The sequence below is a fragment of the Hirsutella rhossiliensis genome, assembly GCF_020360975.1.
Source record: "Hirsutella rhossiliensis strain HR02 chromosome Unknown scaffold00003, whole genome shotgun sequence".
Taxonomy (NCBI): domain Eukaryota; kingdom Fungi; phylum Ascomycota; class Sordariomycetes; order Hypocreales; family Ophiocordycipitaceae; genus Hirsutella; species Hirsutella rhossiliensis.
This window is the reverse complement of record NW_025408669.1, coordinates 660,850-721,797: the sequence shown is the minus strand read 5'-3', so window position 1 is coordinate 721,797 and position 60,948 is coordinate 660,850. Positions and strand designations below refer to the sequence as shown.

General features: G+C 35.6%; 3 protein-coding genes across 3 annotated transcripts; all 3 read right to left on the bottom strand.

Annotated features, from left to right (window-relative positions):
* Positions 1-19,327: 19,327 nt before the first annotated feature.
* Positions 19,328-20,536, bottom strand: HRG_02791 (integrase core domain-containing protein; the record flags this gene model as incomplete). Its single annotated transcript, XM_044861262.1, has 1 exon — positions 19,328-20,536. One exon carries the CDS (start codon positions 20,534-20,536, stop codon positions 19,328-19,330), a length of 1,209 nt encoding a protein of 402 aa, XP_044722288.1.
* A 3,555-nt stretch (positions 20,537-24,091) lies between these two features.
* On the bottom strand, positions 24,092-24,556 carry HRG_02790 (uncharacterized protein; the record flags this gene model as incomplete). Its single annotated transcript, XM_044861261.1, has 1 exon — positions 24,092-24,556. One exon carries the CDS (start codon positions 24,554-24,556, stop codon positions 24,092-24,094), a length of 465 nt encoding a protein of 154 aa, XP_044722287.1.
* Positions 24,557-57,212: 32,656 nt separating this feature from the next.
* HRG_02789 (uncharacterized protein) lies at positions 57,213-58,058 on the bottom strand (the record flags this gene model as incomplete). Its single annotated transcript, XM_044861260.1, has 1 exon — positions 57,213-58,058. One exon carries the CDS (start codon positions 58,056-58,058, stop codon positions 57,213-57,215), a length of 846 nt encoding a protein of 281 aa, XP_044722286.1.
* Positions 58,059-60,948: the final 2,890 nt, after the last annotated feature.

Sequence of the window (60,948 nt, the reverse complement as noted above, 5' to 3'; positions counted from 1 at the left end):
TTTAAAATACGATTAGCTTATAATATTTACCTTTAGTTTAGGTATAAAAAGGTAGTTTCTTAAGATAAATAGCCTTTTATTATTTAGAAATCTAAAAGGAAGATCTCTATAGCCTTTAATAACTATATAAGATACCTTTCCTTATTTAACCTTAGTAGAGATAGTTCGAAAATTAATAAGGAATTTCTTTTCTAATACTATATACTTAGTAGTACTAGTATTATATATAAAATTATAGAAATTTCTATTCTCTAAGGTTTATAAGGGATTTCCTTTTCTTTTACCTTATATATAAGGTCTTTAATTTAAGAGGGATTTAAAGGTCCTATTTACCTATTATTAAATATAGCTTTTTAAGGATATTTAAAGAGATATATACCTTTACTTCTTCTTTAGAGCTTTTATAACCTCTAAGGGTAAGAGGAGAAATAGAAAAATCGATTTCCGGTTCTTTATCTATTTAATTATCGATTTCTAATTTTTCTGCTTTTAATATATATAGAAAAGAGGGTTTTTTCTTCTTCTTATCGACGTAAGAGTCTAATTTAATAGGATTTCCTTTTATAAAAAGGCTTCTAGGCCTCTTAGAAAGTATTCCTTTATACTAATTTTTTAAATTTTTAGAAAAGCCTTTAAGGGCCTCTTCTAAGTAAAGATAGTAGTAATCTTTAATTAGATACCCTTTCTTCTTATAGTATATATATTATAATATTATTTTTATCTTTTTTTAAGGCTTCTTAGTAAAGAAAGCTTACTTAAAGGGATTTTCTAAAAACTTAGTCCTCTTAAATATATCTATAAAACTACTAAAGAGAGACTCTAGATTAAAAGCCTTTAAGTTATTTTAAAGAGCTTATATTATATTAGTTATATAGCTAGAAAACGAGCTTAAAAGGCTATTTAAAATTTAAGCTATAATAACTACTTTTAGAATTATAATATTCTATACTATTAGCTCTTAAATTTCTCTTTTACCTTATTTAGGTAGCCTTCTAGGGATTTAAAATCCCTTACTAAAGTATTAAAAAGCTCCTTTATAAGTAAGTAATTTAAAGTAAAGGAAATAAGGTTATATAGGTTTTTTAACCTATCCTAAGCCTCTTTAGTATTTATTATATACTTTATTTAAGTTAAGGGACTATCTCTTATATAAAGAAAAATTAAAGTAAGTTCTTCTTTTAATTTTATATAATTCTTTTACTATATAGTAATAGAAAGCTTCTCCTTAACTAAAAGAGCCTATATTTAAATAGCCTAAAAGATATAGTTAGAACTACCCTTAAGTTTAGTAAATTTAAACTTATCCCTAGAGTATATTTTAGAGAATTTAAGGTTATATAATTAGTATTAGAATTTCGAAGATTTTTTAAAGTTATTACCTAACTTATAAAGAAGCTAAGCTTATAACCTATAAAAAGGTATAAGTAATAAGCGTAGGATCGGGTAATTAATAACGTAAGCGGAAAGATTAGTCGAAGGAGTATAAGGTAGAATTTCGTCCGGAATTTATAACGAGTATATAAGGGGCTAAATAGTATATTAAAAGAATCGCGTTATAAAAGATACTAATAAACTTACTTACTTTATCTACTACTACTAGTAAAATCCTTTATCCTTTATAGACTATTGCTCGCTTATTAATAGACTAATTAGTTAGCCTTTTAGTATATTTTATAGCGCCTAAAAAACTCTATTTATAGTAAGTCTTCCTAACTTAATAAGTAGTTTAATTATAGCGTACTAGTTAATATAAGACTATAGGTTCTTATATAAGTAGTAGATTTAACTAGAATATTCTATGCCCTACCTATTCTTATATCGCGGATATCTTTAAAACCGCTAAGCTAAAATAGGTAATAGGGTATTTATTTTACTTATACTTAACTTATATATAAAATATATAGTTTTATTTATTAAGATAAGCTTATCTTAACCCGCTTTTCTTAAAGGAAGGTATAAATATCTAGTAGAGGTCTTTTATCTTTAAGGGTTATTCCCTTAGACTATACTATAAAGCCTCCTTTTACTAGCTTATTTTATAGAGCCTCCCTATACCTATTATTTCTTTATAATAGTAAAATAGGAATATAAGGGTATATTCTTATAGTTATTCCCTTAGACTATTTTATAGAGCTTCTTTTTACTAGCTTTTTTAATAGAGCCTCCCTATGCCTATTATTTCTTTATAATAGTAAAATAGGAATATAAAGGTATATTCTTATTATAATCTTAAAGGTAGGCTTTTTAATAATATATTCCTTATATTAATTAGTCTTAATTTAGTAAAGCTATAATAATTATTATAAGTTTAAGCGCTATAGTATTATACTATTTAAGGGGTAGTCTAGTAATAGCTTTACTTCTTAATAGTAAATAAGGCTAACTTTTACCCTTTAAATCTTTATAGTTTCTTAACTAAATTAAGATTTAACTACGCTATTAAAATCCCTTAATCTAAGTATATATAGTAGCGCTCTTATTATTAGGATCCGGCGATAATTAAGTTCGCTATAGTAAGGAGATATTACGCTTTAATATAGTAGTAAAGTATATTATCTCTTAATATATCTTTCGGCTATATTACTAGTCCTAGTTACTTAATAAAGCTTTAATACTTCTAGTATATAAGCGCCTTTATTATACTATTAGCTAGGTTATCTACTAATACGATCTAGCTAACTTATATCTAATCTTACTATACCTCTTAATAAAGGTAGTATCTATAAACGTTAACGTGCTTAAGGTTTATCTTAAGCTTCGTGCTTAATTTAGTTAGAAGCTTAATAGTCTAAAGGTTATTATACTAAAGCTCTATAGTTCCTTTAATACTAATACTAAGCTCCTTAATTAGCTAGCTAAATACTACCTATTTTTTAGTAGTCTATAAGAGTACTAATAATTTAGCTTTTATAAAGGATATTATTATAGTAGCTTACTTAGTATTATAACTATAGCTACTAGGCCGCTAACGGTCGACCGCGTTAAGTATGTAATACGGTTTAACGGCTAAATAGTTAGCACGACTATCTAATAAATATAGGATCGAGGGGATCGTAGAGATCTAAGTAATTTAGGATTAATAAGATTACTATACTCTATATAATCTAACGTTAGGGATTATAGCTAGGCCTATAATCTAAGAATAGTCTTTATAGGTATATATAGCTACCTACTTTTACTCCTTTAAATAGATAGCTTAATAGCTTTTAATATAATTATTATAATCTTTATTACGATCTTATCTTTAATTCTAATTACTTAATTACCTAGTTATAGCCTACGGTCTATAACCTCTAACTTATTACTAACGTAATATACTTATTATTACTTAGACTACGCCCTATTATATCTATTAATATAAACCGCTTAATAGGTTTATCCCTTAAGAATAATACCGGTCGTTATATATTAAAAGCTCTTATTTAATATAATACTACGTTACTCTAAGTAATATTATAACTATTAATATACTTATATAGTAAACTAAATTAACTAATTCTAGAGCTACTATATTACCTTAGGATATAATACGCGAGATTACTACCCTTTAATATAAGGTATAGTTACTTAGGAACGGATAAGGTAATAGATAAGTTAAGGACCTTAGAGAAGTAGTTAAACTAAAATAGCTAGGACTATTCGACGGTACTTATAGCACGCTTTAAGACTTTCTTACTTAACTTAAAGCCTATTACTAGTTTTACCTTACTAAACTCTTAGACTTAGTTAAAAAGGTACTTTATATAGGAAATTATTAATCTAGAATAGTACTTGCTTAGTTTAGACCTATTATAAGGGACTTTCTCGATAACTAACTAGTATAATAAGATAATAAGATAGATAAAGTCTTTATTAGTTTCTAAGGATTTAAAGAAGCTATTATAAAAGTATTTAAAATAACTAATAAGGAATAAGAAGCTAAATAGAAACTTTAAGAACTCTAATAAAGGATCTTAGTATTAGATTATACTATAAAGTTCCGTTAAGTTACCTTAAAGCTTAATTAAGACGACGAACCTTTTATATTATAATTCTATAATAAGCTTAAAAAAGAAGTTAAAGATAAGCTTTATAAGGAAAATCGACTTAATAACCTCTTAGACTATATTACTATAGTAATATAAATTAACGATAGATAGTATATATAACGTTAAGAAAAGAAATAAGGAAGAGGAAACTAAAACCCTTCTTATAAGAATAACTTTAACTAATACGCTAATTATAAAAAAAAGTATAAAACTCCTATTACCTACGCTTATATAACTAACCTAGGTAGGATAGACCTAAACGTAATATAAAAAAGTAAAAGAAAGTATTTTAACTATAAGAGACTTAGATATTACTTTAAAGAATATAGATAACCTTATAAGGAGAAGAAAACCTACTAAGTACTAGCCTTAAAAGGTAAGAAATACTTAAACGCTACTAATAAATAGGAACTAAAGTATAAACTCCTTAGTTAAACTATATACTATAATAACGAATATATAGTATACTTAAGCGATAAGAACGGTACTAAATAGTTCTTAAAGCTATTAAAGAAAACCCTTATAATAATATAATAAAGGGATCTTAAAATATAAAAATAAGTTAAATTTATAGAACTAAAATACCCTTATTTTAAAGGAGTCTCTTAGGACTAGATTAAGAAAAATAGTAAACGATTCTAAGAAGATATATAAAATAAAAATCGATAATAATAATAGGTAGTTTATAAATAATATAATAAAAAAGATATAAATATAGCCCTTATACTTATAAAACTTAGATAATAACTTAAAGAGGAATAATAAAGTATTAACGATATAAGCTTTAAAGAATAAGAAATACTTAGAGAAATAAAAGATAAGAACGAACTTATACTACTACCCTTACTATTAAAGGAAAATACTATAATTAAAGAATACGCTTTATACTTTAAAGAATTTAAAGAAATACTTAAAATTAAAACTTAATAACTACCTTAAATTCTTATAGAAAACTAATAAGCTATATTAACTCGGTATTAACCGGCACTATATAAAGGAGACTATACTATAGCTATCGCTATAGTTAATATCTTTATAGCTTTATAATAAAAATAGTAACTATAAGGAGAATTTAAAGATAACCTATAAATGTCGCGAAGCGTGGCCTGATTTCGTAGTTCTCGGAGATATCCCTTAGCACGAGGGACTAAGGAAGCTAAAAACACCCGGTATAGAAGAAGGAAGAAGGAGCTAAAAAGAGGTGCAGAAAGGAGGGTAGGGGCATAAGGGGAAGCAGAAGTAGCGATGGCTTCCTATAGAGGTAGCGAGAGATAAGACGGATGGGCCGGCAACGGCTAGAAAGGAGGGGAAAAACCGGCAAAAAGCTCGGTAGTCGAAAGGACATTAGTAGCTTCTTTAAGCAGGATCTTCTTTATCAATTAAGATGCTAGACGGGTATAAAGAGGGGCGTTAGATAGAGGAAAAAAGGATAATTAAGGCAATATAACAATCACTCCCCTACCTTTATTGCTGCTTCTGCAAGAATCATATCTCTCTGCCCTGCCTGTCCGACCCCTTACTCCTAATTTCACCTTCGTGCATTTTTATATACTTCTCGTATCTCTCTACGCGAGAGTTATAAGCCCGGGAGGAATAGTATTCCTATACCTTCCGGCTGCTGCAAAAGGCACCCTTCTTGCATCCCTCGTGGCTCCCTTTTACCCCTCTTACTAGAAAAGCCGATTTTTAACCGACTTTTCTGCCCCCTCTTTCCGCAACGATGACAAAAATCGACTCCTCTGCCGTCCCTACGGTCCGTAGGACGATTCTTATAGAGCCCCAAGATTAGGATAAGTAGGTAAAGGAGCTACGGGCTCGGGTGGATAGAACTATCTACAATTTAGTCTTCTCTGATAAGCAGGACCCTCTCGAGCCCCCTCTTCGTCCTAGGGCAACGGACTTTGCAGAGGGAGCTTCCCTCTTCTCTAAGCTAACCTCTGCATAATAGAGAGCTTTTTCTGCTGCCTTAGGCGACTACGAGAGTCACCGAAAGGAATACCTCTACGAAACGAAGCTACTAACGGCTGCTCGTACGGCGATAACGGAATCCGTTAGTGCCGCAAAGCTAATCTCTCTTCGAGAGGAAGAGACTCCTAGGCAGTGGCTTTTAAAGCTCGAGACCTCAACAGCTCCCTCGAGAGGTTATATAACTAACCGTATTAGGAAGACCTATACGGCCTACCTAGGAGCTTTTTCTGCTAGGAACCTGCTAGCTTCTTCGTGGCTAGCTAAGTAGGAAGAAATCCTCGAGGAAGCTAACTAATACTTCCTTATAGAAGCTCTTTCCGGCTAGTAGCTACGGGATATATCTCTGCTAATAAAGCCTATTAGTGACGGTTACTCGACTATCTTTCGAGAAGCTAGCCGGGAACTAGACGAAGAGGCTACTAGAGTACAATAGTAAGTAGTCTTATTCCTTCGAGGCCAGCACTCGACCTAGACGGCTCGACCTGCTGCCCTAGTAGCTGCTGCAGCCCCTGTTGCTGCGGCTCCCGCTGCTGCTGCTGCGGCTGTTGCTCCTTCGGCTCCTCCTCCCTCGAGAGCATCAACACCGTCTTCAACGGCTGCCCTAGGCCCGGCCCCGGCTCCGCCTCTTACTCCGGGCCCGGCCCCGGTCCCGTTAGTTAGACCGGCCCGACTAGTCCCCTAATAGACCTTTTAGTCTATTAGTCGAAAAATCAGGGAACTAGTCGAAATCGAACCTCTTCGTTAAAATCAGCAATAAGGGGTAAAAAGGGGGGGTTTTTAAGCAGACCTTCCGGACCGGGACGAGGATTCCTCGAAGAAACAACGTACGAGGAGGAATCGACCTACCTGCTAAGCGTGCAAAAAGCCCTATCGGCTAGAGGACTGCTGGCAGGTCTTCGAGGAAAACCGACCTAAAGGAATCAACCCTTTAAAGAGGCCACGAGAAACAGTACAACAGTCTCTTAAGGAGGACCCCTCGTTATAGAAGAAGATAGACGAGATTCGGGTTGCTAAGAAATAGTAACTAACGCCGCTACCGTAAATTCGAGGAAAAATCGTTAATATAGCAAATCCGGCCTTCGTCTTCCCTACGGATCAACAAGGCCAAGACCAACCGTTAGGACCCTCCGACTATCCCCTACGAAAATCAGCTATCCTTAACTCCGGTGCTTCCCTCGATATCTACAATATACTCTTACGATTCCGGTCCTTTAAGAAGGCACGAAAGGAATATCTTATTACCGGGGAATCAACCGTACGGATAGAGGGATATAGAAGGGTAAATTTTACGATAAAATTACCTAACGGATCTATACGAATTCTTCGAAGAAAAAGGGTAGCTTTTTGCCCTCGATTTTTAACGAGCCTAATTTCCTTCCGCCTTCTTTAAGAGGAAGGAATCTTCTAGGATACGACGTCTAAGCCTACGAGGCTAGTCTAGAAGAATTAGACTATTAGGCTTATCGAGGAAAAATTCGGTTAATTTATTCTCGAATTCCGACCTATCCTTAGGAAGGAAACTCTCGAGAAGATAGCTTTCCCTGCTAGGAGGAATAGGTCTACTACAAAGGACCCTCTACCGGCAGCCTAAGGAGACGGCATTCTTTGGCACGCACGACTTAGTTACCCGGGCCCCCTAGCTTTATATAAGCTAGGCCAACAACAAGGCGTACGAATAAGGGGCCTAAAGACCGTCGAATGCGAATATTGCGGCCAAGGGAAGACCAGGAGACGAATTTCTAGACGAACGCCTATACGGCCGGACCAGCCGTGTAAGGAAATTTAGGTCGACTAGACCGACGTCTCTAGGGATCAGGAAAGCTTCGTTAGGGTGATGTTTTTATAGACGCCTTTTTAGGGATAGTTTTCCCCTATTTCTTACGGACCTACCTAAGCAAGCACAACTAGTCTGCCCTCCGGGACTTCGTTAACTAGATAAAATCCTACTTTAGCTACGAGGTAAAGAAGATACGGTCTAACGGAGAGCTATTTACGAAGGATATCTTAAATTAGCTTCGAAAAAGGGGCATTTTACCCCTCCTATTAGCACCGAATACCTAGGCCTAGAACGGAGGGGCAGAAAGATTAGGGGGTGCTGTAATAGAAAGGGCCCGTACGATAAGACTTACTGCAAGGCTTCTATACGACCTTTAGAGGGAAGTCGTTGAGACCGCCTATTACCTTTAGAACCGGACCCTAAGGGACCCTAGGGGACCAAGGGACTATAGGGACCTAGAGACCCTTTTTAAGACCTAAGAAATAGACTAGAAATCCCTACTCGAGCTCTTTACGAAGAAGAGGGCCTCGCTAGCCTACCTTCGTGCCTACGGCTATAAGGCATACGCTATAACTGCCGATGTATAGCTAAAAAGGAAGAAGAAAAGAAAGCTTAATCCTAGAGCCTTTATTAGTTACCTCGTTAGTTATAATTCTACGAATATCTTCCGGATCTAGATTCCTCTTCTACGGAAGGTTATTTCGACTAGGGATATGATTTTCGACGAATCTAGCTTCTTCGACGGAAAGAGGGATCAATAGCCCCTCTTACTCTCTTAACGTTAGCTAATTTAGAAGATCTAAATTCCCCCTTCCTAACAGTCTTAAGAAGAGGCCCTAGACAAGGAAATAGAAGAAGAAACCGACGTCGAAGCAGTCGAGGATAACGCTAACTTCGAAGAAGAAGAAGAGGAAGCTACTAGATCAGATAATCTAGACGAAGAAGGAGACTATAGGAAAGCGGTAGAGCTAGAATACGCCTACCTCTATACGCCTCCTCTTACGGAATAAGAAGAAGATCTAGAAGCAGCTTTTTTAGTTAGTCTTCCCGTCTCGGCCCCTAAGGGGGTAGGAAAGGCACCTCTCTCGAAGGATTATCCGGCTGCCTTTTTATCCCTACTTCGAGAAGCAAAGGAAGGTATAGGGCCCGATACGAAAGAAGACTAGTTTCTCCCCTATTTCGATCGTTTTTCCGACTTCTACCTAACGCTAATAGAAGACGGTTCCTACGGAGCGTTTATAGCAGGCCGGCTTTTTAAGCTAGTATCAGCAAGGAAGGTATATAAAAGAGACCTCCCGGACCTACTAGCAACTAGAAGCAGCTAGAAAACACCCTTTAGAGACTAGTTTTTCTAGGCCTAGAAAGACCACCTAGCCTTACACGAAGAGATAGGGTCTTTCGAAGAGGTCCTTAAGGAAAAGGTAAGAGGAAAACAGGTCCTTAGCTATAAGTAGGTCTTTACCTATAAGACTAATAAACACGGCTTCCTTTAAAAGTGCAAAGCCCGGCTAGTTGTCTGCGGGAACTAGCAAGAAAAAGGGGATCTTCCTACTAGGGCAACTACCCTAGCAGGGATGTCTTTTCGGACCCTTATAGCTATAGTAGCAGAATTCGACCTCGAGCTCGATTAGATAGATGCAGTTAACGCCTTTGTTAACTGCCTACTCGAGGAAGAAGAAGTTGTCTATATGCGCCTTCTACTAGGCTTCCAACAGCTAGGAAAGGTTCTACGGCTTAGGAAAGCTCTATACGGACTACGAAGATCACCCCTTCTTTAGCAACAGCATTTAATAGGTTCCCTCGAAGCCCTAGGCTTTACGAAAGTCCATTAGGAACCGTGTATAATATAGAAGGGTAAAATCACGGTCTTCTTCTACGTCGATAATATTATCTAGGCATACCTAAAAGAGGAAGAAGCTGCTATAAGGGAGGCTATACGTGGCCTATAACAAAGGTATAAGATAACCCGGCTAGGGGAGCTAAAGTGGTTCCTAGGGATACGAATCCTTCGGAATAGGTCCTAACGGACTATCTAGCTTACCTAGGACGCCTATATTAATAAGGTCGCTTATAAATTCCTCCTTAATTCCCTCGATAAGAAGCTTCCCTCTACGCCTATATTAGACGAAGAGCTTTTACCTGATCCGTCCTTTTAAGCCAGGGAGCAAGAGAAACACTAATATTAATAGAAGGTGGGCTCCCTGCTTTTTTTAGCTATTTCTACTAGACCGGATATCTCTTTTACGGTCTCCCGGCTAGCTAGGCACAACCAGAATCCTAGCCCTAGGCATTAAGAAGCAGCAGACAGAGCTATCCTTTATCTCTATTTAACGAGATCATATAGTCTACGCCTAGGAGGGCAGGGAAGGAAACAAGCTGCCGAAATCTTCCTTTATTCGAGCGATTTGTCCTTTACGGACAATTCCTTAGACAGAAAGAGCTCACAAGGGTATATTATATCCCTTTTTAGAGGAACCATTGCATAGAGAGCTTCGAAGCAGGCCACCGTTACGACTTCTAGTACGGAGGCAGAGCTATTAGCTCTTTTAAAAGCGTTAAAAGAAGCGATTTTCCTTAGCCGGCTATTAATATCTCTACGACTGCAAATTCCGACCCTATTAGCTATAGAATGCGATAATACGCAGACTATACGAATTCTTACGGAAAACAGTAAGTTATCGACCCGGCTACGGCATATCGATATCCACTAGCATTGGTTACGCTAAGAGGTCTAAAGGGGACTTATTTCCGTCCGTTAGGTTCTAACGGCATTAATAAAAGCCGACGGTCTTACGAAGCCCCTGCCGAAGTAAAAGCTAGCTGTCTTTTTACAGCAAATTGGGCTAGAAGACGTTCGAGAGAAGCTATCCTTAGAAGGCCGCCTTAAGAGTCTACGAGAGGAGCTAATGGCACGTACGAGAAGGTGACGTCTGTAGCCGAAGAAAAGGAAGAGGTTTTTTTTCCCTTTAGAGGGCCCCTTATTTTGATTGGGTTTTTCCCTTCTAAGAAGGCCCCCCTTTCTTATAGGACTTTCCCCTCTTTAGGCCCCTTTTTCCTTAAGTAGGTCTGAAAGAGCCTAGGGACCCGAAAGGGCCCCTGCTTTCCTCGAGTAAAGGGAGAAGTGTAGAGCTAAGAACCTCCTCTATACGCTTACTAGCCCGAAGCCGTATTAGCTATGCCCTTACTATAAGGGCAGGCTATAGCTAAGGGGGTGTGTCGCGAAGCGTGGCCTGATTTCGCAGTTCTCGGAGATATCCCTTGGCACGAGGGACTAAGGAAGCTAAAAACACCCGGTGTAGAAGAAGGAAGAAGGAGCTAAAAAGAGGTGTAGAAAGGAGGGTAGGGGCATGAGGGGAAGCAGAAGTGGCGATGGCTTCCTATAGAGGTGGCGAGAGATAAGACGGATAGGCCGGCAACGGCTGGAAAGGAGGGGAAAAACCGGCAAAAAGCTCGGTAGTCGAAAGGACGTTAGTAGCTTCTTTAAGCAGGATCTTCTTTATTAATTGAGATGCTAGACGGGTATAAAGAGGGGCGTTAGATAGAGGAAAAAAGGATAATCAAGGCAATATAATAATTACTCCCCTACCTTTATTACTGCTTCTGCAAGAATCATATCTCTCTGCCCTACCTGTCCGACCCCTTACTCCCAATTTCACCTTCGTGCATTTTTATGCACTTCTCGCATCTCTCTACGCGAGAATAAATACTACTTACTTATAAGTATTATAAGTATATTTTATAGATATTATACGTCTACTTAAATTATATAATATACTTTTAAATAAAAGTATAATATAACGCCTTCCTAGTTAAGTTTAAAAGATAAGTACTTTTAAAATACTACTTAAGTATAGAACTAAACTACTAGAAAATTAATTAACGCTACTTAAACGACTAAGTTATATTATTAGAACCTAATTATAGTATACTACTTAAATACCGCGATAATTATAGTTTATTAACGAGATAGCTTTTAAAGATATATAAAATCTATATATACGCTAAAATAAAGGAATACTATAACGCTACTTACTTTAAGGTATCTAAACCCTTAATCTTTAAAAGACTTATATAATAAGTTAAATATAATAAAGAAGATTATAATAAATATATATACTTAAACTATAAAGTTTATAAATATAAAAAAGTTTAAGTATAGTATAAACGATATAATAGTATACTAAAAGATTATTAATAATATATATAAAGGCTATAAGCTATATATAACTAAGGAAAAATTAATATAGAAATACTATATATAAAATAAAAAGATATAAAACGAAAACTTAACTTTTAGTATAAAAATAAATAGAATTATAAAGTATAGTATATAATTAACTATAAAGTAGTATAATATGAACGATATAGCGTTAAGAAATAAGAAATCTTTAACTAGCTATAAGAAATTAGTCTCTTAAGCCTTAATATAATACTACGCGACGAAAATATAAAGAAATAATATTAATAATAAATCGAAGAAGAATACTTAAATAAAATAAATAAGAACTAAGTAAAAAATAAGGTATACTATCTATAAAAGGGCTATAGACTAGCACGATATAATAAGATCTAAGGACCTTATATATAGTAACGGTAAGCTATAGTAACTAAATAGTATTAGATATTTAAATCGCGGGATATTATATATATATACTTTTATACTATAGCGCGATAGGTAATTATATTTTACCTAGAGTCGTTAATTATTACCGACTTATATAAAGATATAAGAAAGATCTATATAAACTTATAAATATTAAAGGAGAGGCCTTTAACTATAATAATAGAATTATTAATATATAGATTAATTACCTCGATATTAATATCTAAGGCTATAACTGTCGCGAAGCGTGGCCTGATTTCGCAGTTCTCGGAGATATCCCTTGGCACGAGGGACCTAGGAAGCTAAAAAACAGGTTTTAAGGAAGGAGCTGAAAGGAGGTGCAGAGAGGAGGGTGGGGGTATAAGGGGAAGCAGAAGTGGCGATGGCTTCCTATAGAGGTGGCGAGAGATAAGACGGATGTGCCGGCAACGGCTGGAAAGGAGGGGAAAAACCGGCAAAAAGCTCGGTAGTTAAAGGGACATTAGTGGCTTCTTTAAGCAGGATCTTCTTTGTCAATTGAGATGCTAGAAGGGTATAAAGAGGGGCGTTGGATAGAGGAAAGAAGGACAATCAAGGCAATACAACAATCACTCCCCTACCGCAATTGCTGCTCCCGCAAGAATCAAATCTCTCTACCCTGCCTATCCGACCTCTTACTCCTAATTTCACCTTCGTGTATTTTTATGCACTTCTCGCATCTCTCTTCGCGAGAGTTATAAGCCCGGGAGGAATAGAATTCCTATACCTTCCGGCTGCTGCAAAAGGCACCTTCTTGCATCCTTTTACCCCTCTTACTAGAAAAGCCGATTTTTAACCGACTTTTCTGCCCCCCCTCTTCCGCAACGATATCGAAAAACGACTCTGCTACCCCTACGGTCCGTAGGACGATTCTTGCAGAGCCCTAAGATTGGGATAAGTAGGTAAAGGAGCTACGGGCTCGTGTGGACAAAACCATCCACAATTTGGTCTTCTCTGATAAGCAGGACCCTCTCGAGCCCCCTCTTCGTCCTAGGGCGACGGACTTTGCAGAGGGAGCTACCCTCTTCTCCGAGCTAACCTCTGCACAATAGAGAGCTTTTTCTGCTGCCTTAGGCGACTACGAGAGTCACCGAAAGGAATACCTCTACGAAACGAAGCTACTAACTGCTGCACGCACGGCGATAACGGAATCCGTTAGTGCCGCAAAGCTAATTACTCTTCGAGAGGAAGAGACTCCTAGGCAGTGGCTTTTAAAGCTCGAGACCTCGACAGCTCCCTCGAGGGGCTATATAACTGACCGTATTAGGAAGACCTATACGGCACACCTAGGAGCCTTTTCTGCTAGGAACCTGCTAGCTTCTTCGTGGCTAGCTAAGTAGGAAGAAATCCTCGAGGAAGCTAACCAATACTTCCTTATAGAAGCTCTTTCCGGCTAGTAGCTACGGGATATATCTCTGCTAATAAAGCCTATTAGTAACGGTTACTCGACTATCTTTCGAGAAGCTAGCAGGGAACTAGACGAAGAGGCTACTAGAGTACAACAGTAAGCAGTCTTATTCCTTCGTGGCCAGCACTCGACCTAGAAGGCTCGACCTGCTGCCCCTGCAGCTGCTGCAGCCCCTGTTGCTGCGGCTCCCGCTGCTGCTGCTGCGGTTGTTGCTCCTTCGGCTCCTCCTCCCTCGAGAGCCTCAACGCCGTCGTCAACTGCAGCTGCGGCCCCGGCCCCGGCTACGCATTTTGCTCCGGGCCCGGCCCCGGTCCCGTCAGTCAGACCGGCCCGACTAGTCCCCCAATGGACCTTTCAGTCCGTTAGTCGAAAAATCAGGGAACTGGTCGAAATCGAACCTCTTCGTCAAAATCAGCAATAAGGGGTAAAAAGGGGGGGTTTTCAAGCAGACCTTCCGGACCGGGACGAGGATTCCTCGAAGAAACAACGTACGAGGAGGAATCGACCTACCTGCCAAGCGTGCAAAAAGCCCTATCGGCTAGAGGACTGCTGGCAGGTCTTCGAGGAAAACCGACCCGAAGGAATCAACCCTTTAAAGAGGCTACGAGAAACAGTACAACAGTCTCTTAAGGAGGACCCCTCGTTGCAGAAGAAGATAGACGAGATTCGGGTTGCTAAGAAATAGCAACTAACGCCGCTGCCCTTATTCGAGCCGCAAATTCGAGGAAAAATCGTTGGTATAGCAAATCCGGCATTCGTCTTCCCACGGATTAGCAAGACCACCCGTTAGACCTCCGACTATCCCTACGAAAATCAGCTATCCTCGACTCTGGTGCTTCCCTCGATATCTGCAATACACTCTCACGATTCCGGTCCTTTAAGAAGGCACGGAGGGAATACCTTATTGCCGGGGAATTAACCGTACGGATAGAAGGGTATAGAAGGGTAAATTTCACGATGAAATTACCTAACGGGTCTATACGAATTCTTCGACGAAAAAGGGTAGCTTTTTGCCCTCGATTTTCAACGAGCCTGATTTCCTTCCGCCTTCTTCGAGAGGAAGGAATCTTCTAGGATACGACGTCTAAGCCTACGAGGCTAGTCTAGAAGAATCAGACCATCGGGCTTATCGAGGAAAAATTCGGTCAATTTGTTCTCGAATTCCGACCTATCCCTAGGAAGGAACCTCTCGAGAAGATAGCTTTCCCTACTAGGAGGAATAGGTCTACTATAAAGGACCCTCTTCCAGCAGCCTAAGGAGACGGCATTCTTTGGCACGCACGACTAGGTCACCTAGGCCCCTTAGCTTTATATAAGCTAGGACAACAACAGGGCGTACGAATAAGGGGACCAAAGACCGTCGAATACGAATACTGCGGCCAAGGGAAGACCAGGAGACGAATTTCCAGACGGACCCCAATACGGCCGGACCAGCCGTGTAAGGAAATTTGGGTCGACTAGACCGACGTCTCTAGGGATTAGGAAAGCTTCGTTAGGGTGATGTTTTTCATAGACGCCTTTTTAGGGATGGTTTTCCCCTATTTCTTACGGACCTACCTAAGCAAGCATAACTGGTCTGCCCTCCGGGACTTCGTTAACTGGATGAAATCCTACTTTGGCTACGAGGTAAAGAAGATATGGTCTAACGGAGAGCTATTTACGAAGGATATCTTAAATTAGCTTCGAAAAAGGGGTATTTTACCCCTACCGTTAGCACCGAATACCTAGGCCTAGAACGGAGGGGCAGAAAGATCAGGGGGTGCTGTGATAGAAAGGGCCCGTACGATGAGACTTACTGCAAGGCTTCCACACGACCTTTGGAGGGAAATCGTTGAGACCGCCTATTACCTTCGGAACCGGACCCTAAGGGACCCTAGGGGACCAAGGGACTATAGGGACCTAGAGACCCTTTTTAAGACCTAAGGAATAGATTGGAAATCCCCCCTTAAGCTCTTTACGAAGAAGAGGGCCTCGCTAGCCTACCTTCGTGCCTACGGCTGCAAGGTATACGCAATAACTTCCGATGCATAGCTAAAAAGGAAGAAGAAAAGAAAGCTTGATCCTAGAGCCTTTGTTGGTTACCTCGTTGGGTATAATTCTACGAATATCTTCCGGATCTAGATTCCTCTTCTACGGAAGGTTATTTCGACTAGGGATGTGATTTTCGACGAATCTAGCTTCTTCGACGGAAAGAGGGATCAATAGCCCCTCTTACTCTTACAACGTTAGCTAATTTAGAAGATCTAAATTCCCCCTTCCTAATAGTCTTAAGAAGAGGCCCTAGACGAGGAAACGGAAGAAGAAACCGACGTCGAAGTAGTAGAGGATAACGCCGACTTCGAGGAAAAAGAAGAAGAGGAAGCTGCTAGATCAGATGATTAAGACGAAGAAGGAGACTATAGGAAAGCGGTAGAGCTAGAATACGCCTACCTACCTACGCCTCCTCCTACGCAAGAAGAAGATCTAGAAGCAGCTTTTTTAGTTAGTCTTCCCGTCTCGACCCCTAAGGGGGTGGGAAAGGCACCTCTCTCGAAGGATTATCCGGCTGCCTTTTTATCCCTACTTCGAGAAGCAAAGGAAGGTATAGGGCCCGATACGAAAGAAGACCAGTTTCTCCCCTATTTCGATCGTTTTTCCGACTTCTACCCAACGCCAATAGAAGACGGTTCCTACGGAGCGTTTATAGCAGGCCGGCTTTTCAAGCCAGTATCAGCAAGGAAGGTACATAAAAGAGACCTCCCGGACCCACTAGCAAACTAGAAGCAGCTAGAAAGACACCCTTTTAGAGACTAGTTTTTCCAGGCCCAGAAAGACCACCTAGCCTTACACGAAGAGATAGGGTCTTTCGAAGAGGTCCTTAAGGAAAAAGCAAGAGGAAAACAGGTCCTTGGCTGCAAGTGGGTCTTTATCTATAAGACTAATAAACACGGCTTCCTTTAAAAGTGCAAGGCCCGGCTAGTTGTCTGCGGGAACCAGCAGGAAAAAGGGGATCTACCTACTAGGGCAACCACCCTAGCAGGGATGTCTTTTCGGACCCTTATAGCTATAGCAGCAGAATTCGACCTCGAGCTCGAACAGATGGATGCAGTCAACGCCTTTATTAACTGTCCACTCGAGGAAGAAGAAGAAGTTGTCTATATGCGCCTTCCACCAGGCTTCCAACAGCCAGGAAAGGTTCTACGGCTTAGGAAAGCTCTATACGGACTACGAAGATCACCCCTTCTTTGGCAACAGCATTTAACAGGTTCCCTCGAAGCCCTAGGCTTTAAGAAAGTCCCATAGGAACCGTGTATAATGCAGAAGGGTAAATTCATAGTCTTCTTCTACGTCGATGATATTATCTAGGCATACCTAAAAGAGGAAGAAGCTGCTGCAAGGGAGGCTATACGTGGCCTGCAACAAAGGTATAAGATAACCCGGCTAGGGGAGCTAAAGTGGTTCCTAGGGATACGAATCCTTCGGAATAGGTCCCAACGGACTATCTAGCTTACCTAGGACGCCTATATTAATAAGGTCGCTTATAAATTCCTCCCTAATTCCCTCGATAAGAAGCTTCCCTCTACGCCTATGTTAGACGAAGAGCTTTTACCTAATCCGTCCTTTTAAGCCAGGGAGCAAGAGAAACACCAATATTAACAGAAGGTGGGCTCCCTGCTTTTTTCAGCTATTTCTACTAGACCGGATATCTCTTTTACGGTCTCCCGGCTAGCTAGGCACAACCAGAATCCTAGCCCTAGGCATCAAGAAGCGGCAGACAGAGCAATCCTTTATCTCTATTCAACGAGATCATATGGTCTGCGCCTAGGAGGGCAGGAAAGGAAGAAATTAGCTGCCGAAATCTTCCTCTGTTCGAGCGATTCGTCCTTTGCGGACAATTCCTTAGACAGAAAGAGCTCACAGGGGTATATCATGTCCCTTTTTGGAGGAACCATTGCTTGGAGAGCTTCGAAGCAGGCTACCGTTACGACTTCTAGTACGGAGGCAGAGCTACTAGCTCTTTTAGAAGCGTTAAAAGAAGCGATTTTCCTTAGCCGGCTACTAATATCGTTACGACTGCAAATTCCGTCCCCGTTAGCTATAGAATGCGATAACACGCAGACTATACGAATTCTTACGGAGGAAAATAGCAAGCTGTCGACCCGGCTACGGCATATCGATATCCACCAGCATTGGTTACGCCAAGAGGTCTAAAGGGGACTTATTTCCGTCCGTTAGGTTCTAACGGCATCGATGAAAGCCGACGGTCTTACGAAGCCCCTGCCGAAGCAGAAGCTAGCTGTCTTCTTACAGCAAATTGGGCTAGAAGACGTTCGAGAGAAGCTGTCCTTAGAGGCCCGCCTTGAGAGTCTACGAGAGGAGCTAATGGCCCGTACGAGAAGGTGACGTCTATAGCCGAAGAAAAGGAAGAGGTTTTTCCCTTTAGAGGGCCCCCTATTTTGATTGGGTTTTTCCCCCTTTCTTATAGGACTTTCCAGCTATGCCCTTAGGGGCAGGCCATAGCTAAGGGGGTGTGTCGCGAAGCGTGGCCTGATTTCGCAGTTCTCGGAGATATCCCTTGGCACGAGGGACCTAGGAAGCTGAAAAACAGGTTTTAAGGAAGGAGCTGAAAGGAGGTGCAGAGAGGTGGGGTATGAGGGGAAGCAGAAGTGGCGATGGCTTCCTATGGAGGTGGCGAGAGATAAGACGGATGTGCCGGCAACGGCTGGAAAGGAGGGGAAAAACCGGCAAAAAGCTCGGTAGTTAAAGGGACATTAGTGGCTTCTTTAAGCAGGATCTTCTTTGTCAATTGAGATGCTAGAAGGGTATAAAGAGGGGCGTTGGATAGAGGAAAGAAGGACAATCAAGGCAATACAACAATCACTCCCCTACCGCAATTGCTGCTCCCGCAAGAATCAAATCTCTCTGCCCTGCCTGTCCGACCTCTTACTCCTAATTTCACCTTCGTGCATTTTTATACACTTCTCGCATCTCTCTTCGCGAGAATAACGAATAAGTTAACTTTAATATTATAAATATTAAAGAATATAACCTTATATTAGGGCTTTTATAGCTATAGGAGAGCAACCTACTAATTAGCTAGAAATCTAGCTAGCTATATTAAAACGAAGACGTAAGTTTCTAAGACTAGTAGATTTAAAAGAAAGTAAAATTTTATAATAATTTAGCTATTAAATAAGATAAAAGGGATAACTATTTAAGTAAACTATTATAGGCTTTAGCAATATAAATAAAAATAGTAACCGAACTAGTAAATATAATAAAATCGATTAATAAGACCTACGTACTAACTAATACGGCTATATAACCTAGTATCTAATATAAATAAAATAAAGGATATAATATTGTTACGGGGTCAGCACTGTTGGCACAGGTGCTGGGCGTAATTGATGTAAATTGAGCTACAAAGAGTGTAAAGGGGAGACGTGTCTACATCGCTCCCTTTAGGAGTCGTGTCCGTGGCGCTCGCACGTGACTAGTCTGGCCATGCCAGATCTACACATCGGGGCGTAGCCTCACATTAGCCCCTACTCCTCTCTGGCGCTGGTGCCCTTTTCCTGTTCCTGGTCCTCTACAACGATCGTAGGGCCGTCGTCTATAGGGTCTGGTGCCGTTACTATCGACGGGGCGTCGCCATTAGTCCTAGCCCGTAGTGGTCCGCGTATTCTCTTGCCCTGTATCTGCAGCTGTGGTTGTATTCCTTCGACTTGCCCCTGGATTTGGGCCGGCTGTGCTTCCGTTGCCACTCGTCGGTGCTGGTATGGTCCATCGTTTTCGAGAGCCGGGCCGTATCTCTGTTCGTACTTATCCAAGGCCGCTGTCTGTTGCATATTGTCTAAAGAGGTCCAGGTCGGGTCTTGCCAACCTTGCCAGCGTACAAGGACTTCCCGCCTACGGCCGCGGCCGGTTCTCTTCCACCTAGCGCATAGTATTTCCTCTACTACTTGGTGAGCCTCCCGTCTACTTGGATAGATGGGGTTGAGCGTCTGTGCGTTGCTGACCAGGCATTGGGTCCGTCCCCGCTCTCCGGAGTTGGTCGACGTGGAACCTATTATAGCAGCCCTCGGGAGGGCTGCTAGTTCAACCGTGTACGGGTCGAGTACCTTGCTTATCGTATACTTAGCGTGCAGCCAGTCGAACTTCTTCTTAGGTCGCTCTGACGCGTAGTTCCGTAAGTCAAGCCAAACCTTATCGCCTACTTCGAAGCGTTCTGCCGCGTTCCGTCGTCTGTTAGCGAAGCGTTCTTGTTGCTGCGTAGCTGTCGCCATTGATGCTTGGCAGAGGTCCGTAATCTGTTGTAGTTTGGTAACAAATTTCTTTGCCCTGGTTTCTGGCGAATGCTGAGGATACTCTTCCGCATATGCTTCCGTAACGAGGAACTGGTGACTTCGGCTCATAGCCGTGTATAGCGAAGAATGGGGACATCCTATAGAGGTATTGACCCGACCGTTTAACGCCATCTGAGCCGCGGGAACCCACTTATCCCAGTCGTTCTGGTTCTGGTTAATCACGGCGCGGAGGTATGCCTGTACTTCTTGGTTCATCCTCTCAGGGCCTCCGTCGGTTTGGGGGTGGTACGCCGTGCTTAGCTGCTGGTCGATCCCCAGTAACTTGCACATGTGCCTCCAAAAGCGGCCTACCCAATTCGAGCCCCTATCGCTCGTTATAGCGTCGGGCCACCAGTGGTAGCGGGCGAAGCACCATAGAAAACGCTCTGCACATGCTTCCGCTTCCATCGTTGGCATCGGTTCGAGTATAACTTCCTTACTTAGCCGGTCCTTGATAACCCAGAGGCAGCGGTTACCGTTCGCAAGGGGGAGGTCCGTAATAAAGTCCATCTGTATCTGGCGGAAGAAGCGGTCCGGTACGGGTAGCGGTCTAAGTAGACCCTTTTATGCTCGCGCCATATCTTCGTACGGCCGCAGACATCGCAGTTACGCAAGAAACGTCGGATATGCTGTTGCATTAGCGGCCAGTAGAAGTCCCTGGATACGGCTTCTATCGTCCCTTCCCGTCCCGGGTGGCCTACTACATGGGAGTCATGAACCTTCTGGATTAAGGAGCCCGTAATTCGTTTAGCGACTCCTGCTCTAGCGGTGCTGCCTTGGCTGCTGCTTCTGTCGTGATCGGTGCGCCTGGCACCCATAAGCGGCCACGTAGTCGTAGGTGCCCCCGAGGATCAATAAAGCACTCGGCGACTTGTACCTTCAGCTTAAGCTTGGGGTCGAGGGACCGAGATCCGTTTCGTACCGCGTTATAAACGCTTGTAAAGACTGGATCCTGGTTTGCCGTTTGCTGCCATAATTGTTGTAGCTCTGGGTCGTGGAAAACCGTGTGTTCTTCTTCGCCTTCTCCCGCTTGAGTCGACGTTACTCCGACGTAGGTACGTAGGGCTGCTTCTGGAATAAGCTGCATATCTCGTGCTTCGTGATCCGCTTCGTTTGGTCGGTCCTGTTCGCGGCGAGAGCGCGTCTGGCACCACTGCTTCCGTCCCGGACGGTACTGGAGCTGGAAGTTAAAACGCGAGAGATATTCAGCCCAACGTGCCTGCCTTTCCGAGAGCTGTTGGCGCGTCATGAAATACTCGAGGTTCTTATGGTCGGTAAGGATAACGAAGTTATCACAGCTTCGTAGCTCGGCTGACCATTGTTCGAGACAACGAATAATAGCGAGCATTTCCTTATCATGGATTGGGTAGTTGCGCTCAGCCGGTGATAGCTTCTGCGAGTGGAACGCTACTGGCTTGCGTTGTCCGTCGACTTCCTGCGTAAGTGTGCCCCAAGCGCCCAGCCGCTACAGTCTGCTTCTACGAAGGTTGGCCTCTCGAAATCCCATTGAGTAAGAATAGGGCGTTCGTAAATAGCGTCTTTAGTGTCTGGAACGCCATATCGTGCTCGTCCGTCCACTTGAACTTAGTCCCCTTTCCTGTTAGTGCTGTTAGGGGTGCAGTTATTTCCGAGGCTTGCGGTATAAATATCCGGTAGTAGTTAACGAATCCTAGAAAACTGCGCACCCCTTCTGGGTAACGGGACTGCCCACTCGACTATTGCTCGTATCCTGTCGGGATCTGCCTGAATGCCAATTCCTGCGTGAATAATGAATCCTAGGTACTTAATCCGCTTGACTCCAAATTCGCATTTCTCCGGGTCTAGGTGTAGTCCATGCTCGGCGAGGCGTTCTAAAACTAACCGTACCTTCCGGAAATGGTCTTCTCTGCTCCCGCTCGAATAGATAAGTATATCGTCCATATAAGCAGAGGCGAACTCGTCGAGGTAGTCTCGTAGGATACCGTTAATATACCGCTGGAAGGTTGCTGGCGCGCCACTTAGCCCGAACGGGGTAACCATCCATTCGAAGAGACCGTACCGGGTGCGGAACGCTGTCTTCCACTCGTCTCCTTCTGCAACCCGTACTTTATGGAACGCTTGTACCACGTCGACCTTAGTGAACCACTTCGCATCTTTTAGGTTGCGAAGTGTGTCCCTATTAGAGGAAGGGTAACGGTCCGACTTAGTGATTGCGTTCAACGCTCTGTAGTCACAACAGAATCGCAGCCCGCCACCTGGTTTCCTCACAAACAGGACTGGAGCTGCTGCTTCTGAACTGCTTGCACGGATAAATCCTTTATCCACTAGGTCTCGTAGAGTCTTCTTAAGAACCAGGAGTTCCTCTCGTGACATACCGTATAGTGCTCCATACGGTAGTGGTAACTGCTGGCCATTCGGGTCCTCCTTGATTCTGATTTCGTGGTCTATGCCTGGCTTATGAGGATTCAGCTTATCAGCTTCCTTCTTCATAAATAGAGGCAGTAAATCGTGGAACCGCTGGGGTATCGTTCGGCGTAGCTCTGCTTCTGACATGGGTTTCTTTGGTGATAACGCCCTTTCGATATCCTTCATGCTGATAGCGAAAATCGCCGTGGCAGCTGCCTCTCTTCCTTCCTGCTTGCGGATCCTTTCAAAGTAACCCACAAAGGTACTGGCTAGTACGTGCTTTGCTTCTTCGAACTCCTTGGCTTTCGCAGAATATTCTCCTTCCCGAGGTGATCTACCCAGTCTGTGTAGGTTCATGCCATAGTCGTTTCTCGTGGGGCACTGAGTACGACTTTGTGTGGCATAACCAGGGTTTTCCTAGGATTAGGGGGAATTCCAATCGGGGCACCACGTAGGCACAGATCGTCTGTATGTGGCCGTTGACCTCCATTGATAGCCATACGAGGCCCCTAATCGTTGCTCCTTCCATTGCCCCTGATGCTCCTGTAATAGCTCGCGGTGCTATTTCCACTATAGGAACTTCCAACTTTTCGACGACTTCTTCGTCAACCGCGGCGTAGCACTGGCATCCCTCGTCTACGAGTGAGGAGAAGAGATTGGTCCTATTGATAATGCTTCGAATTATTGTAGGACCAACTTCCATTTTTCCTGAGAACTTCTCTTTTGCCACTGCTCCGTTCTTTGGCCTCGAGACCCGTCTTTGTTTCGAGGCTACGCATTTCCGAGAGGATGGGGTCTCGCTAAGTCCTGACTCTTCCTCACTAGAGTCGTTACCATCATCTTCCAGCAAGGGCATGATCCTAGCGGTGCGGACTTTTACATCCCTCGACCGGCTAGGGTCCTGTCCTGGCGAGTAGGGGCAAGCGGCAATGAAATGGGTGTTGTCGCCGCAGCGGAGACAACGACCCTCGTCACGGCGTTTATTCCGTTCGTCCTCGGATACCCACCTCGCCCGTTGCTTCCGTCCTGACCTAGGCTGGAAGCGAACCGTCTTGCTCGTTCCACTTGACCCCGGCCGTTCGCCCGTCCTCTCTGACCCTGCCCTGAGTGCGTGTAACCGTCATTATTACGTCGCCGTCATGGTCGCGTGCGTCACGTGCGTTCTGCTCGGCGGGTAACGTTGCTGACGGTGCCGGGGTGTTGTCGTTACCGGCGACCTGGATGTTGCCGATGCCTGATGCCTGCCCTTGGTCACGTTGCCCGCGGGAGCCCTGCTTCCTCTGCAACGCCTTAAACTTCGCGGTGTGCTCGAACGCCCAAGCAATCGGGTGTAGACGTTGGATGTACTCGTTGTAGTCCTTCGGCATGATAACCGGGACTAGTTGCTCACGGAGAGCAGGAGAGATCGAGTTCCGTAGCCATGCGAGCTTGGAAGCATTATCAGCTCGCGCCGCCCGCTTTGGTCAATGTTTCCTCGAATTCAGGAGGAACTTCCCAAACTCTTGGCTGTCTCGTTGAATGAGGTGCGCAGCCTGTCCTGCGCCCTCTCTGTCTGCTGCACGCTGCCGAACGTCTGGGCTAGGTGCGAGAAGAATTTCCGGGGTCTGGGTTGCCCTTCGCGCTCTCTTGCCCAAAACCCTCGACTCTCCTCATCATCTGATCCGGCAAGGTCTGCAGGATCTCGTACCACACGACGTTGTTATTGCCGTTTAGGCCCTCCTCTTCGTCGGTATTGTACTTAAATACCAGACGGTCGAGGTAGAAGTGGAAGGACTCGGGTTGACCGTTCCACTTCGGCCAAGTCATCGGCTTGCGCTTCTTGCCACGGTCCATTTCCTGGGCTGCTTCCGGCCTCGGTTCGACGGGTAAGATCGCCGGGGTACTGAGCACCCCCGGGCTGGGTGTCAACGGTGGCGCTGCTAGGCCTAGCCCGGTGAACATCTTCCGCAGTTCTTCGTCTCCCGCGATCCCAGATAAGATCTGCAAGAGCTCTTGCTCCTTCCTCCATCGGCTCGTTGCGCCGCCGGTCGCGGTGCCCTGCATAACTACTATTGTCCTCCATCTTGTTCGTCCGTCTCGTCGTCCGATCGATCGTCCGTCTCGTCGTTTAGCCTATCGCCTGTCTTGCTGTCTGTCCTGCTGACTGTCCTGCTGACTGTCCTGCTGTCTGTCCTGCTGTCTGTCCTGCTGTCTGTCCTGCTGTCTGTCCTTCTGTCTGTCCTGTCTTTTGTTAACTGGTAGCTCAATATGTTACAGGGTCAGCACTGTTGGCACAGGTGCTGGGCGTAATTGATGTAAATTGAGCTACAAAGAGTGTAAAGGGGAGACGTGTCTACATCGCTCCCTTTAGGAGTCGTGTCCGTGGCGCTCGCACGTGACTAGTCTGGCCATGCCAGATCTACACATCGGGGCGTAGCCCCTTACAAATATAAAGATTTAAAGAGTTATTACTACTTTAAGGAAAGACCTTAAATAAATTAATAAAGAGCTTAAGTTAAGAGAAACTAGCTCTTAAAAGAAAGAATAAAGCCTATAAAATAAAATAAAGAATATCCCCTATAAATACCGGAAATATAATAAACTCTTTAAGGAAGAACTTAAGATAGGGTTACCTAAATATAGCTAATAGGACTACGAAATTTATCTTAAGGATAGAATAACGCTAACGTTTTATAAGATCTATAACTTAAACGAAAAGTAACTATAAATACTATATAACTACCTTAATAAGAATCTATAAAAGGGATATATATAAACATTAATATTTAAAGTAGGCTACCTAGTTATATTTATTTTAAAGAAAAATAGTAAGCTATAACTAGTTATTAACTATAAACGCTTAAACGATATTATAATAAAAGACCGAATACTATTACTACTTATATTAGAACTATAAGATTAACTATATAGTAAAAAATAGTTTATAGCCCTTAACCTTAAAGGCGCCTATAACTTAATATATATAAAAAAGGAATATAAATAGATAATAGCTTTTAAAATAAAATTTAGACTATTTAAATATCTAGTTATACTATTTAGACTTATAAATATACTAGCTATATTTTAATAGATAATTAATAATATCCTATACGAATACTTAGATATCTTTATAGTAGTATACTTAGATAATATCTTAATCTTCTTAGATACCTTAGAAGAATAAGGAATATATCTATAAAGTACTCTACGTACTTTAAAATATAAAGTTACTAGTTAAACTAAAGAAAGGTAAGTTCTATATATAAGAAGTAAACTTCCTTAAATATATAATCTTACTAAGAGAGATATAAATATAATAAAATAAGATTAACTTAGTTAAAGAATAGCTAATACTAAAGAACGTTAAGGATATATAAAGTTTCCTAGGATTTACGAATTACTACTAACGATTTATTAAAGATTTTAGAAAGATTATAGTACTACTATATAACTCAATAAAGAAGGAAAAAGGATTTATATAGGATAATAAAGCTAACGAAGCTTTCGAATATATTAAGACTATAATTATATAAGAACTAGTCTTAACTACCTTTAATCTAGAATAATAAATAGAACTTAAAACTAATATATTAGACTTTACTTTAAGAGTATAAATTAAATAAAAAGATAATAAAGGAAGACTATAACCGATTATATTCTATTTAAAGAAGCTATATAGCGTAGAACTTAATTACCTTATCTATAATAAAGAATTCCTTATAATTATTTAAGCTTTTAAGGAATTTCGATACTACCTTCTTAGAAGTAAGTATAAAGTTAAGGTTTATATCTCGTAAAGAGAGATACGAGAAGTATATATAAAATATATAAAGGTAAAAGTAGAAGTAAGGGGTCGGATAGGTAGGGCAGAGATATTTAATTCTTATAGGAGCAGCAATTACGGTAGGGGAGTAATTATTATATTACCTTAATTATCCTTCTTTCCTCTATCTAACGCCCCTCTTTATATCTATTTAGCATCTTAATTAATAAAGAAGATCCTGCTTAAAGAAGCTACTAATATCCTTTCGACTACTAAGCTTTTTACTGGTTTTTCCCCTCCTTTCTAGCCGTTGCCGGTATATCCGTCTTATCTCTCGCTACCTCTATAGGAAGCTATCGCTACTTCTACTTCCCCTTATACCCCTACCCTCCTTTCTATACCTCTTTTTAGCTCCTTCTTCCTTCTTCTATACCGGGTGTTTTTAGCTTCCTTAGTCCCTCGTGCTAAGGTATATCTTAGAGAACTACGAAATTAAGCTACGCTTCGCGATATTATATAGATTATAAAAATATCTTATACTTTATAATAATATAATAGTTAAATAGATAATAGATCTAATAGGCCGAATACTTATTAAAATTTAACTATAAAATAATCTATAAAATAAGAATAGAAAATAGTTAAGCTAATACCTTTAGTCGATAAAGTAACTATAATATAGGGGTACTTATAGTAAAAGGATAGCTCCTAGAAATTATTAAAAATAGGAACTATTAGTAACGATAGCTAAATATAATATTTAAAGTATAACCTAATAACTTAATATACTAAAAGATCCTAAAATAAATAAAAGAATATAAAGTATTAAATAGATATAATATAAGATATTTAGAAGTTTTAATATATAAAAATAAAATCTAGATACTACTAGAATTATAATATAAAATTATATAAGATATATATAAATATTTAATATATAGATATTAAGGAATCTAAAGAATAATATAATAAATTAAACGATAATATAACTTCTTATAGCTTAAAGAAGTAGTATAATAAGTTATTAAAGAATATAAACTTTATATATAAAGTAAAGCTAAAAGATATAAACTATATAAAGAATTATAACTATTACTAGTACTAGAAAAACTATAAGATTTAATAGCTTTTAACTATATTATAAAGCTATTACTATTAAAAGAACTTATAACTAACGTTAGTATAATAGTATATTTATTATTACCGATAAACTAATAAAGTATAGATACCTTTTACTATATAAAGAAGTAAGTAATATAAAAGAGCTAGGATATATATTCCTATAAATAATTATTAGTAATTATAGACTATTAAATAAGATTATCTTTAATAAAGGAAGTATATTTATAGCTAAGTTTTAATAAGCTCTTATAGTATAATTAAGGACGAAATATAAGCTTAGTATAGCTTATTACTTATAAATAAATAGATAAATAAAACGACTTAACTAAACGTTTAAATAATATTTATAATACTATATTAGCTATAAATAAAACGATTAAGTTAAATAGCTATTAATAGCGTAACTAGCTTATAGTAGCTTAGTTATAGAAATAACTAAGCTCTTATTAGTATACGCTAATTATAGATATAACCTAGAAGTATTTAAGGTTACTTAATAAGAACTATAAGTAGAACGAGCGAGACTATAAGTAGATTAGCTATAAAAATTATATAAAGAAATATAATAAGAACTTTAATTTATTAGAGTATAAATATCTACTTACTATAATCGGAAAAGATTATAAGGACTAATCTTTTAAGAGGGAGATATAGTCTACCTTATATAATAAAATATTAAAATAAAATAACTAAGTAATAAATTAGATTTTAAGAAACTTAAACTATTTAAGGTTAAGAAAACTATTTTTAAAGTTAACTATAAACTTTCGCTACTAATAATAATCTAGATATACTTAATATTTTATATCTTATTATTAAACCTAGCGCTATAAAACGCTAAACTATAGGAAAAAATTAAAGTTAATAACGATTAAGAATATAAAGTAAAATAAATACTAAATATAAGAAAATAAGGTTAGTAATAAGAATACCTTATTAAGTAAAAAGGATATAGACTAAAGGAAAATACCTAGGAACTACTTAAGCACTTAACCTATTATAGCTCTTTACTTCGATAATTTTACTAAAAGGTTTAGGAGGGATTAAAGGACTAAGATCTATAAACTCCTTATTAATACTAAATAAGGACTAATTCGCTTTATTAAGAACGCCTAATAATTATAAGTTATTTACTACTTAATACTTATATATATTAAACGTAGGTAAAACGCTATCCTTAGTATTTACTTCCTAGATACTATACCGAAATAACTTAGAACTCTTTTCCTTTATACGATTTTAAATCTTCTAGATATAAGCTAAACGATTAATAGCGATAGATATTTATAACTAACGGTTTATAAGCTATACTTAAAGCTCTAATAAGGCTTCCCTAGCTTCCTCCTCTTTAGAATATAGCCTATACTACTCCGCTAATAATTTAGTTATTAAAAGAAATATATTAGCTACTATATATAGAAAGAATTAAAATATACTTATAAGAAGAGGCTACTAAAATACTATTATAATAGGGACGACTACTAGTAATATAATTATTATAGCGCGAAGAGTTTTTAGCTATTTAATAATTTATCTTCTTTACCTTAAAGTATTAAGTATATAGTATATTAGTAGGATCTTTACTTAAGTTAATATATTTAGTAAGAGTAGCGCGCTTAAAGGCTTTTTAAGAACGATTTTTTAGTATATAACGAAATATACTATTAGTAGTATATCTTAAAAGGATAAAGAAATAAAGAACGATATACTTATATATAACGTAATAAGGGTATATTTATATACGGCGGCTAAGGTAGCTATAGTAGGTCTTATAAATAAGACTAAAAGGAAGGGAGATATTATATTATAATAACGGCTACTAGGCCGCTAATAGTCGACCGCGTTAAATACGTAATATAGTCTAATAGATAAATAGTTAGTATAACTATTTAATAGATATAGGATTAAGGGGATCGTAGAGATCTAAGTAATCTAAGATTAATAAGATTACTATACTTTATATAATCTAACGTTAGGGATTATAGCTAGGCCTATAATCTAAGAATAGTCTTTATAGGTATATATAGCTACTTAATTTTACTCCTTTAAATAGATAGCTCGATAGCTTTTAATATAATTATTACGATCTCTATTACGATCTTATCTTTAATTCTAATTACTTAATTACCTAGTTATAGCCTATAGTCTATAACGTCCGACTTATTATTAACGTAATATACTTATTATTACTTAGACTACGCCCTATTATATCTACTAATATAAACCCCTTAATAGGTTTATCCCTTAGAAATAATATTATTTATTATACTTAATAGCTTTCTAGTTAATTAGCCTACTAAGGAATAGGAATATATATCTTTATAAAATAAGGACTTCTTAGTCTTTAAGTTATCGGCGTATAAAGAGTTAGATATATATATTAGCCGCCTTATTAGGTTTATTACTATAAAGTAAATATAGCGATCTCTTATATAATAAAGGTAAGCTAGGTACTTATATACTTTATACTTATAGCGCGGCTTAGGGTTATAATTATATTAAGCTAGCTTTCTAGCTATAAATATAATATCTAGCTTAGTATAGATTACTAGATAAATAAGCGACTTAGTTAAAGAGATATATTTATATATCTCTTCCTTTAAGGCTTACTTTATATAAAGGACGAGCTTATTTATTATTAGTAGGATCTTAGCTTATAAAGGATATTATTATTAAGGATATAATATTTCTTTATAGTCTTAAAGATATAAGAAGCTTATAAGAGCTATATCTTCTTAAGGTCCCTATCCTTAATAATCTTAATACTAAGGAACTAGTATAGCTCTCTTATATATATAACGGTATATTTCTTTATAATAGCCTTATATAGCTCTTCTTAATCTTATTTTTACCCTTTAAGATATATTATAATAATATTATCTACGAAGATAAAGATAATAACGCCCTTATAGGCTAGTATATAAGCGTCTTTTACTAGCTACTAAGCTCTTAGTTTAGTAAAGAAACTAGATATTTTAATAGGGATAAGGGTATATACCTAAAGCACGCGTAGTATATAGCTAAGGATTAGTAAAGCAATTAACTATATAATTATTTAATTATCGGTCCTATATATAGCTCTAAGGGCCTTAGGTTATAAATATAAGTCTTAGAGATTTCTTTACTCTATACCTCTTTATCTCTACTAAAGTTATATAACTAGCGGTCTTTACTTTAAAGGGGAAAAATAAAATTCGAATTAACTATAATTAAGGAAGATACTTGATTAAATAATTAAGGTCTTTATAACGCCTTTAAGTATACTTAGAAGTAAGTTAAAAGGGGAGTACTAAGGGTCTTATCCCTTTAACGGGCTAATATTTATAGGGGTATAATCTTACTTATTAAACTCCTCCTTAGCGACTTTCCGACCTAAGATATTAATAGAAAGGGCGCGATAATAATAGGTAAGGCTCTCTTCCTAAGTACGTAAGTAAGTAAATAAACTATTAATAGAACTTTTCTCCTTTACTATAATCCTTTCCCTTTACGTTATTTATTCCTTTCTTTACCTATAAGCTACTTATTTAGCTCTTTCCTATCCTTACTCGCGTACTTCCTTCTTTAGATAATTATCTACTATCTCTCGTATATACTCCTAAGTATTCGCGCTTATTATTCCTAAGGGCGTTAAGAAAATAAAGTAGTTAGTATCTTTACTAGTCTATAGCTTTAGGTATAGCTAGATTAAATAAGCTATAGAGTCTTATAGACTAGTCGTTATCGCGTTGCTAGTAGTCTTATATAAATATATAGAATTATAGTCGTTAATATCCTAATAGTAGTTTTAATATATTCCTAGGTTTTTAACTCCTTTAACCTAGGAGGGTTTAAAGCCCGGTATAAACCTTATAAGGACTATAGCTAGAGAAGCTATTACTATACTTCGTTTCTAAGGAGTAATAAGGCGCGCTATAAGCGTTACTAAAGTCTTTAGCCTTAAGGTAATTAACTAAGCGCCTAGTAATTTTAAAGTCCTAGGGCGAGTTAGTAGCCGCGATATCTACCTTTCTTCCCTATTAGCTTCTTCTCGGGCTATTAGTATTATAACTATAGTTAGCGGGCCGTAGGAGAGCTAGCTACGTTTATATAATAAGGCGGCTCGGAATAATAGTCGGGACGAGAAGTTACTTAGGCTTAGCTTACCTAGAGCATACGTAAGCTAAGTAAGCCTTATATAGATAGATCACTACTTAGGAGTATAGCTTATAAGTAAGCTATAGTAAGCTATAAAGGGGATCACGGCTAAGACCGTGATCTAAGGATAGTCTCTATAGGTATATATAGCTACCTACTTTTACTCCTTTAGATAGATAGCTCTCTAGCTTTTAATATAGATCTTTATTACGATTCTATCTCTAATTCTAATTACCTAGTTATAGTCTACGGTCTACGACCTCTAACTTATTACTAACGTAATATACTTATTATTGCTTAGACCACGCCCTATTATATCTACTAATATAAACCCCTCGATAGGTTTATCCCTTAGGAATAATACCGGTCGTTATACGTTAAAAGCTCTTATTTAGTATAATACCGCGTTACTCTAAGTAATATCGTAACTATTAATATGCCTATATAGTAAGCTAGATTAACTAACTCTAGAGCTACTATATCGCCTTAGGATATAATGCGCGAGATTATTACCCTTCGATATAAGGTATAGTTACTTAAGAACGGAGGAGGTAACGGATAAGTTAGGGACCTTAGAGAAGTAGTTAAACTAAAATAGCTAGGACTATTCGACGGTACTTATAGTATACTTCGAGACTTTCTTACCTAACTTAAGGCCTACTATTAGTTTTACCCTACTAAACTCTTAGACCTAGTCGAAAAGGTACTCTATATAAGAAATTATTTATCTAGAACGGCACTTACTTAGTTTAGACCTATCGTAAGGGACTTTCTCGATAACTAACTAGCGCGACGAGATAACGAGGTAGATAAAGTCTTTGCTAGTTTCTAAGGATTTAAAGAAGCTATTATAAAGGTATTTAGAATAACTAACGAGGAACGAGAAGCTAAATAGAAACTTTAAGAACTCCGATAAAGGATCTTAGTATCGGATTATACTACGAAGTTCCGTTAAGTTACCTTAAAGCTTAATTAGGACGATAAACCCCTTATATTACGATTCTACGATAGGCTTAAAGAAGAAGTTAAGGACGAGCTTTATAAGGAAAATCGACCTAATAACCTCTTAGACTATATTACTATAGTAGTATAAATCGACGATAGATAGTATACGCGACGCTAAGAAAAGAAATAAGGAAGAGGAAACTAAAACCCTTCTTATAAGAATAACTTTAACCGACGCGCTAACTATAAAAAGAAGCGCGAAACTCCTATTACCTATACCTATATAACTAACCTAGGTAGGATAGATCTAGATATAATATAAAAAAGTAAAGGAAAGTGTTTTAACTATAGGAAACCTAGATATTACTCTAAAGAATATAGATAACCTCGTAAGGAGAAGAAAACCTACTAGGCACTAGCCCTAGAAGGTAAGAAATACCTAAACGCTACTAATAAATAGGAACTAAAGTATAAACTCCTTAGTTAAACTATATACTACGATAATAAATATATAGTATACTTAAGCGATAAAAACGGTACTAGATAGTTCCTAAAGCTATTAAAGAAAACCCTTATAATAATATAACGAAGGGATCTTAAAATATAAAAATAAGTTAAATTCGTAGAACTAAAATACCCCTATCCTAAAGGAGTCTCTTAAGACTAGATTAAGAAGAACGGTAAACGATTCTAGGAAGATATATAAAATAAAAATCGATAATAACGATAGGTAGTCTATAAATAATATAATAAAGAAGATATAAATATAGCCCTTATACTTATAAAACTTAGATAATAACCTAAGGAGGAATAACGAAGTATTAACGATATAAGCTTTAAAGAATAAGAAATACTTAGAGAAACGGAAGACGAGAACGAACTTATACTACTACCCTCGCTATTAAGGGAGAATACTATAATTAGAGAACACGCTTTATACTTTAAAGAATTTAAAGAAATACTTAAAATTAAAACCTAATAAACGCCTTAAATTCTTATAGAAAACTAATAAGCTATATTAATTTAATATTAACCGGTACTACGCGAAGGAGACTATACTATAGCTATCGCTATAGTCGATACCTTTATAGCTCTATAATAAGAATAGTAACTACGAGGAGAATTTAAAGATAATCTATAAATACTACTTACTTATAAGCACCATAAGTATATTTTATAGATATTATATATCTACCTAGATTATATAATATACTTCTAGATAAAGACGCGATATAACGCCTTCTTAGTTAGGTTTAAGGGATAAGTACTTTCGAAACCCTACCTAAGTATAGAACTAAACTACTAGAAAATCGATTAACGCTACCTAAACGACTAAGTTATATTATTAGAACCCGATTATAGCACGCTACTTAAATACCGCGATAATTACGGTTTATTAATAAGATATCTTTTAGAGATATATAAAATCTATAAATACGCTAAAATAGAGGAATAGTATAACGCTACTCGCTTTAAAGTATCCGAACTATTAATCTTCTAAAGGCTTATATAACGAGTTAAATATAATAAAGAAGATTATAACGAATATATATACCTAAACTATAGAGTTTATAAATATAAAAAAGCATAAGTATAGTATAAATAATATAACGGTATACTAAAAGATTATTAGTAATATATATAAAGGCTATAAGCCGTATTTAACTAAGGAAGAATCGATATAGAAATACTATATAAAAAATAGAAAGACGCTAAATAAAAACTTAACCTTTAGTACGAAAACGAATAGAATTATAAAGCGTAGTACGTAATTAACTATAAAGTAGTATAATATAAACGATATAGCGTTAAGAAATAAGAAATCTTTAATTAGCTATAAGAAATTAGTCTCTTAAGCCTTAATATAATACTACGCGATAAAAATATAAAGAAACGATATTAATAATAAATTAAAGAAGAATACCTAAATAAAATAAATAAGGACTAGGTAAAAAATAAGGTATGCTATCTATAAAAGGGCTATAGACTAGCACGATATAATAAGATCTAAGGACCCTATATATAGCAACGGTAAGCTATAGTAACTAAGTAGTATTAGATATCTAAATCGCGGGATATTACGCGCGTATACTTTTAGACTACGGCGCGATAGGTAATTACATTTTACCTAGAGTCGTTAATCGTTACTAACTTATATAAAGATATAGGAAAGATCTATATAAACTTATAAATATTAAAGGAGAGGCCTTTAACTATAATAACGGAATTATTAATATAGAGATTAATTACCTCGATATTAATATCTAGGGTTACGACGAATAAGTTAACTTCGATATTATAGATATTAAAGAACATAACCTTATATTAGGACTTCTATAGCTATAGGAGAGTAACCTACTAATTAACTAGAGAACTAGCTAGCTATATTAGAATAAAGATATAAGTTTCTAGGACTAGTAGATTTAGGAGAAAGTAAAATTTTACGATAATTTAGCTACTAAATAGGATAAAAGGGATAACCGTTTAAGTAAATTATTATAGGCTTTAGCGATATAAACGAAAATAGTAACCGAACTAGCGGATATAATAAAATCGACTAATAAGACCTATATACTAACTAATATAGCTATATAACCTAGCATCCGATATAAATAGAATAAAGGATATAATATAAAGATCTAAAGAGTTATTACTACTTTAAGGAAAGACCTTAAATAAATTAATAAAGAGCTTAAGTTAAGAGAAACTAGCTCTTAAAAGAAAGAATAAAGCTTATAAGATAAAATAAAGAATATCCCTTAGGAATACCGGAAATATAATAAACTCTTTAAGAAAGAACTTAAGATAGGGTTACCTAAATATAGCTAATAGGACTACGAAATTTATCTTAAGGATAGAATAACGCCGACGTTCTATAAGATCTATAACTTAAACGAAAAGCAACTATAAACGCTACGCGACTACCTCGACGAGAATTTATAAAAGGGATATATATAAACGTTAATATCTAAAGTAGGCTACCTAGTTATATTTATTTTAAAGAAAAATAGTAAGCTACGACTAGTTATCGACTATAGACGCTTAAACGATATTATAATAAAGGACCGAATACTATTACCGCTTATATCGGAACTACGAGATTAACTATATAGTAAAAAATAGTTTATAGCCCTCGACCTTAAAGGCGCCTATAACTTAATATATATAAAAAAAGGATATAAATAGATAATAGCCTTTAGAGCGAAATTCGGACTATTCGAATATCTAGTAATACTATTTAGACTTATAAATATATTAGCTACCTTCTAATAGATAATTAATAATATCCTATGTAAATACTTAGATATCTTTATAGTAGTATACCTAGATAATATCCTAATCTTCTTAGATACCCTAGAAGAATATAAGGAATACGTCTATAAGGTACTCCGCGTACTTTAGAATACGAAGTTACTAGTTAAACTAAAGAAAAGTAAGTTCTATATATAGGAAGTAGACTTCCTTAGATATATAATCTTACTAAGAGAGATATAAATATAATAAGATAAGATTAACTTAGTTAAAGAATAGCTAACGCTAAAGAACGTTAAGGATATATAAAGTTTCCTAGGATTTATAAATTACTACCGACGATTTATTAAAGATTTTAGAAAGATTATAGTACTACTATATAACTTAATAAAGAAGGAAAAAGAATTTATATAGGATAATAAAGCTAATAAAGCTTTCGAATATATTAAAACTACGATTATATAAGAACTAGTCTTAACTACCTTCGATCTAGAATAATAAATCGAACTCGAAACCGATATATTAAACTTTACTCTAGGAGTATAAATCGGATAAAAAGATAATAAAGGAAGACTACGACCGATTATATTCTATTTAAAGAAGCTATATAGTATAGAACTTAATTACCCTATCTATAATAAAGAATTCCTTATAATTATTTAAGCTTTTAAGGAATTTCGATACTACCTTCTTAGAAGTAAGTATAAAGTTAAGGTTTATATAGATTATAAAAACATCTTATACTTTATAATAATATAATAGTTAAACGGACGATAGATCTAATAGGCCGAATACTTATTAGAATTTAACTACGAAATAATCTATAGAAAAAGAATAGAAAACGGTCGAGCTAATGCCCTTAGTCGACGAAGTAACTATAATATAAGGGCACCTATAGCAAAAGGATAGCTCCTAGAAATCAACGAAAACGGGAACTACTAGCAACGATAGCTAAATATAATATTTAAAGTATAACCCGATAACTCGATATACTAAAAGATCCTAAAATAGATAAAAAAACATAAAGTATTAAACGGATACGATATAGAATATTTAGAAGTTTTAATATATAAAAATAAAATCTAGATACTATTAGAATTACGAGATAAAGTTATATAAGATATATATAAATATTTAATATATAGATACTAAGGAATCTAAAGAATAATAAAATAGATTAAACGATAATATAACTTTCTATAGCTTAAGGAAGTAGTACGATAAGTTATTAAAGAATATAAACTTTATATATAAAGTAAAGCTAAATAATATAAACTATATAGAGAATTATAACCGCTACTAGTACTAGAGAAACTATAGGATTTAATAGCTTTTAACTATATTATAAAGCTATTACCGTCGAAAGAACCTATAACTAATATTAAGTATAATAGTATATTTATTATTACCGATAGACTAACGAAGTACGGGTACTTCTTACTATATAAAGAAGTAAGTAATATAGAAGAGCTAGTATATATATTCCTATAAACTATTATTAGTAATTATAGACTACTAAACGAGATTATCTTTAATAGAGGAAGCACGTTTATAGCTAAGTTTTAGCAAGCTCTTATAGTATAATTAGGGACGAAATATAAGCTTAGTATAGCTTATTACCTATAAATAGATAGATAAACGGAACGACTTAACTAAACGCTTAAATAATATTTACGATACTATATTAGCTACGAATAAAACGATTAAGTTAAATAGCTATTAATAGCGTAACTAGCTTATAATAGCTTAGTTATAGAAATAACTAAGCTCTTACTAGTATATACTAGTTATAGATATAACCTAGAAGTATTTAAGGTTACTTAATAAGGACTATAAACGGAACGAGCGATACTATAAGTAGATTAGCTACGAAAATTATATAAAGAAATATAATAAGAACTTTAATTTATTAGAGAACGAATATCTACTTATTATAATCGGAAAAGATTATAAGGACTAATCTTTTAAGAAGGAGATATAGTCTACCTTATACGACGAAATATTAAAATAAAACGACTAAGTAATAAATTAGATTTTAAGAAACTTAGACCGTTTAAGGTTAAGAAAACTATTTTAAAAGTTAACTATAAACTTTCGCTACTAATAATAATAAGGATATACCTAATATTTTATATCTCGTTATTAAAACTAGTACTACGAGACGCTAAACTATAGGATAAAATCGAAGTTAACGATAATTAAGAATATAAAGCCGAATAAATACTAAATATAAGAAAATAAGGTTAGTAATAAGAATACCTTATTAAGTAAAAGGGATATAGACTAGAAGAAAATACCTAGGAACTATTTAAGCACTTAACCTACTACGGTTCTCTACTTCGATAGTTCTACTAGTAAAATCCCCCCTAGGCATTGTAAAATCGCCTAACGAACTAATAGCATTCTAATTAATTATATTAAATCTACCTATAAACTAAACATCGACTACCGCTTTAGATTCTTAGCGCTTAGCCTCGTTAAGGTTATCTAAGGAACGAAGGCCCTAATAGACTATCTTAGTACCCTTTATCTTTAGCTAGCGCTTTTAATAGTAAAGCCGCGCTAAACGAGCTAAGGCTTCGTTTAGGTCGGCTTAAGCTTTTAATATTCGCTCCTTAGTAATTTCTTCTTCTTTATCTAATCGATTAGACTTTAGATTTATTCGGGATACTAGGAAACGCGTTAGCTTTAAATAATAGGCAGGATAACGAAGTTACCTATAGGAGCTAATCGCTACGCCCGACGTATTATAGGAACGACCCCGCCGTATATATTCGGTATACTTAGAAGATTTCTCTAGTATTTTATAGCGGAAGCCGCGCGAGGAATAGAAAGAACACGGTATAACGTTGAAACTAAGACGATTAATAGACTTAGCTAAATAAATGCGCTTAAGGGTCTTATAAGAACGATCCTTTGGCACGCGACTAAACGTACTATTAGCAGTATATCCTAAGGGATAGAAAGGACGAAACCGGGAATATATATACGCGCGATAAGGGTATATTTATACACGGCGGCTAAGGTAGCAGCAGGTCTTACGGATAAGACTAAAAGGAGGGGAGATATCGTATTACGACTACGGTTAGCGGGCCGTAGGAGAGCCGGCCACGTTTACGTAATAAGGCGGCTTAGAATAATAGTCGGGACGAGAAGTTACTTAGGCTTAGCTTACCTAGAGCGTACGTAAGCTAAGTAAGCCTTATATAAATAGATTACTACTTAGGAGCATAGCTTATAAGTAAGCTATAGTAAGCTACGAAAGGGATTACGGCTAGGACCGTGATCTAAGGACAGTCTCTACGGGTATATATAGCTACCTACTTTTACTCCTTTAGATAGATAGCTCTCTAGCTTTTAATATAGATCTTTATTACGATTCTATCTTTAATTCTAATTACCTAGTTATAGTCTACGGTCTACGACCTCTAACTTATTACTAACGTAATATACTTATTATTGCTTAGACCACGCCCTATTATATCTACTAATATAAACCCCTCGATAGGTTTATCCCTTAGGAATAACACCGGTCGTTATAATTAGCGGGGGTATAGTTATAAGTCTTTTACTCCTTTATACGTTTAAAGGGGTCGTTAGTAGTAGGCGAGGAGTAGGCCTAATTAGCTATATATTTAAAGGGGAAAATAACGGCGTCGTTTCATATAGATAAAGGGACTAGTAAAGGCGCTTAGCTCTCTCTTTTATAGATTCTAAGGTAGGGATCCTATCTTAAGGTTACTTAGGGAAAGGCTACTTAGTTTAAATAAGGAGCTTAATTTAGTTAACGCTTAAGGTAACGAAGGTCTAGGCCTATTCTTAATTCCTATTAGTATAATTAGATAGTTAAGGGTCTTTTTAAGGAGGAGTTTTATAAAGAAACCGCGCGTAGCTTAAGCGATTAAGTTAAGTTACTCTATAAAGGTAGCTAGTATAGTTAGCTTTTTTCTTACTCTCCTTACTATATAAGCTAGTTTTATATCTCTTTAAAGTAGTAATTTCTATCCGCTAGGCCTATCTTAAAGGTTAACTACCTTTAAGACTTTTTAAAGGTCTTATTCTTCTTAATCTCCTAGAATAATATAGTTATATCGGTAAATCTATTTATACCTAGGAATCCTTATAAGAAAGACTCTACTAAAAGTTATTAAACCTTAATTAAATAGTATCCTTTATAATCGTTTAACCCTACTATTAAACTACTAGGAAACTCCGCTACGTTATAATATCGCTTATATATAATTAAGCTTATTCGCCGTAATAGCTTAGATTCTATATATTAGCTTATTAATATAGTATTTTATACTTATCCTCTTATCTAGCTTAAAGAAATACTAGTCTCGGTATAAGATTTTATTTATCTATAAGGCTTCTTATATTACCCTATACCTTTACTTTAGAATTACTTTAACCTTTAAGTATTACTACTTAATTATCTTAAGGTATAGCCTAACTATACTTTTAACTTAGTATTAGATTATTATTAAGGCTAAGTAGCTATATTCCTACCCTTCTTACTAAGCGGTATAAGGGACTAGCGTATAAGTAAAGTTATAAGGAACTTAGAAGATATAAAGAAACTACCGCTATACTTATAGGAATATATAGAGTCTAGTATACCGTCCCTTTTTCTAAGTATTAAAAACGACTAAGTTTCCTTCCTTATAGTCTTAAAGGAACGCTCCTTAGTAAAGTCTCTTTTTATTTAATCCTACTAAAAAGTTAATAACTCTAGTTATATACTTTTATTTATATATAAAGCGACTAAGGTTAAAGGTAGGAGCGGTAAACTTAATTAAATACTCCCTATCGTTTAGGTATTTATAGTACTTTATATATCTATCTTTTATATCTTTAATAGGTTCCCTTTAGTAGTCGGTATAAACCGATAGTAGGTAAGGTAAGGGGTATACCGCGTTCTCGATACCTCTTATTAAGATCTTAATTATCGCGCTAAGGCTAAAGCTTATAGTTTAATATTTATCGATAGCTCTATAAAGAAAGTTATATACGTCGACGATATACTCTTCCTAGTAGGCTTTATTCCTAGTAAATCTATTTATCTTTTTAACGCCTTTATATATTATCTAAGTATTTTTAAGGGTAATATCCTACCGTTTAATAAGGCCTATTAGTATTAGGTGCTAATAATCTCTATAAACGTACTAGGGAGGTTACTTCTACCTATAAATATCTTATCGGTCTTAGTCTATAAACTTTTCCTTATCTTTAGTATAAAAGCGCCCTTTACCGCCTTTTACTTTAACTTTACTATAGTAAGTAAGTAAAATAAAGCTCCTGCTCTTAAATAGTAGTGCGCTAAAGAAGATAGCGGTATTCTTAGGAAGGTCTATAGCTAGGCCTAGGATACTATTTAAGTTCGCCGCTATATCTTAAGAAAGGGTAAAGTAAGTAAAAGAAAAGGAGAAAATAAGATTAAATAGTTAAGGTAAGTAGTTTTAAGTTATAACGCTAAGAGGCTAAGAGGGTATTATATATATATATAAGAGTTATATTAGTAGAGGGGATCGTTATAAGTAAGGAAGCATATAGAGTATATATATATATATATATATATATATATAGGAAGAAAAAGGAAGGAAGAAAGAGGGTATAGTAAGAGGAATAAATAGTCGTTAAAGCGCGCGGTTATTAGTTACTTTAGCTAGCCTTTATAGCGGGTAAGGTCTTAGGTATATTTAAGGGTTACGCCTAAATAGCTTCTTTTACTAGTTATCGACTAAGGAGCTATCTAATTTCTGCCCTTATCTTCTCTTCTTTACTCTTTTTATTCCTCTTCTTCCTCTTTTCTCCTCTATCTTCTTTATTTCTCTAGACCGCTACCTCTTATCTTCTCTTTTTATAACTACCTCTTCTTCCTTATTATATCTTATAAGACCGCTAAACTTAAAACTAAAGAGCTACTAAATATCGTTAACCTCTCTTTAACTACTCTTTTATAACCTTCCCTTATTACTACTACTCTTCTTACTTAGAATTATTATATTAAGGTCTTTCCTCTTTATATAAAGTACTTTTAAGTAACGATTATTTAACTTATTTAATCTCGCTTAGCTCGTTTTAACCGTTTTCTTTTATAGATCTATAGTTACTTCGAGACCTAGGTCTATAATAGAAATAATATCGGTTACTAAGGGTTTTTAATTTATATAGAAATTACCTTTTAGTTATAGGTTTTATTAAAAGCTCTTAATATTATTAGGATTAAAGCGTATAGTTACTTTCCTCTCTCTTACTTTCTTAAGAGTACGCTAGGTCGGTATAATTAAATCGTCTTTTATACCCTTTATTATAGACGTTAGCTAGTAACCTATATCCCTATAGAAATCGCTTATTCGCGTAGATATTTCTTTTCTTAGCTTAGTTTAAGGTAATAAGAATACTCTTAAGTAGTCTTAATTACTTTATATAGAACTTATAATCCTTACTTTTATTAAGGGTATATTTAAACTTATTAAATAACTATAACTTTTACTTATAAGCACGTTATATTTCCTTTTTATAAGTATATCTCTCTTCTAAGTACTACTAGCGGCTCTTACGCTAACTATATCTAGGATTTAACTAAGGCGCCTATTTATAAATAGCGGCACTTCCTTAGATACTATAGGGCTACTTACGACCTTAATAGATTTACTTATTATATATATAGTTATAATTTCTATACTAACCTTAAGACTAATAAATTTTATAATAAGTATATTAGTAATAAGACTACCCTTTATCTTCTTTATAATATCCTTAATCCCTTTAGTCCTACTAAGGATTTAGAGGAAGGGGAGGAAATTAACCTTATACCTATTTTACCTAAAAAGAGATTATATAGGTTTAATAAGCTCTCTTTTAAGTAATAATTAGATAGTCTTTAAGTTCGCTTTATAGTAGTCTATAGTAGGTTTACTAAGAGTAGGTAGCTTTATTTAGTCGCTATCTTTAGCGGTAAAAGCTTTTCTCTTAAGGTTATATACGTTTAATCTAGTAAGTTAAAAATATATTAAAATTTATCTTATAGGTATATTTATTTTCGCTATTATAGGTCTCCCCCTTTATAATAAAGAATAGACGTCCTTATTTATAAAGTAAAAATTATTATTTTTAAAGGAGGTAGGTAGTAAGAATATTCGTTTTCTTACTTTATTATTTAATTATATCTTTATTTATCTTCTTTAAGGTAATAAAAAGTAGGTTATTATTAAGGAAGGGTAGGAAATATTATCTTTATTTACTTAGGGAGCTTTAAGTAGAAAATTTAAAATAATAAGGTAGTAAGTAAGGCGCTTATAAATATCTTAGCTACTATAGTTATCCTTTAATTAAATAGTTAAACGGTGCCTTAGTTACTAGTTAGGTTCTAGCGTACTTCTTATAATAGTTATAGATTTTTATCTTTATTACTTTTTCCTCCTTAGCTCCTTTTTACCTCCTCTTTTTCTCGTTAAATTAGCGTCTTTAAGGCTCTTATATAAAGATCCTTTTTTACTTTACTATATTATAGTAGCTAAACCTCGATTATATACCTTAGGCCTTTCTTAAGTATCTATAGTCGCTTTTCTTCCTCTTCCTAGCTTTAATCCTTCTAAGGTTTATTAAGGAGTTATTATAACTATAATACTATTTAATCTAAGGCTTCTCTACTTAATAAGAGTAGTAAATTATTTACTTTATTTATTATTTCTTCCTTCCTCCTCTTATTAAGAGTAATCTTATCCTAGAGTAACTAGTCGTCCTTAGTAAAGTACTATTAACCTTCCTTATCCTTTTTAAACTTCTTTAGATACTCTCTTAAGATTATCTTATCGAGTACGATTCTATCTAAAGTCTTAATCCTATACGCCCTAAACTACTCTAAGCGCGATACTACTTAAAAGGGACCGTTCTACCTTATTTAATACTTAGCTTACCTCTTTAAATTATTTAATCGTCTTATATTAAATAGTAAGATAAGGTCTTTAAGTTATAGGCTTTCTTTCCTTATTATATACTTATTAGCTTTATCTATCTTCTTTATTAATCGATTTTAATATCGTTTTACTCTTTTCTTAGCTTCTTTTATATCCTTTTCTTTCCTTTTTAAAACTTATACTTATACTTTAAATAATTCTTCTCTTATCTTTACTTTATCTTAGTTAATTAGTTGCTTAGTTAGGTATTCTACCTTAAGAGGTAGTACTAGTTCTTATCTATATAGTAGGTAGAAAGCTAATATTTTATAAGACTCTCTAACTACTATTTAGTCTATAAGGATTACTTAGTTAAGGTATTTAATCTACTTATCCTTTTTCTCTGCTATTTTTATAGGTACTATTATTAACCTTTAGTGCCCTTATTCTACTACCGCGTTTGCCTTTAAATTATATACTAAAGTTTAGATAACTTTAACGCCTATATCTTCTAGGATATACTTAAAGTCTTTCTTTATTTTAGGCCCTTTATCGATTATAGCGTATAGTATTACGCTATACTTATAAATAATAAAGAGTATAAATTTAATTATAGCTCCCGCGGTAATTTCTTTAACTAAGGTTACTTCTACCTATCTAGTAAGGTTATCTTATGCTTTTATAAGGTATAAATACCTATAATTAGATAGTATATACTAGCTATCGAAGTAAATCTGACTTATAGGGTAGCTAGGCGCGGTCGCGGTTATAACTTCCTAGGGTCTCTTAGTCGTAAAGTATTAGCATTCTTTATAGGAAGAGATTACGCTATAAATATCTTTTTAAAGGCTAGCCTATTAATACCTATTCTTTACGAATATATATATAACTTATCGTTCTTTATATTTTATTTACGCGTAGTACTTTACGATAATCTTTTTCCGTTCTTTTTAGTCGTCTACGACTAGTATAGGTCCTATTTCTTCCTTTTTAAGGAGTCGCTAAAGCTTTTAATCTTTAACGTAGAAATTTAGACTCTTTAAATATAGCTTCCTATAGTCTTATTTAGAAAGGCCCTCCGGCTATTTTAACGTTTAAAGGAAGTTTATAATTATCCTCGATTCCTTTAAGTAGTCCTATTATAGCTTAGTCCCTTATACTACGTTTAAGTAAAAGTCTATAAATTCTTTAATATCGCTTTCTATTTCCCTATTTAATATATTAGAAGGTCTTTTAGGCTTTCTTAAGAGTCTATTAGCTATACTATTCTTCTTACCTTCGACGTATTATATAGTAAAGTTAAAGAGGAAAATATAGCTTATCTAGTAAGTTACTATAGCTCTAAGGACGTCTTTAAGGGTACCTTTTAGTTAATTAACTAAGACCTATACGTTAGTTTCTAAGATATAATATACGCTATATAAGTATATTCTTAGTCTCCTAAGCGTACTTAATATAGCCCTATACTCTCTCTTTATTATATTATATTTAGTTTCTACTAGTAACTACGTTTTACTTTTAAACCCTGTAAGGCGCTTCTTTTTATCGACGATTTATATTAAGACTGCCCCCTAGCCGAGCAGACTAGTATTATATATTAGAATAATATCTCCTCTTACTAGGCTAACGTCGAGGGATACTAGAAAGACTAGATTAGTAATAGCTTCCTTAAGGGCAGCTATCGCTTTTACTTATTTATCTCCCTATTCCTAGTAGACTTCTTTTTTTAGTAGCTTTATAAGGGGTTTTACTAAGATAGCGAACTATTTAATCTAGATTTAATAGTATTCTACGATACTAAAGAAAGCTTTAATATATATTATATTAAGGCATCTTATCTATTCCTTAATTTTAATAACTTTAGCTTCTATAAGGCACCTTTTATTTATTCTATAAATATAACCGATAACTTTAGTTACTTACTAATAGAATTTCGATTTAGCCCTTATTATTATATAACTAGAGAGTTCGATATTAACTAGGACTTTATTAAGGTTAATAAGGTATTTAAAGATAAATCTCCTTACTTTTAGCGCTACCTCTTTATTATTATATATTATATCGGGCCCCTTAATACCTATATTATCGAGGAAATTCTTATAGATATTTAGTATAAGGTCTTATAGGATTCTTTATATTATCCTTATAAATTAGCCGACTAAGTTCATAGCCCTTTAAGGGAGTATATATATATATAAGAGGCTAATAAGTATCGCGAATATTATTAAGTTATAGCTTTTAATATTAAGAGGGATCTAATTATAGCCTAAAAAAAGGTCTAAGAGGGAAAGGATCTTATATATTAAGAAGTAGTCGCTAAACCTATTTATATTTAGTAGTAGGTTTATATCTCTTATTATAACGGTATTTATACGCATAGCGGAATTAATTAAGTATAGCCCTCTATCTTTCTTTACTACTAAGAAAAAAGGGTTCCTATTAGGCCTATGCCCTTTTTTAAGGACTCTTATTTTAAGGTTAATTTTAAGGATATTAATAACTTTCTACTCTATTACTTTTAGGATTAGGATTAAGGCTACTTACTATACCTTATATTCTATTATCCTAATAACCTATAGGGGGGCTATAGCTAGGTCGACTTTACCTCTTTCTATAAAGTCCTAGGATAACGCTACTTCCCTATTAAATAGAATACTATTAAAGATCTAAATTTCTACCTTTATATAAAAGCCCTTAAATTATTCGTAAATTACTTTAAGTCTTTCTTATATTAGCCGCTTTCCTTTCTATATACTTAAGAATTTTCCTATTAAGTATTCTAAGTAGGGTTTAGGCTATATCTTATCTTTAACGGTATTTTATTTAGTCTTCTTTTAGTTAGGGTCCCCTTTTAGCGTCGAGCTATTTAATAGAGTACTATTAATAAGGTTAATCTTATATACTTTTCTTTTAAAGAAAGTATTAACTCTTAGATTATATAATCTAATAGGTTGTTTCCTCCCTATCTTAACTTTAACCTTCTAGATCTTTCTAAACTTCTTTCTAGCTCTAATAATATTTTTCTTAAATTCTCTTATAGCCTTTATAACTATAACTTTAATAATCTCTTTTACTATTTTAGATTTAATACCTAGAATCGCCTTATCTCCTTTATTTATAATTAATTACTATTATATTAATACTATTAAGGGCTTATTTACGCTAGTATAGGCTAAGTTAAGGACTTAGTTAGCGCCCCCTCTATAACTAAGGATCTTACCTCCTAGTAAGAGAATCTTAGCTATTAAGGTATCCGTAATAAGTTCTCTTTATAATTATTAAGTAGCTCCTAGGTTATCTTCTTTAACTTCTATTACTAAAGCCTTAAAAAAATTTCTTAGGAGCTAGGTAGCTATTTCCTATATAGTTTCCTTAAGCTTTAGTCTTTTATATATATCTTTATTAACTATTAAGGTCGTAGTCTAAAAGGATTTTACTATATCGACCTCGTTTAAAAGCTCCTATTTAATAGCTCCTACTAGTAGCGTAACTACTTAGATAGTACCGATCTAATATTTAACCTATATATCGCCGTTCCTTAAGGAATAATTAAATAATATATACGCGGCTCTAATAAATAGTATACCTAGGATAAAGGGGACTAAGACTCTATCTAATATTATCACGAAAAAGATATGGCCGCCTGTTAGATACAAGCGACAGCGTCAATTGACGCATATAGTATACGCGACACACCCCCTCAGGGATATCGGGTCAATTCGTCCCGGGATACCTGGATATCCTAGACCACAGCGGGAATTTTTATATAGGCAGGCCCCATGCTGAAACCGCGCTTAATTGCGCTGGCGGGACTCGAACCACGGGCCTTCGGGTAATGCGCGCCAGGCTAGCCAGAAGTGCGTGCGCAGTCACCGGGAAGTTCCCGGAGGGGTAACCCCTCCGCCCGGGCTCATAACTATCACGAAAAAGATATGGCCGCCTGTTAGATATAAGCGACAGCGTTAATTAACGCATATAGTATACGCGACAAATATAATATAAAGACGGATTAGTATCTAAGCTATACCTAGATAGAGATTAATCTCTACCTCCCTAACTATATTTATAAGGGACTTAGTATACGCCGTTATTAATACTTTTATTAGTAGGATTTTAAGCTTATATATATTTATATATCTTTTAGTAATAAGGTTTCCTTTAAACTTAGTATCGATTAAGGCGCTTAGAACTTTAGCTTTCTAGCTACCGAGCTATACTTAAATATAGGGTAGGTCTTATATATACTTAAGCGAGCGGAAAGATATAAGGACTATATTTATATATATTATAGGAATCGTTATAAGGTCCTTTAAAGTTATCTCTTAGTATCTTATTAAGAGTACTACTTCCTATATAATAAATCCGTCTTTTTCTAGTCTTATTACCTTTAAAGTTTATTAATAAAATAGTCCTTAGGCTAGTTACGTTACGCTAATTATATTAGTTATAAACCTAACTTCCTTTAGTACTTATTAAACTTTAAGGTACTTATAATCTAATTCTTTATAAGTAAGGTAAGTAAGCTTAATCGGTTCGACTTAGTATTCCTTATCTTATTCTTTAACTTATACTAAAGCTACCGCGAGTTTTCCTTATAGATATTTAAGGAGGAGTAAACTACTCTCTATATTATCTTTAGCTACTTTTATAACTATTATTATAGCTTTATAGGGTATTATATTACTCTTTACTTTCTCTAGGGTCTAAAATTTAGTGTTTTTTATACCTTAGGCTATGTCTATATATCTTATACTAAGTCTCTCGCTTAGTTAGGGAATAAAGTCGATTAGGTAATTTAAAGGGATCGGGATTCTTTTATATATAATTTCTCTAACGATTTTATCTATAAGTCTATTAAACTTCTTATCTAGATCTACTTTATATCTATAGTATATAAGGATAATCTTTAGGCTAGTTTTTATTATTCTTATTATCCGATTTCCTTTATATCCTCTTTAACTCTTTATCTTTTCTCTTTATAAGTATTAATCCTTATTATAGTTATATAGATTATCTAATTATATATATCGCTTTATTATATATTATCTATAATTATAATAACCGATATCCTTCTTACTTCTTTTCTTATATCGCTTACTTTTAGATTCCTTAGCTTCTATTTATATAGGCTACTATATCTTTAAAACTAGTCTAAGAAACCGGATTCTCTTTTACTAATAGCTTAATTTAAGTAAGATAGTATAATTATAGCTTTAACTTATTTTATATGTAGTAATATAAAGGAGTCTAGCTATATATCTACCTAGTATATAATAAGCCTTTAAATATATATACTTATTTAAGAAAACCTATTAGTAAGTACTAAGGGAATTACGCTTTTATTATCTTTTCTTTTAAGGTAAAGAGTCTTATTTACTACTTTATATATTATAAATCTAATCTTATAGTCTTAAGAGTATACCTTATACTTATTAAGGTAGTATCCTTCTTTACTATAATAAAAGTATCTCCTAAGCTAGTTAAAAGTATTAACCTAAAACTATATTTATTAATTAGATAGGTAGTAAAATCCGATAGTATTTATACTCCCTCCTTATCTATAACTTAAAGAGTAGCCTCTACTACTAACGCGTCTTTATTTCCTATTAAGCTAGTTAAATATTTACTCTTACTAGTAAGTAATATTAATCTTTATATCTTTAAAGGCTTTTATTAGGTCTAAGATCTTCTTTACGGGCTATCTAGGTTTCTTATCTATTTTCTTTAACTCTTTAAGAAGTTTTTCTTCGCCCTTATTAGATTTAGCTTCTTTTATTAGTTTATTAATTTCCCTAAAGAGCTAGTCTTTCTTTAGGTTCTTAAGCTTTTAACTATAGACTTTAGATACTATATCTTATTACTTAATATCCTAGTAAGGTGCTAAGTAGTTATTAATTATATAGATAAGGCTTTTATATAGGAGTTTTAAGATAACTTTAAAAATCTTCCTATTTCTCTCTATAACGTTAATAATAAGCTCCTTTAGTATTATATAGTAGATAAAGTATAACTAGACTATAGATTTTTCCTAGCTATTAAGTTATACCTTATACTATAGTTATAAGTAGAGACTAAGCTATTCTATAACTTCTATAATAGTCTTAGGCTTTTTAGTATTATAATAGTCTAAGCGGTCGTTAGTAGTTTCTAGTTATTTAATATTATATACGTAGTAGTATTAAAGGAGTCTCTTTTTTACTTCTTCTTAAGTAAGTCCGTCTATAAGAATTTTAATAGTAAGGGCTTATATAAAGGAGATATAGACTTTAAGCTAGTCTATTTTATCCTCGTTATAAATATAGTTAATATATATCTCCTATTTAAACTTCTTAAGGAATTTAGTTATATTTTTACTATTAAATTTACTAATAGGTAAGAGTTATAGTTAGCGGAGTCTTCCTATAAGGTTATCTTAGCTTTTAATAAGTATATCTTTAAGTTTATTAGTAATCTTATTAATATTTACCTTAATTTTCTTTATATCGCTAGTAGTAGGATTAAATAATCCCTCTTAACGGCTAGCGTTTCTAGATATAGTATACTTATAGATTATAATATTACGAAATTTAAAGTTAGAGTTTTCGGAGTTAAAGGATATCTTATTATAACTATCTTATTACTTACTTTCTTATCTATTAGCGGGAGGTAAGCGTTCTCTATAAGCTACTATATAGAAGAGAGCTAAGGTTAAGGTTATTAAGGTATCCCTTATTAGTACCTATATTAGTATTATTAGTGCGTATATAAGTAAGAGGTCTTAATAGGGTTCTAGAATAGTTTAGATTATACTATTATTATTATTTATGTTTTTTAAAGTATTATATAAGGATCGTAGTTTCTTAACTAAATCGCTAGTATTAAGGGTTATAGGGCCGATAATAGAAGCTCGGGGATTTTTAGTATTAGCTTATTGCTTTTCCTTTACTATTAGCGAAGGCATTATCTAATTATTTATTTCCCGGTAAGTTTATTACTTTATTAGGTCCCTAACTCTAGCTATTAAGGTAGTTACTACTTTAATTATTAAATCCCTAGATTTTATTTTTTCTAAATAGTACCGTCGTCCTCTAAGTATTCTCGGCTTTATAAAGCTACTTATCGCTATATAAATAAAACGGAATAATAAGTTTACGCCCTAGAAACTAGTTTTAATAAGGATAAGGGTATATACCTAAAGTATATATAGTATATAGCTAAGGATTAGTAGAGCAATTAACTATATAATTATCTAATTATCGGTCCTATATATAGCTCTAAGGGCCTTAGGTTATAAATATAAGTCTTAGAGATTTCTTTACTTTATACTTCTTTATATTTACTAGAGTTACGTAACTAGCGGTCTTTACTTTAAAGGGGAAAAATAAAATTCGAATTAACTATAATTAAGGAAGATACTTAATTAGATAATCGAGGTCTTTATAATGCCTTTAAGTATACTTAGAAGTAAGTTAAAAGGGGAGTGCTAGGGGTCTTATCCCTTTAACGGGCTAATATCTATAAGGGTACGATCTTACCCGTTAAAATATCTCTTTAAACTATAGCTTTAAGGAGATATAAAGCTTATATAATGCCTTTAATAGCTTTAAGAATAGCCTAGGTATTAAGAATCTTAGTAGAGGCTAGTAATAGACTTCTTAGCGTAGGATTATATATAGAAATACTATTTTTATATTATATTATTCCGTCTTAAAGTCCTTAAGGTAGTAGAAGGCTATTAGTAGTTAAAATATTTATACTTATAGCGTAGCTATATATATATCCTTGTTACTTTCAAGTTATAAGTCTTTATAAACTATAATATATACTTTAAAGTATATAATATACCCTTATTTATCGGTCTTATATATAAAGACCTAATATAAGGGGATTAGGAAGTAACCTTTCTATTTAATAATAGCCTTTAAGATAGTCTTTTATATACCCCTTACTAAGTTCTCCTTTATTTTAAGGTCTATAGCTTCCTTTTATTTATATATAAATTCTAAAGCTATTACCGCGTTAAAGGAGGTAAGGGGGGGCGGTATATCTTTAATATAAAGCTTATACTTACTTACCTTTATAATAATATTATTAATAAGAGATCTCTTAAGCTTATAAGCTTATTTTCCTTTAATAACGTTATTTAGGTTAATCCTTTATAATATATCCTTTTGTCTATATTATTCTTATATTTATAATATCCTTAAGCTAGCCCTATTAACTACTAGGTTAAGGGTATAGGGTTCGGACTAAGGGCTATCTTCTTAAACCTATACTATAATCGTTCCTTTACCTCCTAGGTTAAGAGGTATATTATTACGTTTATCTTAAGGAGATAAGTTAATTAATATAGGTATTATATCTTTAAGCTATCTCCTTAATAAGATATAGGAGGGGTTACTAGCTATAGTATCTATTATAAGTATAGGAGGTATAGAGCTTAGTAACTCCGTATTAAATATAGTATTAAGTAGAAGGGGTAATATTAAAATCTCTATCCTTAGGCCTACTATTTCTAGAAGGGAAAGATATATATATCTATATAATCCCTATAAGGGCGTCTCTAATCCTTAATCTTCTAGAGTATATAAGGGCAATAGGTCCTATAAGAGGGTAATTACTTCTTCTAGCATCTAACCGTTATTTATATTATCGTTAGATAAACTTAGTACTATAAAGGTTTTAGGTTCCTTACTATCTATAACGTTAGTTATAGCTATATCTTTAAGGATATTATAGCTATATATTTAGACTAGCTAGGCTTATTCTTTTCTTTTTATATTATAGCTTATAAACTTATTAAACTATATATTAGCTAATACTATTAGTTTATCTTATCTAATTAATAGTATCTATATAACGTATTATTAAGTAGACTTATAGCCTACTAAGTCTTTAATATAAGCTCTCTACTTAAGGGGCAACTATATCTTATATAATTTAATATATTCTAATACTATAATTATTATTAAGAACGCTTTATAGCTAAAGACCCTTAAATATATAATATCTAGTTTAATATTTTTAATATAGTAATATAGTAGATTATTTTCTTTTAGCTAGGTCTATTAACGCTTATATAGGCTTAACTAGCTATAATTATATAATTCGAAAGGTATTATATTAATTAGGTATACCGCTATATAGTATATCTCTAGCTATAGCTCTTTTAAAAGCTTTAAGTTAAGCTTTATAACCCTTACTTTTTCCTTTATTATTACTCTTAATCTCTTTATAAAACTATTTTATATAGGTATTAAAGAGGCTAACTATATAACTTATATCTTTTTATTAGTTATATAATCCCTTTATTTACCCTTATAATATAGTAGTTATATACCTAGGAAGCTTACTAGCTATAATACTAAAGTTAGTTTAAATCTAGCTAAGGGCATAATTAATTTTTAGTTAGACTAGTAGACTATACTTAACTATATATTAATTAGCTAATTAGTGCTTTTAAAAGCGCTTATAAATATACTAGTAGTCTAGCCCTACTATAAGTAAGCCGGCTTAGACCTCGCCTACCTAGACCTAGTAACGAATTTATTAAGACCTCCCCTTAACCCTAGTCTAGGCCCCCCGACTAGGAAAATAAAAACCTAGGGCCGATACTAGTAACTTAATAAGTATAGCGCGAAGCTAGTATAATAACCTAACTACCGGCCTAGCTAAAGGCTAGTATTAATAAAAAATAGCCCGCTAAGCCTTATAGCAGAAAAATAAGGTAGAGCCTAGGAAGATATTATTATAAGATAAGGTTAGAGATAATTATATAATTAACTATTAACTAAAAAACGCTTATACTACCGATTAACGCTATATACCTTATATATATAAAGGAGTTACTTTCTAAGGTTACTTTATAGCGGGGCTAATATAATTCTAACTAACTATAACGATACTTAAGATAGCTAGTATAAGATTCCTATATATTATAACTACTACCTAGTATAAGGGCGGACTAGCTATAAAAAAGGGGAGGGTTTTCCTTAAAGTACTTTAGTTTTTCCTTCTTATTTAACGCTAAAGTTCTAGATACCTTTAGATAGGTTACTAGTATAATCTTAATAATAATAATAATAATAATCCCTTTATTTTATTATTAAAAGAGCCCTTTTCTTATTAATAATTAATATAGTTATTTTAACTTTATACTAAGTTATAAGTACCGCTATAAAGTTATTAAAGATATCCCTAATATCTATTTTTCTTTCTATTAAGTAATAGAACCTTATAAATATATCTATATATTATTATTATTAAGATTATACTAGTTACCTATTTAAAGGTATCTAGAACTTTAGCGTTAAATAAGAAGGAAAAACTAAAGTATTTAGAGGAAAACCCTTTATTCTTTTATAGCTAGTCCGCCCTTATACTAAGTCGCGGTTATAATATATAGGAATCTTATACTAGCTATCTTAGGTATTATTATAGTTAGTCGGAATTATATTAGCCCTACTATAAAGTAACCTTAGAAAGTAACTCCTTTATATATATAGGGTATATAGTATTAATTAGTAGTATAAGCGTTTTTAGTTAATAGTTAATTATATAATTATCTTTAACCTTATCTTATAATAATATCTTCCTAAGCTTTACTTTATTTTTCTACTATAAGGCTTAGTAGGCTATTTTTTATTAATACTAGCCTTTAGCTAAGCTAGTAGTTAAGTTATTATACTAGCTTTACGCTATACTTATTAAGTTACTAGTATCGGCCCTAGGTTTTTATTTTTTTTTAGTTAGGGGGCCTAGACTAAGGTTAAGGGGAGGTCCTAACGAATTTATTACTAGGTCTAAGTAAGCGAGGTCTAGGTCGGTCTACTTATAGTAGGGCTAGACTACTAGTATATTTATAAGCGCTTTTAAAAGCGCTAATTAGCTAATTAATAAGTAGGTTAATAAGGTTTATTAGTCTAACTAAAAAATAATTATACCCTTAGCTAGATTTAAACTAACTCTAGCGTTATAGCTAGTAAGCCTCCTAGGTATATAACTACTATACTACGAGGGTAATATATCTATATAGGTAAATAGGGCGAAGTTCTTTTCCTTATTATATACTATTATAGGGCTAAGGTAAAGGTCGAAGCTAATTTATACCCTTAAACTTTTAGGCTTTAAGGATAGTATTTTTCTCTAGACTTCCCTCTTAGCTTTCCTTATTATATATATCTAATATCTATATATTATAGGGCCTTAAAGCTTAGTGCTTAGGTAGGCTTTTAATAGCTTCTTTAGTAATCTTAGACTAAGATACCTAAGGCGGCGATACTATAAGTTACCTACCCCCTTAGTTAGCGGCTTAGGCGCTTATATAACTATAAATACCCGCTTACGCTATAGGAGTATTCCTATTATAAATTAACTTTTAAAGTCGGTTAGTTTAATATAAACCTCTTTTATAGGTTTTAAATAAAGGTATCCTAGGAGCTACTTCTAAAATATCCCTACTATTATCCCTAGCTTAGCTAAGAAGATACTTATTAGTATTTCTAAGATAAAGTAAGTATCTAGTAAAGTTATCTTTCTACTATTAATTATAGGGATAACTACTATTCCTATTCCTTATACTTTAAAGGCTTAGTCTTTAACCTAGACTTTATTATTAGAACCCTATTTAAAGGTTTATTCCTAGAACTAACCTAGGTTATTAAAGAGGTTAATATAGCCCCTAAGTTATATATTAATTTATTAGTAAATAACGGCGTTCCCTTAATAGCTATATTTACCCTAGATAAAGTAACCGTATTAATAGTCTTTCCTAGCCTATTATTACTAATAATAGTATTTACTAGTTCTCTTCCTTTAAGGTAGGAATTAAGGGTCTAGGCTATATACTTTACTTTCTTATTTAGATAGTCCTTTAGCTGTTTTTCGATATTCTATTTAGCTAGATTACTATATTTCTAGCCTAATAAGGGCTTCTTATTATATATTACCTATAGTAAGTTATAATTTTCCTACTAGCTTAATAAGCTATTATCGTACTACTTATAGCTAGCGCATTTAGCTTAGGTGTCTAATTTCCTAGAGATTTAATTAGCGCTTCCCCTTTTTATAGGTAGTTATAACTTCTTCCTATAAGTATATTTATATTTAAAGTTAGCGATTAGGTTCCTTAAGGGAAGTTAATCTTTACTATATCTTTTATTATAGAAGTTAGGAGCCCTTATTATTATAGACTAATATAGGTCCTACTTATCTACCGCTATAAGAAAGTCCTATCTAATTCTTATATCGTTAAGTATATTAACCTTAAGGTCTCGTAAATCTATAATAATTTAGTCGAGCTATTCTACTTATGCTTTCTAGTCTTATATACCTCTTTTATTAATAGAGGTCGTATATCTCTTATAAATTAGCTTTTTCTCCTCTGCCCTTAAGGGCATAGCTTACTTCCTTAGTTCCTTAATTTTCTCTCTTAAGCTATTATATATTAGGGTTGCCCCTTAAAGCCCTTTATTAATCTTTTTCTTAATTAATTCTTTAAGTGCGATTAGGGCTTTCTACTAGACCTTATAGTAATCGAATTATAGCTAGAACGTTTTCTTAAGGTTACGAAAGGAGTCCTTTATATCCTAGTATCGTTCGTTATAGCCTATTCGCCTTGTAAGGAACGTAGCCTCGGTTTTATCTTCTCGTTAAGAAGGTCTCCCTCTAAGGTTAATAATAAATTGCTCCTAGTCTAGCTATTAGGGCTATTTAAGCTCCTTTACACTATCTAGGTTAGTATATTCTTAAATCTTATAAGTCTAGGCCTACGATTTAATCCCCTTAATCTATAGGGTCTAATCGAGGCTTTCCTTTAATCTTACGATATAATTATTCCCTCTTACTTCCTTTAACGTTATCTTAGGAAAATTAGGGGTTCTAGCTTAATAAGTAATATCCTTCTTTAAGGGATATATAATTCGTATGTTTCTAGTAGTGCCCCTTAGTATAGCTAGGTTCCTTGCCTTAACACTACGATTTAAGCGTTATAACGGCGTTAATAGCTCGTAAATAGCTTTAAAGGTAATATCGGCGGGCAAAAGATAATCTAGCCGTATAGGCCGGGCTTATAACTCTTAAGCAGTGGCTTAAGAGCATAGTAGGAGAAATAGGGGCATAGAAAGGTAAATTTAGTAATATATATCTTAGTCTATCTATTAAGATAAGGGAGGGGCTTATATAAGTATAGTAACTATATATAGCTAGCTAAAAGAGGGCATTAAGATATTCCTATACCTAAGTTAGGCCTATATAATATCCTTTAGCTAGGGGAGTTATATTAGTTAAGCAGGCTTCCTTATATATAACTATTAGGTCTATTAAGGATAACTATAGCCTCTTATGCCTACTCTCCTTAATAAGAGGATTAACTATATATAGATATTAGTATTATTAAATATACCTTTACTTAGCGTAATTTCATAGCGATCTAATTAGATTTACTATACGTATTAGTTAATAACTTAAATTTAATATAACGAATGTGCTTAGTAGACTAAATTGATTAACTTAGAACCTCGCCTAACTATAAGTTCTTCTAAGCTAGCTAACGCAAATAGTCGTTAACAAACTATATCGCCTAAGACTCTTCTTCGCGAACTCCCTTGATTCCTTATCGGTATTAAGAGGCCGTATGCACGGAGCGGCGATAACCACCAGGAGCGTCATAGTCGTCGTCCCCGTTGGCCGCTTCCACAGAGCGGCGATAGCCACCGGGGGCGTCGTAGTCGTCGTCATCGTTGGCTGCTTCAACGGAGCGGCGATAGCCCCCAGGAGCGTCGTAGTCGTCGTCATCGTTGGCTGCTTCAACGGAGCGGCGATAGCCCCCAGGAGCGTCGTAGTCGTCGTCCCCGTTGGTCGCTTCTACGGAGCGGCGATAGCCACCGGGAGCGTCGTAGTCATCATCATCATCGGCCGCTTTTATAGAGCGGCGGTAGCCACCGGGTGCGTCGTAGTCGTCGTCATCGTTGGTCGCTTCTACGGAGCGGCGATAGCCCCCAGGTGCGTCGTAGTCATCGTCATCATTGGCTGCTTCAATGGAGCGGCGATAGCCCCCAGGAGCGTCGTAGTCGTCGTCCCCGTTGGTCGCTTCTACGGAGCGGCGATAGCCACCGGGAGCGTCGTAGTCATCATCATCATCGGCCGCTTTTATAGAGCGACGATAGCCCCCAGGAGCGTCGTAGTCGTCGTCATCGTTGGCCGCTTTTATAGAGCGGCGATAGCCCCCAGGTGCGTCGTAGTCATCGTCATCGTTGGCTGCTTCAACGGAGCGGCGATAGCCCCCAGGAGCGTCGTAGTCATCGTCATCATTGGCTGCTTCAATGGAGCGGCGATAGCCCCCAGGAGCGTCGTAGTCGTCGTCCCCGTTGGTCGCTTCCACGGAGCGGCGGTAGTCGGTGTCGGACTCCATATCCCTCCGGCTAACTTCCTGGGTGGGAGCGGCAAAAATACCAGTGACGAGGCACATGGCCACCAAAGCTCCGGTGCTATACTTCATCGTGCTAGGTTGGATTTTGATTGATTTAAATGTAATTGGTAAAACGTAAGGAGCTTAAAGTCCTATGTTTTTAAGAATTAGAGCAAGCGGTTTCTTAAAGTCAGAATCCAATCCTTAAGCTGTTTTGATTGATAGGTAGTGAGAGAAAGATATATTGGAAGCGGCTGATGCTCATTCTTTATACTTAGAGAATACTATGCGCTCTCCTAGCGCAAGCAAGCGTTTAACTTAGCATAGAAGTCATGTAAAGGGCCTAGACATCTAGCTCCGACAATTTTAGCTATAGCGTCTATAGTAGGGAGAATACTTAAGAAAGGCTAGTAATAAGGCTAGAGGGTATTAAGAATAGTCCAATTATATTAAACACGCTTATCAGCGAATAAAGAGAAGATTGACATTATTTGGAATGCCGAGGCGAGGAGGCTAATACGTAATAAGGAGATAAACGTCCGTAGAAGTAAGAGTCTTAATCAGCGGGCTATTTAAAAGGGCTAAGGCGGAGCCTAACCCTAAGTAACATATATTAAGGAATGTAAGTATCAGCTAAAAAGGAATGTGATATTAGCTGAAAAGGAATGTGATATTAGCTGAAATCTGCTTCCTTAGCAGCAGGACGCTAATAACTGTGCCAGTCAGCTATAAACAGCATTCTAATTTATAAGCAGTTAACATATCCCTTCGCCTGTTATAAGACCTATGGGATGTCGCGGCCCCATAGTATGTAGCTATAACGTAGTAATGAGCCACTCTTAAACGGGTTTGAGAGCATAAATTTATAGAATGATAAGGGGTTTATACTAAAGTGGAATAACGATGAATTCTCTCTAACGGGCCAGGCAGCCTTAAGGGGTCTTGATATGTATAGTTACCTCTATATAATCCTCTTTGATCGGCTTTGTTAGCATGGGCCAGATAAATTCGATGTCTTAATACGGCATTATTCTCTGGCCCTGATTGCATTAAGTTATACGCATCCGGTGGTGCATCTTATGCGGGCCCCTCTGGCCGACTGCCACATAGGCTAGCATTAGGAAATCTTACGCAGCTAGTTTTCTACTGCAACACTTTACGCAATTCCTAATGGAGCCGTAATAAGACCCACTGCCGTCAACGCATTCCTAGGAGACGCTGACAACTACTAAGGAGTCGGCCGCTGCAGTAACAAAGCAAGGGCTGCGGTATCTTTAAGAATACAGCGATATATATAAGCCGGGCACACGCTTATAACTGGCCTATTCATAGGCTGCTTGCCGCACGCTAGCATCCAACGATGAGAAGGCTAACAACGACGAGGCTGACGATAACAAGGCTAGCCTATTAGCCGGCTCGTCATAACACTAGCCGATCGACCTAACATAAGAAGGATCTACGTTACGATGCCCTCGCAAAAGCCCTCTCAAGAGCCTACTCAAGATAAGATCTACATTTCAATGCCCTTATATAATGCAGAGGATAAGTAAGCAGTCATAGCCACCTAATAGGATAACGTCGAGGCAGAAGTCTAAGAGGAAGGAGCACAGCGAGATTTATATAGGGAGGGATTATATTAAAGACATAATCGTCACAACGCCACTAGGGGCGCCTAATACGAGTTATACTCTTCACTAAACGTTGCAATAACCCTACTTTTGCCTTGGTGTAGGCGGCGCTTATTGCAGTGCGTGGCGTAGGCGCAGGGAATACACGCACTAAAATGTGCGGTAGTTGTCGGCGCTGCGCCTTGACTAGCCACACTAGCCTACTTGTTGCTTGGCCGAATAGTCAGAGTGGTAGGCTGGGTAGTCAGGGCCTTTGTCAATCGTGCGCCGCCACGGGAATGCGCCTTGTGTCTAAGTATTTGCATTGATCTCCGCACCATGCCTCCTTGCCCGTATGGAATGTGAAGCAGAATGCATGGTCTTGTTGATGTTGTCTAGCAGCAGAAAGCTGCGTCTCGAATAAATCTAGCTAGCTGGCAGGGGTTCACATGGCTATTGAGCCTTTCAGAGTCAACTCGTGTCCTCCAACATGCCTTCTTCGCGTTCATTTCAATAGTTGTGACCTTTTGCCATGATCAGGTATGAACCCACCACGGCTTATACCGTTGATTTAATAGTACCTAGCAGGAGATGCGTCCATCACCTTGCTGGCTGTGCAGCCGCGAGCGGGTCGCCATTGTGACGTCGTCGGATAGTTCGGCGATCATGTCATGGCAAATAAATACGACTCACAATCCATATTTTTTCCAAAGACCGGGGAAGGCAACGGGCTTTCGTCTCACATGTTCGAATATAAGCGGGCTGCTCAGGTGAATGGCGTAGATATTACTACTTGCATCAACGCCACCTTGGCTAAGCGAATCTAAAACATGCACAGAAGCCAAATCTCACGGAAAACCAGGAAATATGTTACATCCTGGGCGGAAGGGTCACATTGGCAGGGCAAATTTAAGCGCGCAAGTTCAGCCGTGAACTCTTACATAGTCCCTCAACCATAGAAGGCGCCTCTCCAGTGCGAACATCTCCATGAATGCGATCAATGACCTTGACCATAGCTCGAGCGAGCCACCAGACAGACACAAGCATTCTAGACTATATTGATAAGCATATAAAGAAGGTCAATATCGCACTGCTATACGGGCACACCAAACGTCTATAATAACTTATCTAGAGAGAAAGCAAGCATGCTAGCGCAACTAAGAATAGAAATTATAAGATTGAATAGATATCTACATAACATTAGAGCAGCGGCATTATAGCAATACATATACAAATACCCGCTGGAGCTAGTTATATACTTTCTATTTTAGTGCAGGCAATAGGCAGCTTATCGACATAGAATGATAAAGTGCATAGAGAAATGGCATAAGGACGTTTCGTTC